The 60948-nt window shown below is 41.2% G+C and overlaps 1 protein-coding gene across 1 annotated transcript; it reads left to right on the forward strand.

Moving 5' to 3' along the window:
• Positions 1-22041: 22041 nt before the first annotated feature.
• Positions 22042-58808, forward strand: SCG3 (secretogranin III). The gene is made up of 12 exons (XM_007531882.3): positions 22042-22458; positions 23127-23179; positions 23815-23860; positions 23936-24151; positions 28413-28555; positions 29667-29816; positions 33456-33633; positions 40874-40990; positions 45443-45526; positions 47918-48055; positions 54312-54392; positions 58485-58808. The coding sequence occupies exons 1-12, from the start codon at positions 22368-22370 to the stop codon at positions 58601-58603; spliced, it is 1416 nt and encodes a 471-aa protein (XP_007531944.1). The 5' UTR covers positions 22042-22367; the 3' UTR covers positions 58604-58808.
• The last annotated feature ends 2140 nt before the right edge of the window (positions 58809-60948 follow it).

The raw sequence follows: 60948 nt of genomic DNA on the forward strand, positions 1-60948 counted from the left end.
CTGTGCAGTTAGGTGTTTCACAAATATAACTGGCTTCCTTAAATATTACTATTCAGTGCTTATGTCAATGAAAGCCTGAGACTTCCCTATCTAGAAACTGCCTCACCACCTTCACCATCACCTTTTGCCTAATTCTACTCTTCATTAGAAATTCAGTTCAGAAATGCCCATGTCTAGAGAACTTTGGCCAGAATGAGTTAGATGCCTTTATTATGCACATCAATAGATATCCCAATGTGTGTGTGTTACTTAACAGTTGTTTATCTTTTATCAGACTATTGCTCAACTCTGACATTCGGTGGAGCTGGGGATTGAAACTGGGACTTTTGGTGTCTCTGGCATGAAAATCTGCATAACCACTACGCTATCTCCCCAGTCCAAGAATTTATTTCATCTTTTTTTTTAGCTGAGAAATGAATGCCTGGATTGAAGACCACAATTTCCCAGCCTACCATTCTACTATTGATCTTGTAGCTAAGCTCTGCCCAATAAGATGTCTGCTGAAGGTATACAGCCAATTCTGGAACTTTTCCTTAAAAAGTAGTTGTCGGGAGTCGGGCTGTAGTGCAGCGGGTTAAGTGCAGGTAGCGCAAAGCACAAGGACAAGCATATGGATCCCGGTTTGAGCCCTGGCTCCCCACCTGCAGGGGAGTCACTTCACAAGTGGTGAAGAAGGTCTGCAGGTGTCTGTCTTTCTCTCCCCCTCTCTGTCTTCCCCTCCTCTCTCCATTTCTCTCTGTCCTATCCAACAAAAAGGACAACAATAACTACAACAATAAAACAACAAGGGCAACAACAGGGAATAAATAAATAAATAAATAAAATAAATATTTTTTAAAAAAAAGCAGTTGTCAGAGCTGGGAAGACAGTACAATGGCTTCATGCTCCAGGCTCCAAGGTTCTAGGTTCAATCCACAGGATCACCATAAACCAAAGCTGAACAGTGTGCTCATTAAATAAATAAATAAACAAAAAAAAAACAAATAAAGTAGCTATCATGAAACAGGCATGGGCTCAATGGTAGAGGAAAAATCTTGCATGCCCAAGACTCTGGGTTCCATCCTTGACATTGCAAGAGTGCAACAAAAACAAACAACTGGAGCACCACACCACAGGTTTGATCTCTCTTATCCAAAGGTTTAAGTGTAATTTCCATTTCACTTCTTTTCCCCAGGTGATAGTTTTTCTTGAGTCCTTAGAGTGTAGCTCCCTCCCAGTCATTGGGGGAGGTGGTAGGGCAGCACCCACAGGCTTGCACTGAGGTGGGGAGCTGGGCCTTCAGGACTTCATGATGATTCCTGTCTATTATGCTGGAAATGATAGGACTCACACAACAACAGGAGACACTCACCTTGGAAATATTCCCAATGACTGAGCAACATCTCCAATACCAAACTTCTTCTCCCTCTTCTTCTCTTCATGCTCCTCCTCCTTTTTTTTTTCTTTTTAAGATTTTTTTTTTTTATTAATGAAAGAAGGAAGCAAAGCATCATTCTGGTACATGCAGTGCTGGAGATCAAACTCAGAACCTCATTCTTGGAAGTCCAATGACTTATCTGCTGCACCACCTTCCAGACCTGTCACAATGATTTTTGCTGGGACTTCGAACTTGTACAAATCCACTGCTCTCAGTGGAATCTGTTATCTTTTTCTTTCTTTACTTTTCCTTCTTTTCTTTTTTTTCTGATAGAGAGTGAAAGACAAAGAGGTAGAGAGAGGTGACACCACAGTACTTCTCCATCATTCGTGAAGCTTTGTCTTTGCATGTGCCTCTATGTAGTAGCCAAGGGTTTGAACCTGGGTCCTCATTCATGCTAAATGAACACTGCTGGGTAAACCATCTTTTAGCCCCTCAAATGACAAACTTCCCAATGACCTTGACTTTGGGCATAATGGGAGCAGTTAGTGCAGTGAATAGATAGCACATGGCCACAAGGAACTTTGACCTGACCCCTGTTCCTTCTTTGCTTGGTCATCTCTAAAGTTAGTACCTAAGAAATCATAAATAGGGGAGTCAGGCGGTAACGCAGCGGGTTAAGCACAGGTGGCACAAAGCGCAGACCGGCATAAGGATCCCGGTTCAAGCCCCAGGCTCCCCACCTGCAGGGGAGTCGCTTCACAGGCGGTGAAGCAGGTCTGCAGGTGTCTCTCTTTCTCTCTCCCTCTCTGTCTTCCCCTCCTCTCTCCATTTCTCTCTGTCCTATCTAACAATGACAACATCAACAACAATAACAACTAAAACAACAATAAAAAAAGAAATCATAAATAATTATTTAAAGCATCTCTTATAAGCTTTATGCTTTTTTTTTTTTTTTTTTTAGAGACAGAAAGAAAGTGAGGAGACAGAGAAAAAGACAGAGGCCAGGTGGTGGTGCTCCAGGTTGAGCACACGTTCCAGTGCAAAAGGACCCTAGTTCAAGACCCTGGTCACTATTTGCAGGGGAAAGCTTTGCAAGTGGTGAAGAAGTGTAGACAGTGTCTCTGTCTCTCTTCCTCTCTGTCACCCCCTTCCCTCTTGATTTCTGGCTGTTTCTGTCTAATAAATAAATAAAGATAATAAAGGGGCCAGGTGGTGGCGCACCTGGTAGAGCGCACATGTCACAATGCAATAGGACCCAAGTTAAAGCTCTCAGGCCCCACCTGCAGGGGGAAAGCTTTGCGAGTGGTGAAGCAGTGCTGCAGGTGTCTCTCTGTCTCCCTCTCTATCTTCTTCTCTCTCAATTTCTGGCTGTCTCCATCAAATAAATATAATTTAAAAAAACTTTAAAAAATAAATCAGTATAATAAAAATTGGTGTATTGCACCAAAGTAAAAGACTCTGGGGTCGGGGGAAGGGTTCAGGTCCTGGAACATGATGGGAAAGGAGGATCTAGAGGGGGTTGAACTGTTATGTGGAAAACTGAGAAATGTTATGCATGTACAAACTACTGTATTTTACTATTTCCTGTAAACCATTAATCTTTCCAATAAAGAAAAAAAGATATTTAAAAAAAAGAGAGAGAGAGAGAAGAGACAGAGAGACATCTTCAGTCCTGCTTCACCACTCATGAAGCTTTTCCCCTGCAGGTGGGGATCAGGGGCTTGAACCTGGCTCCTTGTGCACTGTAATGTGTGCACTTAACCTCTGTGCTGTCATCCATCCTTCTTCCATCCCATTTTCCTTGATTACAGATGTGATGCTTAGGGCCTTTTCTTAGAACAAGAGAATGAAAGTTCACCTCTAAGGATGATAGAATGGGAAGAAAGGCATTTTCTTCTGATCCCAGACAACCATGGTACCCTCTTGCCAGTTGTCAAGTTCTATATTTGGATTTTATATGACTAAGAAATTAACTTCTGTCTTAGTTAAGCCCCTGGTGTGTATGTGTATGCTGTGCGTGTGTTTGTTTCCATTAGAACTGTTCCTCATACTTTTTTTTTCCAAGCTCCTAAAGGTTGGCAGAATGCCTGGAACACAGTAGGAACTCAAGAAATGTTTTATTAAGCCCAGTGGTGATTAACCATCTTGGGGGCACATTATGTACATTGAGTTAGCGAAATGTCACAAATATTTTAAAACTCACATGCCCTCCCAAGGCCCCAGAAAGCAAAACTATCTTAGCAGGAAGGGCAGAGAGTGGTTGAGGGAATAGTGCAGGCTGGTGGCGTTGAAAAGAAGAAAGAGCAAAGGCTGGGAGCTGTCAGTTCAGCACACATGTCGCAGTCAGCAAGAACCCAGGCTCAACCCCCAGCCCCCATCTGCAGGGAACCTCATGAGGGATGAAGCAGGTCTCCAGGTGTCTCTCTCTCTCTTCCTCTCTTCTGTTTTTTAATTTTTTAAATTATATTTATTTATTTATTGGATAGAGACAACCAGAAATTGAGAGAGGAGGGGAAGATAGAGAGGGAGAGAGACAGATACCTGCATCCCTGCTTCACTACTCACTAAGTTTTCCCCCTGCAGGTGGGGACTGGGAGCTCAAACCTGAGTTCTCATGCACTGAAATATGTGCGCTCAGTCAAGTGCACCACCATCTGGCTCCCTCTTCTCCTCTCTATTCCCCCCAACCTCTGGATTTCTCTGTGTCTTTAATCAAAAATAAATATTTTTTTAAATCCAAGATAGACCAAAAAGAAATAAAGAGAGAAAGAGAAAGAAAGAAAGAAAGAAAGAAAGAGAGAAAAAGGAAATTGAAAGAAGGGAGACGGATTGAACAACAGTTAAAATAAGTCACTAAAGCTACATATGGCCTGCTGAGTAATAAACAAACTACTTTATGTCATTGTAGAAACAAACCCGTTTTGCTGGTTATTCAGATAATTACTTTTTTTTTTTTCCCAGTTAGGGCATCACTGAGATTTCTTGCCAGCAGGATTTCGCCACTCCAGGTGGATTTATTTGTGTGGAGAGGAGAGGAGTGGGAAGGGGAAAGGAAAAAGAGGAAAGGGAAGGGAAGGGAAGGGAAGGGAAGGGAAGGGAAGGGAAGGAAAGGAAAGGAAAGGAAAGGAAAGGAAAGGAAAGGAAAGGAAAGGAAAGGAAAGGAAAGGAAGACACTTAGAAATAGTAGGTGTCACTTAGAAAGGAAGAGAAGGCAGGACCATAAGAAAAAAAATGAGCAAATAGATATAATTATAGATTGTTCTAGAAATAATATCAACCCATATCTGTGATCTTGAGAGAACTCATGCAGTGTCCAGTAAAGAGAATGGGAAAACAGAACTCTGGTGGTGGGAAAGGTGTGGAATTATACCCACAGATGAAGAGAGAAGAGACACCACAACAATGCCCCACCACTTGTGAAGCTTCCTTTTTTTAAAAAAAATTATCTTTATTTATTCATTGGATAGAGACAGCCAGAAATCCAGAGGGAAAGGGGTGATAGAGAGGGAGACAGACAGAGGGACACCTGCAACACTGCTTCGCCACATGCAAAGCTTTCCCCCTGCAGATGGGGACACTTCCTTTGTTCAGAAGGCTTCTATGTGGTGGTTAGGGGCTCGATCCTTGATACCTGCCCACCTGGTCAACTGTGCCGTCTACAGGGTGAGTAATGAGTGAATGCTATCCTAGACTTAGAGAATACTATGTTTTTCCGGTTGCAGAGAGAGAAATCAACCATGACACTAGTATAAGGCCACCAAGTACGTGTACTCTGGTGCTGGGGGTGGGGCATGCGGTGCTAAGGCATCAAACGTCATACACCTAAGAGAAGTGAGAAGAGACAAGAATCAGTACTTTCTTGCGATGTTCCTCTTATTTGAACAAAATCCTCTCTGTGGCCAGAAACAGTAAAGAAAGGGCGGGGAGGAAGCACACCGGCTTAAGTGCACATAGTAAGAAAGGGGTGAGAGGAGTCTGGCTCTGTTGGCGATGCTGGAAGCTGGAAAGTATATGAGCAGTTCACACGTCTAGTTGCTGGAATTATGAACAGATCTAATTGCAGTCTTTTTGCACCTTTGTTTCCAGTTATTCCACAATAGATTGATATATTTTTGTCTTCCTCTTTTTTTCTTAAATATTTTATTTGTTTATTCATTTATTCAATAGAGAGAAAAATCAGGAGGGGTGGGGAAGACAGAGAGGGAGAGGGAAAGACAGACGCCTGTAGCCTTGTTTCAGTGCTCATGCAGCTTTCCCCCTGCAGGTGGGGGCTGGGAGATCGAACCTGGATCTTTGAATGTTGTAATATGTGCTGTCAACTGGATGCACCACTACACAACCCCCATTTGTATTTTTCATGTTAAGAAAACATGATGATTTAAACTTTTAGGACTGGGGCCAGGTGGAGGCACACCCTGGATAAGTACACACATTATAGTGTGCAAGGACCCAGATTCAAGCCCCAGGTCCCCACCTGCAGAGGAAAAGCTTCACATGTGGTAAAGCAAGTCTGCAGGTGTCTCTCTGTCTCTCTTTCTCTCTACCTCCCCCTCCCCTCTCAATTTCTCTCTGCCTCTATCCAGTAATCAATTAAAAATAATAAATTAATTAAAACTTTTTAGGGCTGGAGAGTTAGATCACAGGGCATGGCTTAGCCTTGACATGTGCCTGGCCTGGGTTCAAGTCCCAATGCCATATGGGAGGTGCGATGCACAGAGGAAAGCTCCAGTGCCATGGTATATCTCTCTCTCTCTGTTTGTATCTCTCTGTTTCACTCTCTGAATGAAAAAATGACTCCAGAGCAATGAAACCACGCATGTGCAAGACCCCAGCACCACAAAAAATCAATAAACTTAAATTTTTAAATGAAAAGTCTGCCTTTCCCTAAGGTGATGAGAATGTTTAAGAAACTAGGAAGCAAGGGGTTGGGCAGTAGTGTACCTGGTGTAGTGCAAGGACACGGGTTCAAACCCCCACTGCAGAGAGGAAGCTTCAGGAGTGGTGAAGCAACTCTGCAGGTGTCTCTCCTTCTCTCTCCCTTTCTATCTTCCCCTCGCCTCTCAATTTCTCTCTATCCTATCTAATAAAAGAAAAAAAGGGCTATCAGTAATAGTAGGTTCATCATGCAGGTACTGGTGGAAAAATAAACAAATAATAAGAATTTTAAAAATAGAAATTAGGAAGCCTTTGTCATGATTAGTACTATGTAATCTATGTCATTTTTTTATTAGTGTAGAATTAAAATTTTTAAATATTATCATTATTTTTCCAAAGCACTGCTCAGCTCTAGTTCATGGTGGTGGAGGAGATTGGATATGGGACTTTGGAGCCTTGGGTATGAGTGTCTCTTTGCATAATCAGTATGTTACCTCCCCCACCCTAAAATATTTGTATTTACTTATTCTAGATAGAGATTGAGAGAAAATGAGGGGAAGGGAAGAGAGACACACCCAGAGCACTGTTTTAACGCTTGTGAAGCTTCCTTTCTGCAGGTGAGAACTAGGAACTTGAACCTGGGTCCTTGCAGACTAGAATACATATGCTCTACTAAACCCGGAACTTTCTTTTGTTTTAATTTTTTAAATATTTATTTATTTTCCCTTTTTATTGCTGTTGTAGTTATTATTATTGTTGTTATTGATATCATTGTTGTTGGATAGGACAGAGAGAAATGGAGAGAGGAGGGGAAGACAGAGAGGGAGAAAGACAGACACCTGCAGACCTGCTTCACTGCCTATGAAGTGACTCCCCTGCAGGTGGGGAGCCACAGGCACAAACCAGAATCCTTACTCCGGTCCTTGCACTTTGCGCCATGTGTGCTTAACCCGCTGAACTACTGCCAGACCCTCAACCTGGGACTTTCAAGCCTCCAAAATAGAAGGCTCTTTGCATAACCATTATGCTACCTCCCCAGCCTCAGAATTAACTTTTAAATGAGATTTCAAGAGATTGTTGGACTATATTTCACTATTTTAAAAGATACAATAATTTGTACACACTTGTACTAGACAACATTTCAAACTAGATTGCAAATACCATGTCTAAATTTAAAAAAAAAATGATGAGCTTTTGTACAAGTGGGTTTTGCCTCCTAAGTATGATAAGCCAGAGATGAGCTGAGATACTTAAAATGATCAGGGCCCCACATGGCCTTTGATATTGGCACTGATGGTGACTTTCACAGCCTTAGAACAGAACCTGGAAGAATATAACTTAATGCTTCATACTGAAAATTTGTAGTACCAGGAACAGAAATACTACTCCAATTATAATCACAAGGTCACTACACTTTAAGGTTTTGACACTGAAAAAACTAATGATCTTTAAAATATTCGCCATCAAGTCTGTACTTGAATAAAGCACATAAAAACTGATACAGGAGCCAACAAAATCAAATTTCAAAATGATTTAAACAAAAGCACAGAACCAACCAAGAAGATAAGTAGAAAGGGTAATATCTAGGTCTAGAAAACATGAAACACAAATGAACCTGATTTGCCAAAATTTCTATTGGAAATCAAAGTTTTATAACAACTGTTGTGTTAATAATAGAGGCATCATTTTACTCTAGTCTCCATTGATTAAAGTAACATCATTTTAAAATTCTCCTCACTCTAATGTAAGAGGAAGTCTAAGGAAACGTGTAGAGATGATGAGCACTGTTACTCATCCAGTAACCATTTGATGATGACTTTGTGCTGGCCACTGTCAATAGTGATGAAAGCAAAGGGGAGCTGGGCTGCCGTCCATCCAGTACAGGGCAGACATCACCATGCGTGAGTGCCTGGGTTCAAGCTCCTGGTCCTCACCTGTAGGCAGAAGCTTCACCAGCAGTGGGGCAGTCTTGTGGGTATCTCTCTCTCCTTGATTTCTCTCTGATGATTCAAAAGAAAGAAAGAGGGTTGGGTGGGAGCCAGGTACATCAGGTTAAGAGCACAAAGTATGGTGCAAAGACCCAAGTTCGATCCTCACCACTCCCCACTTGGAGGGGGTGGGGGGACACTTCACAAGTGTCTTTCTTTCTCCCTCTATCTCCCCCTCTCAATTTCTCTCTGTCCTAGCACATGAAATGGAAAAAAAAATCCATCAGAAGTGGTTGATTCATAGTGCCAGAACCAGGCCTCAACAACCAGAGGGAGAAAAAAAAAAAGGTTGGGGAGATCGCATGGTGGTTATGCAAAAAGACTGATGCCTGAGGCACCAAAGGTCTCAGGTTCAACCCCAGCACTGCCACAAACCAGAGCTGAGCAGTGATCTGGTAAAGAAGAGAGACAGAGATATTAAGAAAAATGACCACCAGGAACAGTGGAATTGTGTAGGAACTGGGCACCAGTGATAACCTTGGCAAAATAAAATAAAAGAGAGAAAAGGGGAAGAAAGAGAGAAAGAAACAGAGAGAGAGAGAGAGAGAGGGGAGCTGGACAGTAGCGCAGCAGGTTAAGCGCATGTGGCACAAAGCGCAAGGACCAGTGTAAGGATCTGGTTCAAGCCTCTGGCTCCCCACCTGCAGGGGAGTCGCTTCACAGGTGGTGAAGCAGGTCCGCAGGTGTCTATCTTTCTCTCCCCCTCTCTGTCTTCCCCTCCTCTCTCCATTTCTCTCTGTCCTATCCAACAACAACATCAACAACAACAACAACAATAACTACAACAATAAAACAATAAGGGCAACAAAAGGGAATAAGTATATAAATATTTAAAAAAAAAAAGAAAGGACTAGGTATCTCTAATCTGCCCAGCAGATTAGAAATAGATTAGATTAGATTGAATATTTGTCCATTATTGTTGCTATTACTAGAATTTCTTAACACAAGAGACAGAATCAGAGAGTCCCTGTCATCCACAATACTGGGGAGTGACTTCAGAGCCTCAGTCATGCAAGTCTGGAGCTCCACATTCTGTACTACCTCAGGACCACTGCTCTCACTGATGTGCACCCTGGATCTGCTATGCTACTTTGTGATCTGCATTTCTCAGAAACATCACTCCTCCTCACTACAAATATTTTAATATGACTTTACTATTCAAATAAGAGTTGAGCACAAGTCAGTTTTACTCAATTATTTCCCAGTCATTGGACAAAACATACTGGCTTTTCTTGTTATTATTTTTTCTTGTTTTTACTGAAAAAAAGAAATAATAAGCATGGCTTTAATCTTTGCACACTAATGATTATTTCATTGGGATGGATTCAAAAGTTGGGAATGAGGAATCATCGTACTGAATGTACAATTCAGTCCTTTGAAGATTTCCATTTTAATTTCCCACTCACCCATACCTTCATCAAGCCTGTTCTGTCTTGACAGAATTAAAGTTAAGAGACTATGTTTGAATCTAGGGATGGGCAGTAGCACAACAGGTTAAGCGCACATGGCGCAAAACGCAAGGACTGGAGTAAGGGTTCCAGTTCAAGCCCCCGGCTCCCAGTTCAAGCCCCCATCTCTCCACTTGCAGAGGGGTCATTTCACAAGCAGTGAAGCAGGTCTTCAAGTGTCTATCTTTCTCTCCCCCTCTCTGTCTTCCCCTTCTCTGGATTGCTCTGTCCTATCCAACAACAATCACAGTAACTACAACAATAAACAACAAGGGCAACAAAAGGGTGGAAATAGCCTCCAGGAGCAGTGGATTCATAGTGCAGGTATCAAGCCCCAGCAATAACCCTGGAGGTAAAAAGAAAAAAAAAAAAATCAAGGAATCAAACTATATTCCTACTATCCACCTGGTGGCAATATTTCCCAAGTGTTGGGTAGAATACCCAAGAGGAAAGAAGTCCCTTCTGTTATTTCAAGAGTAGTTTTCATGCCAACCCAATCCTATAAAAGGACATCCAATGTCACATGAGTGGAAAGAGGTACGATTGCCTTGGCAAATGCTACTAGGTCATTACAGTTGTATAGTAATTCAGAAGTTTTCTTTGAGTGTTGTTTCAACAAATAGCTCTTTTTAAAAAAAAAAAAAAGCCTCCAATGTTAATTTTTTCATTAAAATATTCAGATCCCAGATGTTCTCAAAAACAGAGAAATGACATTTATTTTCACTAACAGCCTGTCAGCATACAATTTTCCGCTCTAGCATTTTCTTCTTTAAGATTAAGTTTATGGTTGAAATCAAACACTACATAAAACTGAGTTTTACTTTACAGCATGAGTCAAATTGAACAATTAATACATTGAAATAAAATATTAAAATGGCAATCATACTTGTTTATAAGATAGGCAGTTACAGGTTATTGTTACTACTTCCTTATTATTTTCAGTTCTAAAAACTGTTTGGTTCCACTGGCATCATTTGTAGCCAAGTATTTCTTTCTTTCTTTATTTTTTTAAAGAATTTATTTATTCATGAGAAAGACAGGAGGAGAAAAAGAATCAGATATCACTCTGGTATATGTGCTGCCAGGGATTGAACTCAGGATGTCATGGTTGAGAATCCAATGCTTTATCCACTGTGCCACCTCCCGGACTACTGTAGCCAAGTATTTCTATCCCTAGAGGTATCCCCCAACAGAAAGGCATACAAATGTGCTTGGAAAGGCAAGTACTAAATTGGCTACAGCAATATTATTTCAACTCTTTAGCTAATGGTCTGGCCTCCTATTCCACAAGAAGATGTAAGCCATTAGCAGAGCTCTGCAAGCCACCTCCACATCCCTCTATCAGCTCCTGCATTTATTCAAACCTCCAGTCTTCCTCCTGTTCCTGTAAATAAAGCCATCCTGCTCTTCACCATTTTGCTTGTGCTCTCTGTCCCCCCACCTCCTATCAGTGCAAAAACTTGCTTCCAGCTATTCCTCCCTCTCTGTCCTAGAGCAATAATTATTTGCTTTCTAGTCCATTGATCCCACCAATATACAAATAACTAAGTTGGGGCTGAGAGTGTTTGCAGACACCTATCATGGGGAGATGAGAAATTGTTAACTATGTGTCAACAACTCTACTGGAAGCCATTAATCTCCAATAAAATGATGAGAAAACCTCTCTTGACCCCCAATTATTTCCAGCTCCGAATGTAGGGAGTCCCTTTGATTTTAATACTTTGCCACCATCACCTTTCTCTTTATCTGTCTGTCTATCTATCTATCCCTCTCTCCTTTCCTTAGAGAAACATGCTAGTTGTTTCTTTCTTTCACCAGAGCACACTGCTCACTTCCAGCTTATGGTGGTGCCAGGGATTGAACCTGGGATGTAAGAGCCTCAGACATGAAAGCAACTATTTTACACAACTATTACATTGTCTCCTCTGCCTCAATACTCCCTTTCTTTATATTTTCTTTACTGGGTTTCCAGGACACCTCAGTTGCTTGGTTTTCTTCCTATTATTTGGCTACTTCTTTTTAATTTCCTTTTTCTAGTTCTTCCTTATCTTACTTTTAAGTATGTGAGGGCTCCATTGCTGAGATTAAGATCCCGCCTTCTTTGTTTCATTCACTTTTTCATTATTTCATTCACTCTTTCTTTCTTTCTGCCCTAAGATTTATTTTACTTATACCAGGGATTGGACCCAGGACTTCTGGCATGGAAGTCCTGCACTCTCCCCATTGAGATATTAAATGCCCAGTCAGCTGCCTACTCCCTCTTTGCAATCTGCACTCACTGAGATAGTGCTTTCCTCCATTTCAAGGCTTTAATGTCATCCATATGCAGTCATTTTACAAATATACAGCTCTAGCTGGGGCTTCTCCCCTGCACTCAAGACTCATATCTGCAGCGGCTCACAGGACGCCTTCACTTGGAGACGCCTACGTGTTGGAGACCCCTGATTTCATACTGCCTAGTACTTGTTATTTGAAACCCCCTGATTTCACTTTTGTCTGATACTTGTTGGTACATGTTCGAACTGCTGTCCCATTTCTTTTATTTAGAGCCATGCTACTTAGCTACACACATTAGCCCATGTGTCCCTCTGTTACAATTCTGATATAAAGGGTTTGGAGGAGATCATCAGTTAACAAATAACATGATTAATGGACAACTGGTCAGCACAGCTCTGAAACCCCAAATCCAAAAACCTGATCTCTAAGTGTCCTTTACCTTCTAAACCCGGTATAAGGTCAGAAATCTGTTCTACCTAGATAGACCAACATATCATTGACTTGTGGTGGTCAATATAACTTTGTGTTTCAAATACTACAGAAGGGTTTCAACTGTTTTTTTTCTTCTTCTTCTAATTTTTAGTAGCAAAGAGAAATTGACAGAGGAGGGTGAGGAAGAGGAGAGGAAGAGAAAGATAGACACGTTCAGACCTGCTTCACTGCTTGTGAAGTGTCCCTCCTGCAGGTAGGGAGCAGGGGCTTGAACCTGGGTCCTTATGCTTGGTTATATGTGCACTTAACTGGTGTACCACCTCCTGTTCCCCAAGAAGGATCTTAACCTTTAATGGTGCTTAAGAAAATTTCTTTACACTTCAGAGTCACTTATTGAAGTATTTAGATTTGAAATAAAATGATGATAGCTATTTATCTTGACATGTTTTAAAAAACAATGTGATACACTGTTAATTATTAAATCTATGTGTAGGCTCTTTCCATATTTTTTATTATCCTTATTTATTTATTGGATAGGGACCGTTAGAAATAGAGAGGGTAGGGGAGACAGGGAGAGAGACATCTTCAACATTGCTTTACCACTTGCAAAGCACTGTAACATGTGCCCTCAAACAGGTGTGCCACTGTACCATCCCCTGGGATCTTTACAGTTTGTGACATTCATGGACTCCTGAGAGTTCTGTGAGGCACCTTGATGAACAGCTGGGGCTAACAGTACAAGATGGTCATCTTTTCACCCTTTGATTAAAAAAGCCCTGTAAACTTTCTTATACTTTCACTTAAATTTTTTGCCATATTTTATTTTATTTTTCTTGTGTTTGATAGGACAGAGAGAAGGTAAAAGGGGAGAGAGAGAGAGAAAGTAAAAGGGGAGAGGGAGATAAGAGAGAGAGAGAGAGAGAGAAAGTAAAAGGGGAGAGGGAGATGAGAGAGAGAGAAAGTAAAAGGGGAGCGGGAGATGAGAGAGAGAGAGCAAGAGATGCACTAGCAGCCCTGCTTCACCTCTTGTGAAGCTTCCCCTCTGCAAGTGTGGACAAAGGGCTTGAACCTGGGTCCTTATGCATGGTAAATATGTGCACTCAACCAAGTGTGGCACTGCATGGCCCCATACAGGTTGTATTTAAAATAATGTGCTATGTCATAAACTGTAAAGAAGAAAGTAAGGGAGGAGGGCAGTAGCACAGCACGTTAAGCACACATGGCATGAAGCACAAGGACCAGCATAAGGATCCCAGTTTAAGCCCCCGGCTCCCCAACTCCTGTGGGGGTGGGGGAGAGGGGTCACCTCACAGGCGGTGAAGCAGGCCTGCAGCTGTCTGTCTTTCTCTCCCCATCTCTGTTTTCCCCTCCTCACTTCATTTCTCTCTGTCCTATCCAACAACAACAGCAATAACAACAACAAGGGCAACAAAATAAGAAAAATGGCCTCCAGGAGCATGGATTCATAGTACAGGCACTGAGCACCAGTGATAACCCTGGAGACAAAAAAAAAAAAAAACATATATATATATTTTTTAAGAGAAAATAAGTTTTGTGGAGCAGTAATTATTGCTTATGATAAGCTTAAATAACTTTTACTTTATCTTCTTTATTATTGGATAGAGACAAAGAGAAATCGAGAGGGAGAGAAATAGAGAGACAGAGAGACATTTGCAGCCCTGCTTCACCACCTGTGAATCTTTTCCCTTGCAAGGGGGGAGGCATAGAGGAGGACAAGGGGGCTCAAACCTGGGTCTTTGAGCATGGTAACATATGTGCTCAGCCAGGTGTGACACCACCCTACCCCCAAGTCTGAATAACTTTAAGTTCACTACACAAAGGTTATTATTTTTTACTTACGGTTACTTACACACATAACATGAATATACCATCTTACCCATTTTTAAGCATACAGTTCAGTGTTAATAACATTCACAGGGTGGGTTTAGATAGCATAATGGTTCTTCAAACAGACTCTCATGCCTGAGGCTCCAAAGTCCCAGGTTTAACCCCTACACCACCATAAGCCAGAGCTGAGCAGTGCTCTGGTAAGAAAAAAAATTTCACAATGTGTAACCACCCCCAGCATTCATCTCCAGAACTTTTCATCTTGAAAAGCTGAAACTCTGTCTCCAGTAAACACTAACTTCCCATCCTCCTCACCTGCCTCTGATGATCAAGATCTTTTTCTGATTCTATAAATTTGACCATTTTAGGTACTTGATATAAGTAAAATTTCACAGACTTTGCCCTTTTTGTAATTTACTTATTTCATTCAACACAGTGTCCTTAGTCTATCAACTTCCTGGCAAAGACTGTGGTGGGGGCTCGGGGCACCATATGTGTATGAACATGTGCTACACACTTAAGAAGAGGGTCCAGAGGTGGCCAGGTGGTGGTCCACCTGGTTGAATGCACATGTTACATTGAGTAAGGACCTCAGTTCGGGCCCCCAGCCCCCAACCGCAGGGGGAAAGCTCCATGCGTGGTGAAGCAGTAATGCAGGTGTTTCTCTTGCTTACTCCCACTCTATCTTCCCCTTCCTTCTTGATTTATCTGTCTCCATCCAGTAAATAAATAATAAATATTTTAAAAATCAGAGATTTTTCTTTGTTCAAAGGAATAGGCCAGAACATGGCTTAGTGCTGGGAAATTGTGCAGATGCATTCATATCTGCCATGTTGTCCCCTCAGGCTACTGCTAGTTCCCGTGAGAGTTGGGACATTCTGGGAGTGCCTGTTCCGCCATGTTATGCCCTCAGGACATTGTCTATATCCCCGTGATATCTGGAGTGCTTTGGTCACTCCTCCCCCCTCCCATTCTCACGAGAGTTATTATCCTATCCTGGAGTGCTATGGTTACTCCTCCCCCTTCCCATTCTCACGAAAGCTGCTCCTATAAAAGCCTTTCTTCTTCCGCACCTCACTCACTTGCCAGCGCTTCACTCTGGTGTTCAGACGCAGGAAAGGTTACTGCATAAGGAGGCCATTTTTGCTACCTCCACGTGGCCCAACCTGCTTCTCTAGCACCCAACTCTGAGGTGCCAGCGCAAATAAAGATTTGTGTTTCCTCTTCACTCCGGACCCCCTCTCTCTCACCTCTCGGCCTGCGCTCAACAAGATCTGGCTCAACAACAGCTTAGCTCTGGCATAGATGGTGCTGGGGCATCAAAACTGGGACTTTGTGAATGCAAGTCCTGTCCTCCCTCACTGAGTTATCTCCCTGGGTCTTAATTATTATAACTGATGATGCTGTGAGCATTTGCTATTTTTGTTTGCCTTACGCTGTCACCCTGATTCCTTCTGGGAAACTGGAACCCAGGACCCATTGGGCAGGTGATTGACCCAGTTTGTTTCAACCATGGTACCAGCGTGGTTGTATCACGTAATAAACACCTGGCTTTGTGAATATGTTGTAAGAAACAATGACCAGAAGGCTGCTATTCTGCTAACTTCTCCTTTGCATGCTCTGATTCAGTGCTGGCATTTCACACTTTGCAGGGAACCTATGAGCATCATGCCATTTGATCCTTTTGATTTTCACTCTGACTTTCTTTATTCCTTTCATGCTTTTCATGTCTGTTTTAGTATTTCTGTTTGCTCATTTATGTTCGTGATTATTCTCAATGTTCCTCTGGTGGTGAAATTCTAGATTCTACATTGACTTCTTTTAGTCATCAGCAGTCATATAGTGCTGACATTTCATATCAGTCTAATCCATTCCTAGCTCTCTTTTTTTTTAAACAAATATATTTTTTAAATTATCTATATTTGGGAGCCAGGCGGTAGCACAGCAGGTTAAGCGAAGGTGGTGCAAAGTGCAAGGACCAGCTTAAGGATCCCAGTTCAAGCCCCCAGCTCCCCACCTGCAGGGGAGTTGCTTCATAGGCAGTGAAGCAGGTCTGCTGGTGTCTATCTTTCTCTCCCCCTCTCTGTCTTCCTCTCCTCTTTCCATTTCTCTCTGTCCTATCCAACAACGACAATAAAACAAGGGCAACAAAAGGGAATAAATAAATATTTAAAAAAATTATATTTATTTATAGGTGATAGAGACAGCCAGAAATTGAGACGGAAGGGGGTGATAGAGAGGAAGAGAGACAGACACCTGCAACACTGCTTCACCATTTGAAAAGCTTTCTCCCTGCAGGTGGGGACTGGAGCTCCAACCTGGGTCCTTATACATTGTGACATGTATGCTCAACCAGGTGTGCCATTACCCGGCCTCTCCTCTAATGCCTATAATTCTCTATCTATGAGGGTCTTTGCCAGGTCTGACTCTATTCTTAGGACTTTCATGAACACCTTTCCTATAAGACTACTCCTTTGTAAAGGCAATGCTAAATGTCGTATCACACCAGTAGATGGTAAGCAACCATTCAAGGAACCTGCACCTAGCACAGGAGGACAATTAAGATTTTTCTACTGGGAGTCGGGCGGTAGCACAGCAGGTTGAGCGCACGTGGTGCAAAGCACAAGGACTGAAGTAAGGATCCATGTTCGAGCCCAAGGCTCCCCACTTGCAGGGGAGTCGCTTCACAGGCGGTGAAGCAGGTCTGCAGGTGTCTATATTTCTCTCTCCCCTCTGTCTTCCCCTCCTCTCTCCATTTCTCTCTGTCTTATCTAACAATGACGGCATCAACAACAACAATAGTAATTACTACAACAATGAAAAACAACAAGGGCAACAAAAGGGAAAATAAATATATATGTAAAAGATTTTTCTGTGAGACAGATACCATACACATGAAGATGAAAGGTAAGCATTTCATCCATGTACTGATATTTAATCAGATTCATTTCCAGAGGCTGGAAGAAGAGATTAAAAAACTGAAAGACATAAGACAAGACACCTTCCCTTGAGGTGTTCACAGTCCAGTGAGATAGTGGAGTATATAACCCTACAATGACAGGGAAGATAGGTCTGTACAAACGCACATCTACAGTATTTCCCTAGAAAAAACATGCACCAAAAACTAGCAGTGTTTATCAAATGATTTGGGGGACATTTTTCCTTTAACACAAATTTATTATTCTTGACATAAGGAGAAATGAAGCATCTATAAAAGTCAGAACAATGGAATACATGTTACCAATATATTGGAAATATATAGTCTTCTGAAGAAACAACTAAGTCATCTGAGAATGTCACAATAACTTTGCAACTTTTAACTTTATAGTTTTATTCTTAAGCCTCACACACCAACAAAATGCAACACATTTGAATCCTAGCCAATAAAACCAGCTGGGATAATATTTATAAGGCAAGTGCAGGGGAATTATAACTCTACATATTTGATGGTGCTGAGGCAATATTATTATTATGAGATATGACAGAGATATTATAGAAATGTTGGGAGAAAATAATCCTTATCTTTTAGGTAAGGACATAATTGTGGGAGCACTGGTATGAAATCTGGTGTTTTTGTGAAAAAAAAATTTGTGTGCAGAGTAATTGGGGATATAAATAAAAATGATCATTAAGGGAGGCTGGGGAACCAATGGACTGTGGCAAAGAAGGAAGATGGTTTGGTGAGTTGTACTTACACCTGTCTTGGGGTGTGATGACAGTAGTTCTCATGAAGTGTACATGTAACCAACGTTTGTGAATCAGCACTTTCTCAAGAAACTGATTATAAAAATAACAAGAATAAGTAAATAAATATTATGAGTTAATTATTATTGAAGTTGGGTAATAGATTCATGAAATATCTTTTCTGTATTTGTCTCTACTTTTGTGTTTGTTCGAAATTTCCTATAGTGAAGTATTCGATAATAATTGATATTAAATATTTCTATAGCAAAGTGCTCAATAATAATAGTAAATGAAAAATTATATTGTTAAATATATATTAAATAATTATATAACACTTTACAACAAATAAAAAAGTCATGCTTTAAATTTCTGTTTTTAAGACTCAGCTCAAAAGCAATCTCCACCAGCAAGTAAGCACAAAGCCATCAATGGGTGCACACCAGCAATAGTAACAAACTCACCATATGCTGTATGTCAGCTAGTTAACTATATCATTGACACTTGTCTTAGAACTCTAATAACTTAAATTATTCAACGCCTATAGTTTGATTATATGCAGTAGTCAAATATTTTAATCTGTTATTATTATGAAAAAGGATATCAGTTTAAAACCTTTACAGACCATTCATTCTGTTATCTATATCCCCTCTGAACTCTGAACCTATAACAGAGGACCCATTATGCTTTTCTGTTCACTTATATCTTTTTTAATAGGGAGAGAGACAGAGACAGAGAGAGAGAGAGCAGTGAAAGAGCTCTGACATATGGCACCGAAATGTCCTTCTGTGTGGTGAAGGCAAGGTTCGAACATGGGTTTCATGTATGCCAAAGCAGCATATTATCCAAGTGAGCTATTTCGCCAGCCCTTTATTCACTTATACATGAACAAGTGAGATTGATGTGTAGTGCATGAAACCTACTCTGTAAATAGTTGCAGTTATCATTGTTACAGTCACATTCTCTATCAGACTATGATGCCAGTAATATCAGTACTTACTTGTTTTTGCATACCCATCAGTTTCCTCAATTTTGGGTATATTTCAAGTGTCCAATAAATATATATTAAATGCATGAATCAAACTTAAGATTAATCCATTCACAGACCCATCTGCAAGACTGGGGGATATAAGTGAATGTATATCCTACTGTTTACTCAGTGCTCCATAGCTTGCTTACTTGATCAGAAACATAACACATTCCTAGGTTTAGTGTCCATTTATTTAAAAGGCTACTTTGCGTCCAAATGGCATATAAGGGTCAAATGCCTCTTATGTTTGGGACAAGCAACACATTGTGCTCATCAAACATCTCTTACCTTCTTTATAACCTGAGCCTTTCTCACCTGCCATATATATTTAGGGAAGAGATATGTCTAGAACAAAACAAAGAATAGATTGAGGTCGAGGGACTAGGTCAGTCTGTCAGGATCCATGTGTGAATATTTCATATAATATTGAGTGACAGGGGAGACAGCATAAAGGTATGCAAGTTTTTAAAAATTATCTTTACTTACTGGATAGAGACAGCCAGAAATCAAGAGGGAAGGGGATATATATATATATATATATATATATAGAGAGAGAGAGAGAGAGAGAGAGAGAGAGAGAGAGGGAGAGAGAGAGAGAGACACCTGCAGACCTGCTTCACCCCTCGTGAAGCTTTCCTCCTGCTGGTGAGGACTGGGGATTTGAACCCGGGTCCTTGCATATTGTAACGTGTATGAATCAGTTGTGCCACCACCTGGCCTTATATGATGGTTATACAAAAAGACTTTCTTGTCTAAGTTTAACCCTAGATACCACCATATGCCAGAAATGAGCAGTGCTCTAGTTAATGTAATAATAATAATAATAATAATAATAATAATAGTACCAGACAATGTTTTTTAAATGCTAATATATTTTATAACTTTTTTTTTTTACTTTTTTTTTGCCTCCAGGGTTATTGCTGGGGCTCAGTGCCTGCACTATGAATTCACTGCTCCTGGAGGCTATTTTTCCCCTAATGTTGCCCTTGTTATCATTGTTGTTGTTACTATTATTGTTGTTATTGCTGTCATCGTTATTGGGTAGGACAGAGAGAAATTGAGAGCGGGGAAAACAGAGATGGGGAGTGAAAGAACTGCTTCACCGCTTGTAAAATGACCCCCTGGAAGTTGGGAGCTGAGGGCTCGAACCAGGATTCTTATGTGGGTCCTTGCACTTTGGGCCATGTGCACTTAACCCGCTGTGCTACTTTCTGTGCCCCTTTATAACTTTTTTTTTTTTTTGCCTCCAGGGTTATTGCTGGGGCTCAGTGCCTGCACTATGAATCCACTGCTCCTGGAGGCTATTCTTCCCCCTTTTGTTACTCTTGTTGTTTTAATGTTGTTGTGGTTTTTATTATTGTTGTTGTTTTTGATGTCAGGGCAGAGAGAAATAGAGAGAGGAGGGGGAGACAGAGGGGGGAGAGAAAGATAACACCTGCGGATCTGCTTTACCACTTGTGAAGCAAGCTCCCTGCAGGTGGGGAGCTGGGGGATTGAACCAGGATCCTTACGCCAGTCCTTGCGCTTCGCACCATGTGCACTTACCTGTTGCGCTGCTGCCCGACCCCCCATAACTTATTTTTAAGGCTATATAAAAACATTCCAAGAAACCACAATGATCTGATCAAAGTATGTACCCATTTGATCTCCACAATAACAGAGTGAGAAACATTTCCTTCTCTGTGTTAAAGAAGAAGAAACTTAAAGAAAACCACACTTTGCTCTACTGGGATTTTAAAATGTGAATTAATTTTTTCAATGTAGTGTGCTGGGATAATAATGCTATGTCACTAGTGCCAAGAAACAACTACTTGTTTTGAAGTAGCTGCTAGATTTAAAACACTTATTCAATTCTTAAAGCAAGTATCTGAGTTTCTTCCAAACTTTTTTAGAAAAGGGCAGAATAAAGGAGATTTGTCTGTGAGCTTGTTTGTTTATTTGTTTTTAGGCACTTGTATAACTTGCTCCTTGAAAAGCTAGGGTGCAGAAATCAAAGGCCTGATTATGCTGATCCTTCCTTTTGGTCCTTATTCAGACTGGTTCCCAGCATGCAACAGTCCAAAGGAAAGGATCCAAGTTCTGTTAAAATAAAATTAAAAAATCAGAGACCAAAGAACTTACTCAGCACTCTGCTCACATTAGTATTGCTTGTATTCATCTTTTTAGGAAATCTTTTGATAGATCCTTTTGTGCAATAATCTAAGGCTTTGGGGGGAATATTCTCAGAATATAGAAGCATCTCCCTGACCTAGTTATGATGAAAAATGTTTTTCATGACTATCCCTTCTCTTGAAAGAACCCTGAAATAAGCAGATATGTAGGCATAATTGGATCCCGGGGGAAGCATTTACAAAAATACATTTCTCCTCTCTCTTTTCTCTCTATTTTTAGTTATGGTAGTGACAGTGACTACTGTGTCTTAGTAGGGGAAGGGAAACTGGCTGTCTATCTAACCAAGACTAATGGTTTGGTTACATAGGCAATGTTTTTTTTCAGTTCTGTTTCAGTATCAAGGAGATAGTGCACTGCAGAGATTGGGTCATCTGAAAGTATGTTCTCAGAATGTCCCAATTCAAGAGATTTCACAAAGCCAAAGCACAGAGCAGCAAGGAATACTAGCCTTGTCAACCCAAATCACAAAAGGCATAGCTTTTAAAGATACAAGTATTCTATCTATATCTATCAATACTTCTTGGATAGAGGTGAAATGGAAATAAGAGATTCTGGTGCAACTGAATGGGAAAATAATCAAAAGCACACACACACACACACACACACACACACACACACACACACACACACACACACACACACACACACACACACACACACAATGTTATCTATCTATTCTATAGCTCTCCTTGGCTGGTTCCAGGGCAGAAAAAGCTTTTATTTGGTCATTGAGATAAGGTTATTTGGGAAGTCACAATGATGCTCAAGCTCCCGGCATCCAGGTGACCCTAGGACTGCGGCACAGAAAAGCCAGTCTGTCGCTCCTCCCCTTCTGCCATTCCCGAGGGACTGGAGTAATTTAGGAGTCGCTGATGACATCCCTTCCCGCCTCTGGTTCCCAGGGAGCATGCGCTTCCTTCCTCACTTCCTCTCCAGCCGGGAGCCGGGGTAAGGCTACGCCCTACCCCACTCGACGAGCTCCGCGTCACAGGAACTTCAGCACCCGAGGGACGGACAGCGCTCTCCACCTGGGGACCTGGCTCCCCTGCGCTCTGAGCCTTTCTAATCCCTCTGGATTCGCGGGCTGCTCAGAGTTCCCACGACAGCCAGGTCCCCGCCACCCTCCCTGCCCGCACCTCCCTCTTCGCTCTTCTTTTTTTTCTTGCCCTCCCACCCCCCACATTCCTCTCATTCATAACAAAAGCTCCAGTTCTAGGAGCCGGGTGCCAGGCTGTTTCTGAGCCAAGAGTGGAAGAATGGGGTTCCTCTGGACCGGTAGCTGGATTCTGGTATTGGTGCTTCACAGCAGCCCGATTCAAGCTTTCCCCAGACCTGGAGGCAGCCAAGGTAGGTGGACACTTTACTTCCCAGTTCCCTTTTATTTTGTCACAGGAAGGTAAAGTCTGGCGTAATCCGTGAGCTGTAAATCACCTTGACTCCTTTTCTGATCAAGTCCACATTGCCAGAGAAATGAGCTTAGATTTATAGACAAAAGACAGAATGCCCCCACTCTCTGCTAAATGATAGAGCAACGTGGGTTGTTTTGAAAGATCTTATTTTGAGAAGAGGTTGAGGGGATGGTTCTTCCACCTCATAAAGTAGCCTGGTTGTCGTGTTTGGTGTTTTCTAGTTGTCTTACAATTTTATTCATAATATAAGCAGTGTATGATGAAAATGCTTTTAGTGTATCAGTAATGCCGATCCAAATTATGCTGTCTAGTTGATAAGTCAAGTGTTCGAATTATGTTATATCTCTGGTCAGGAAAAATGTAATTCTGCTGAGAAAACACAGAAGCAATAAGTAAGGCAGTGTTGATAATCACTGTCATTGTATAATCGTGACCATCTTTGTTAATGTGTATTTTTTCATAGTCATTCAATAATATTTCTGCTAATATTGTTTGTAATAACAGTCTCCTGATATTTAGCTTTCTTTTTAAAAATTTATTTAACAAAAGATATAATGTCTTTCCAATACACAAATAAATTTATATTTGTGTGTGTGTTTATTTTAGACAAGCCTCTACATAATAGAGAATTAAGTGCAGAAAGACCTTTGAATGAGCAGGTAGGTCAAAAGTAAAACTATAATATTTAATTTTACTCAAGTTACTATTATTTATTGTAATACTGCCATAACATGTGAGACATTTTTAAATTCATAGACTTTAGAAAGGAATTAAGGTAGGAAATATAGGCAGGAATTAAGATAGGAGATATAGTTTTGGTAATTTCTGTGTCATTACAGTTACAAATAAAAAGACCTGTGTAATACATAAAGCTAGCTCTATAGTAACCCAGTAAAGACAATATCAAATTTGCTTTATTTTAAGTTGACTTAATGTACCAGAGATGTATCTTTTGCCAATATTATAAAGAGAATTATTATTTGTAAAACACTTGCCTTTTGTTGTATCTTACTTAGTCCTTATGATAATGCTTTGAGATAAAGTTTTCCTGCATCTTTGCAAATAAGAAAACTAAGTAGCATGGAGATTTAAACATTAAACAATCATTTTTTGGTAAGTAGTAAAGCAATGGTTTAAAGCCAGGTTTAGGACTTGGAGATAGTGTAGTGGAAATGAGTAGGACTTGCATGTGAGAGAGCCTATCTTTGATCCCTGGCAAAATCAATGGCCAGAGTAGAGTGTTAAGGCTGAATAAATAAAACTTAACAAAGGCTATCTCCTGCTTGTTTCACAGATTGCTGAAGCAGAAGCAGACAAGATTAAAAAAACATATGCTCCAGGTAAAAATAACTCATATTATGTTGAGTTTAAATAATATAGGCTAACTAACTGAAATAAATATGTTGGCGTTCCAGAGAACAAGACAGGTGAAAGTAATTATTCCTTTGTGGATAACTTGAACCTGCTAAAGGCTATCACAGAAAAGGAAAAAAATGAGAAAGAAAGACAGTCTACAAGAAGGTCCCCATATAATAATAAATTGAACGTGGAAGATATTGATTCAACCAAGAATCGAAGACTGATTGATGATTATGACTCTACTAAGAGTGGACTGGATCATAAAATTCAAGGTAATTAAAGAGAAAAAAAAACTTTTCTGCCTGTTTTCTCTAATTTGGAATTCCCCATTATGAACTTAGAGGAATTCCTATATTTTAAAAATATCTAGGGGGTGGCAGGGTATCTCAGATACACTGATACTGTAATAGTTAAAGCTTCTGATAATGTGTAAAGCCTCTGCTCTACAGGTACCCCAATTTTTTTCTCTTTAAAGTTTCCTTAACTGACTCTTTGGGGGGGGAATTAAATCCACCATTTACATGTTATGTTTTCCTATTTTTTAATTCATTTTATATATTTTTTTTTGCCTCCAGGGTTTTGCCTGCACTACGAATCCACTGCTCTTGGAGGCTATTTTTTTTTCCTTTGTTGTTTATCATTATTATTATTGTTGTTGTCATTGCTATTGTTGTTGGATAGGACAGAGAGAAATTGAGAGAGGAGGGGGAGACAGAGAGGGGGAGAGAAAGATAGACACCTGCAGACCTGCTTCACTGCCTGTGACGCAACCCCCCTGCAGGTGGGGAGCCAGGGGCTTGAACCGGGATCCTAATGCGGTCCTTGAGCTTCACGCCATGTGTGCTTAACCCACTGCACTACCGCCTGACCCCCTATGTTTTTCTTAAAAATATATATATATTTACTTATTAGAAAGACAGAGGAAGGGAGAACCAGAGCATCACTCGGGTGTATGCAATGTCAAGATCAAACTCAGGACCTCATGCTTGAGAGCCCAGCACTTTATCCACTGTGCCACCTCCTGACCCACATGTTTTTAAATTTTTTTTACTGAATTCATTTTAACACGCTATTTTATTTTATTATTTTTTCTTAATTTTTTTCTTATATTGGATAGAGACAGAGAGAAATCTAGAGGGGAGGGGAGACAGAGAGGGAGAGAGACAGAGAGACACCTGCAGCCCTGCTCCACTGCTCAGGAAACTTCCTCTCTGCAGGTGCTATTTTATTTCAACTATTAATTGAAACAAAATATCAGAAATTTCCAATAAGTAAGTCAACAAAATACCCCCAAAGGTAAAATGTTCATCACTTTATTTTTTGTTTTTGTACCATTTTTGTTGTTGTTGTTGTTGTTATTTGTTTTCTTTTTTCATGTCTCTCTCTTTCTCTCTCTCTCTCTCTCTCTCTTTCTCTCGATACCAGAGCACTGCTCAGCTCTGGTTAATGGTGGTGCTGGGTATTTAATCTTGGACTTTGGAGCCTCAGGCATGAAAGTCTTGTTGCATAACCATTGTGCTATCTCCATTTCCCTGCATCCATTTTTTTTCCCCTGGTCATTCTAACCTTTCCAAAACTTCAGTTATCCTTCATATCCTGATGTCTCATACTCTGATTGCTCAGCCTTGTTTGAGTTATAAATCTATAGATTAGTATGTAGATAGGTAATAGATCTGTCTACATGCTTATCATCATCTCTTGGAAGTGTCAGGAGCACCTCAAGTTTAATATGTAAAAGATTATAGCCATGCACCTTACAGCCTAGTTCTCAAAGGGTGCTCTTTCTCTAGGAAAAGTACTTTCTCATCCAATTTTTCAATACAGAAATCTGGGAGTTAAATTATTTTCTTTTCCTTACCTTTGAAATTCTCACTCACCAATCTTATCAATTTTACTTCCTTTAGAGAACTCTTTCTGCCTCCCGCCCCTGTCCTGAATTGCCACTAGCTTTTTCCAAGTTCCAATCAGATCTCACTTGGGACATGACCTTTTCATATCTGCTTAGTATGTTGTAGCTGCTTTGAAAAAGTTATAAATGGTGAGCCCAGGTTTGGGTGCTTGAGGGTCTACAGAGGAGGGTCCAAGTGCCCTTTGTGAACAAGAGAATAGTCATTTTGAGTAATTCTGCCCATTTTTCAGAAGAGTCAGGGGGGAAAACACAGGAAGATAAGCAGCAGTTCCCAGTCTGCAATGATTAGCACCACCCAGCAAGTCTTGACTGGGGGAGAGTTTCTGGCTGGAGGAATTACAGCAGTGTAGCTGATAGAAATCAAAGAGGCTGTTTTTTTTCAGTTCTCCCTGCTGTGAAGCAAATGAACTGAAAAATAGTGATAGTAGTTATTTTCCAGCTCTAGCAGGCCACTAATATGCCTCATTTTTCAACTCCTGGGGGATTCGTGGGAAGGAAAAGAAACTTCCACTTCTGTATAGACCCAGGCAATTTCTGTTCCACATAGTCCCAAGAGTATGACTTGCAGCCCACACATGGAAAAAACCAGACTGAAATGATAGCAAGCCTTTGCTTAAAAAAAAGAAAGGGAGGAAAGAGAGAAAGAGGGGAAGAAAGAAAGAAAGAAAGAAAGAAAGAAAGAAAGAAAGAAAGGGAAAGGAAAGGAAAGGAAAGGAAAGGAAAGGAAAGGAAAGGAAAGGAAAGGAAAGGAAAGGAAGAAAAAGAAAGACAAACCCAATTTTCAGTGGGAGGGAGGGAGCTGATTTTTATGGATATCATAAAACCCACCCTTCGGGTTTTTTTCTGATTATTAGTCAATGGAACATCGAGCTCAAAGGGATCATGGAATGGTCAACAATTCAGCAATAATAAAGTCAGGGAGCTTCCATTTCTCTCTGTGTAACCACCCTACGCATTTCCCTAAGCTTCTTTCCAAACAAGAAGATATTCTTCCTGAGGCTAGATACAGCTCCATCTTCACAGAGTCTGGAAGAAAGGCTGTGGAAGAAATTCCTTCTCTGAATCTCCAAAAGCCATAGAAGAAAAGGGTAGAATCAGAAGAGAAGCCCTAGGTCCCTCTTTCTTGAATGAATATAGTCAGGTTTAGGCAGAACTTAGCTAGGAGTCAGTGTCTATTTTCTCGAAGAAAATATTGCATTTCCTTTATTTCAGGTAAAAGTCCACTGTTCATTATCATAATAATAATAATTCAGCTTTTATAGTACTTTGCTATTTATAAGGCGTTTTTATAGCTTACCTTATTTTAACAGCTCTTCGTAATGACATAAAATACTCTGATCTTGCTTTATTTACAGTGGCCCAAGGATATATAGTAACAAGAGGTATCACTGGGTTAAAATTCTGATCTTTCCTGTCTGTCTTGATATGACAGCAAGAGTTAGTGCATTATAAACTTGCATATATTAATGTACTGATCAGTGTGATATAAATTGAAAAAGACTAGTTGATCCTGGGAGTTCTTTGTGTACTCTCTGCAATGCTTCCTGACCACCACCCCACTGTACACCCCCTTTCCCTTTCCCTCAAGAAGGGTCCTTGCTGTAGTTCGAGTACTGGTGCCAAATGTATTACCAAGAGAGCTAAGGATACATATTTGCAAGCTTCTCTGCAAAGATTTACATACTGCTTTGTGAAAATCTGTTCACATTTTAAAAGCTTAAATTCCAGGCACGTAAAATGAATTTCCTATTCTCCAGAAAAGGGACCTGTTAACATTCAGTTGCCTTATGTAATGGTACTGATACATACTCACCTAGAAGTAAATATTTATTCTAGGTAAATCTCCAGTACACATTCTCTGATTCTGGATGTGAGACAGGTTCTCTCACCTGTAGCTCAAGAATTTGTCTGCAAAATGAGTACAGGTTTAGATGTTATCAGTCAACATCTTGTGTGGAAATGTACTATCAAATCATATAATATGTAATGAAGAAGCATACTGGAAAAAGAGCAAGCATTATTTTGCTTGTTTTATTAGTGACAATCAAAAAGAAAAGGAGAGAGGGGAGGAGAGAAAGAGAGAGGACTTCTGTGTTGTGTTTAGTTCTTCCTCTCATGGTTACAGAAGAAGCTTTCAAGAGGTCCATTATCATCCTAGGTTCTTAGCTTGAAGTCAACTTTTTAAATATATACATATATATATATTTATTTATTCCCTTTTGTTGCCCTTGTTTCATTGTTGTAGTTCTTCTTGTTACTGATATTGTAATTTTTGGATAGAACAGAGAGAAATGGAGAGAGGAGGGGAAAACAGAGAGGTGGAGAGAAAAATAGACACCTACAGACCTGCTTCACCGCCTGTGAAGTGACTCCCCTGCAGGTGGGGAGCCGGAGGCTCGAACCGGGATCCTTTCACCAGTCCTTGCGCTTTGCACCATCTGCGCTTAACCCACTATACTACTGCCCGACTCCCGAAGTCAACTTTTATTTCAAACTCAGATGTTATGTGGACCAACTACCACCACAAATAGATTCCAAAAACATCTATTATAACAATTATTATGACAATTTATACACATAATTCATGAAAATGCATGATGTGAAATTGTGGTTTCTTTCTCTAGATGATCCAGATGGCCTTCATCAACTAGATGGAACTCCTCTAACTGCTGAAGACATTGTTCAGAAAATTGCTACTAGGATTTATGAAGAAAATGACAGAAGCGTGTTTGACAAGATTGTTTCTAAACTGCTGAATCTTGGCCTCGTAAGTCATATGCATGAGAATAAATCAAATTCTTCATATAGTTCTAACAAAGTTCTATAGGCTTCAAGGGCAAAGATAGCACTCTTTCTCTTTTGAGATTTTACAGTCCTTCAGAGGAACTAGGCAATCAGAAGAGCAGGCCAGTGTGCCAGAGTACGGACTGGATCCACTTGGATATTATATGCATTTGGGAAATAAGGAAAAATATCAGAGAATTTGGTATTTGAAGTGAGCTTAGAATGATGGTGAGGATTAAAGCCTCAGAAGTGAAAGACTTGGGAGGTGAGAAGGAAAAGAGTGCAAGTGTGCAGTGGAAAATTCTCTCTAGCTCCCCATCCTGATCCTACCTCAATCTGTCTCCCTACCCCTGGCACAGTCCTGGCAGGCTTTCTTTCTTTCTTTCTTTCTTTTTTCTTCTTTTTCCCTCCAGGGTTATTGCTGGGACTCAGTGCCTGCACCACAAATCCACTGCTCCTGGAGGCTATATATATATATATATTTTTTTTTTTTTTTTCCTTTTTGTTGCCCTTGTTTTTTTATTGTTGTTGTGGTTATTATTATTCTTGTCATTGATGCCACTGTTGGTGGATAGGACAGAGAGAAATGGAAAAAGGAGGGGAAGATAGAGAGAGGGAAAGAAAGACAGACACCTGCAGACCTGCTTCACCGCCTGCCTGTGAAGCCACACCTCTGCTAACCCTCTAACCGGGATCCTTACTTTGGTCCTTGTGCTTTGTGCTGTGTGCGCTTAACCTGAACCCAACCTCCCTGGCAGGCTTTCATAGGCGATTAAACTTGCAGAGTTTCAAAGGCTGCCTGACCATGACCTGCAGCTAATGTTTGAGAATCCTTCAAGTATTTTTTCAAAGTGAGTGTTCCAAGGACTCTAATAGGACTAGTCACTGCAAGTGGATACAAAGACATTCCTTCCCAGCAGTACAGGGCAGCTGTTGTTAGTCAGCATGTAATGGAGGCATCAACCAGAGTTATCCAGGAGAGAGACCAGAAAATTCTCTCATTTTCTAAACAATGTTTTCAACCACATTTGTTGTTTTTTTTTAAATCACAGCATCAAGAATAACAGTTAGATGTGTTTCATTCTTTACAATAGATCACAGAAGGCCAAGCACAAACACTCGAAGATGAAGTAGCAGAGGTTTTACAAAAATTGATCTCAAAGGAAGCCAATAATTATGAGGAGGAACTTGTTAAACCCACAAGCAAGACTGAGAGTCAGGATGGAAAAATACCAGAGAAAGTGGTATGTATATGTGAGTGTAAATACATCTGTCATGTATGTGTATATGTACTTATATTTATATATAAGTAATAGCAATTTTGGTGCCAAAGATTTAGGGTGACATTTTAACCCATTTAAAATATCACAAAGTTAAAAGATGTAACTGAGTTCTACATTGAGGATAATTTAAAATTTTTACTTATTATTTATTGGATAGAGACAAAAAGAAATTGAGAGAGAGGGGAGATAGGGAGAGAAATAGGAAGAAAAACACCAGCAGCGCTGCTTTACCTCTGAGGAAGATTTCCCCCCTGCAGGTGGCAATTGGGGGCTTGAACCCAGGTCCTTGCACACTGTAACATGTGCACTCAACTGGATGTACCACCACTTGGCCCTGAGGATAATTTTTTTTAAAGTTTTACAGATTTTTTAAATTTTTATTTTTGTGGAGCACTGCTCGGCTCTGACTTTTAAATATATTTATTCATTTATTTACTTATTTATTTTGGATACAGACAGAAATTGAGGTGGAAGGACTGCTTGTGAAGTTTTCCCCCTGCAGGTGAGGATGGAACACATGCACTCTACCAGGTGCACCAGTGCCCAGCCCCTACCATTGGGAATAACTTTAAAGGTACATATTTTAGCAACCAGTTAGGTGGCACAGCAGGTAGATGCATGAATTTCTGAGTGTGACCCCCTTGCAGCATATATGGTAAAGTGGTGCTTTGGTTCTCTCATTGACAAATAAGTAAATCTTTTTTTTTTTTTAGTGCATACATTTTATTACGTAACAGTGGCTGTGTTACTTATATTGCACAGAGACATAACCTATGTGAAATGGTTATATTGCATAACAACTATCTGGATAATCCCAGTGTGCTGGAATCAAATATTTCACTGCTGTTTTGGTATCCAACTTCTGTTCACAACGGATAGGATCATCCTCCTCCTCCAAACCCATAAAAAGGAACTTGAGCTGACTTGCTCCTCTGCTGCACCAGCCTTTATATCCCCAGGAAGAGTTCTTGGTGCTGCCTCTCTGCTCGGCCTTGTGTTCTTCCATCTGCTCCCTCCTCTTTCCATCAGTTCAGAGGCCCATCTGTCATCTTTTCCTCACACTAGTTATTCATGTCTTCCTTCCCTTGCCTCTTCATCTCTTTAGCGACAACCTAGCTACTGAAACCTTTGTGCTTACTTTGGATTTTTACAGAACTCAAAAAGGGGCTGCCCATAGCGAGAGATATCAAAGTCTTCTCATCTCTGGTTTTCTCCACCAGAGTACCCAGACGCCATGGCTCTTCAGTCCCAGCAATACCCTATCTCGATCGGGATACACAGTATAAGGGTAGATATGCAGGCTGGTAAAATAGCTCCCGTGTGTAGTGCACTGCTTTGCCATGTGCAGGATCCAGGTTCAAGCCTGATTTCTATTGCACTGAGGGAAGCTTTGTGCTATGGCCTCCTTCTCTCTCTCTCTCTCTCTCTCTCTCTCTCTCTCCTCTTCCCCTCTTTTTCTGCCTGTCTGTTTCTATCTTTGAAAAAAAGGAACAGTAGGTATGTATATGTTCCTATTTTAGAGAAGGTGAGAAAACAAAAAATGGGCCTGGATTTTCTTTTTTTTTTATTATATTACTTTTATTTATTTAAAAATATATTTAATTTATTTATTAGTGAGAGGGATAGGAGAAGAGACCGAAAGAACCAGACATCACTCTGGTACATATACTGCCAGGGATTGAACTCAGGACCTCATAGCTTGAGAGTTTAACACTTCATCCACTGCATCACCTCCTGGACCACTATTTATTTTATTTTAATTTATTTTTGTAAGATTTTATTTATTTATGAGAAAGATTGGAGGAGAGAGAAAGAACCGGACATCACTCTGGTACATGTGCTGCCGGGGATTGAACTCAGGACCTCATGCTTGAGAGTCCTGTGCTTTATCCACTGCACAGCCTCCCAGACCTATTTTTTTATTATTTCACTAAATAACCTAAAAGCTCTTCTAATTTCCAGCCGCTATCAGCTGCCATCTTCATAAACAGCTTTTGAAGATCCACCTACTCAAAAAAAAAAAGAAGGAAAAAAACTTCCTAGATTCATCACTTTCATGCCAAACTTGTTAATCTGACCCGAAACTCACATAGCCATTTTCCTGATCTTTCATTTCCATTCTACTCTTTATTTGCCCATCTCCGAATTGTCTATATGGCCTGCTCACTCTTGTCATCTAAATGTACATTATCTTAGTGCAAACAGAATATTCTTTTAATAAATGCTTGAGGTGCTAAGTGTGCACAGAGCACTAGGGGTACAACACTCACTTGAAAAGACACAACCCCTGCTCTCCAAATCTAGCGTGAGATGTCTTCAGATTGTTGTGTATTTTAATTACAGCTCATTAAGTGCCCTGAGGAAAGAAGCATGGTTTTGTGAGACCCCATCAATAAAGGACCCTTTGATGCACTTAAGCTCTGAGAAAGCTTTTTTGAGGAAGTGGCTTGAGCCAAAAACTGAAGGCTGAATAGGAGTTAACTTCTGAACATGAGAGGCAGTGTGGAGGGAAGGCTGTGAGCGGGTAGCCGAGCAGCTGAAACGAGCACAGAGTGGCTGGCTCTGAGGGGGGGAGCAACTCTGAGGTGGGGAGCAATGGGAGGTGAGTCTGGGGAGGTGGACTCAGGCCAGACTAGGCTGGGCCTTACGAGCCAAATGTGAATTCTGGTCTTTATTTTAAGAGGAATGAGAGAAGGCTGGAGGACTTTAAGCAAAGGAGTTGCACGATACATTTTAAAAATACAACAGGTGAGAGTGCAGAAGCTGCAGGGGACTGGATGTGGGTGGATGATGGCTTTAAGGTGAGAGATGAAGGAAGTCTGGATTGGAGTGGGATGGTAGAAAGGGAGATATGTACACATTTGGGGTAAATTTTTGAAAGTTGACTTTAGCCAGATATGAGCAGAAAGAGGCAGGAAAAGCTCTTCGATTCCTCTCTAGTCCACTGCATGGGTCATTAATTGAGATGGGGAACACTGGTCCAGACAGCCATTAAAGTATCACCAGAAGCCCTCCCTCCTCAACCCCCAGATATGACTGCTTTACCAGCTAATGTTTGACATTTTGACAGGTTTTTGTTTGGGGGGGCTCTAAAGGTTTACAGTTGAATTGTTGACACATAGGTGCAACCTCTCATTTTCCTTGAATGCAACATTCTTTCCCCCATCCTAAATCTTTTTCCACCATCAGACATCAGGAACCCAACACCCCTCTACCCCATCCCTTTGACAGGTTGTAAATTCAAAGCTCCCTGTCTTGGTGAAAGCAAGAACTGATTGAAAGGAACTTGACCCAGGGATGAACCTAGACATTCTCAGTCTAGTCTCACCAAGCAGAAGGGGCTCCAGGTGGAATGTTTGCCTCTAGGTGTCAGTGACGTTTCCAAGGGCTAGAAGCCCACATGCTTAGAACAGGATTCTATCTGTTTCCAAGGGCTAGAAGCCCACATGCTTAGAACAGGATTCTATCTGCCAGAAATTTGCAGAAGAGATTATCTTACACTTCACAGTCAAGGGCACCACAGAGGAAAGAAGCAAGCAGGGTGCCCTTGGTGCTAACAAAATGTTTGCTTTGTACTGATTCCCCTCCTCCCCGCTGGAGACTCCAATGGCAGCAATCCAAGATGGCCTTACTCGAGGAGACAACGATGAGACAGTAGCTAACACCTTCACCTTGACAAATGGCCTGGAAAGGAGAACTAAAACCTACAGTGAGGACAATTTTGAGGAACTGCAGTATTTCCCAAACTTTTACGCACTACTGAAAAGTATTGATTCAGGTAAACACCGCATTTTCTGACCATGTGGAACAGAAACAGTCATTCCAGGAATTGTGGGGGGTAGGGAGAGAGAGAAGGGAAAAGTGTTCTTCCTGTTTTCAGTTTTCAAATGTAGTCCTCAATGGCATGTATTTTGACCTCGGGGAAAATAGTTCACAATGATTGTTTTGTTTTCCAGAGAAGTGTACTAGTTATGGAAATATTTAGGATAGGATTGATCAGGGAAGATGGGGTAAGTAGATAAGTTAATCTTTCAAACAGAGGGCTTGTTTATTTGTTTAGCAAACAATTGTAGAACATCAGCTGTTGTTTTCTTTTTTAATAGTTTATTTTTTAATTTGTAGATAAATCTACTTTTATTATATTCTATTTTTTAATTCGTAGATAAATCTACTTTTATTAATGTCAATGCAATAGCTTTCTAATTATCATCTTTCACAGGTAGATTCTTCTTTTTCTTTTTCTTCTTCTGCTGCTTCTTCTTTTCCTTCTTCTATTTCTCCTTCTCCTCCTTCTCCTCCTTTTCTTTTTTTTCCCTCCTTCTCTCCCTGGGTCCTGATGGAATTAGAGTTTAGAGCCCTCTGGTTATCTCTCCCAACACTTACCTCTCTGGGAGTATGGACCAAAATTCTTTATGGGGTGCAGAAAGTGGAAGGTCTGGCTTCTGTAATTGCTTCTCTGTTGGACATGGGCAGTGGCAGGTCAGTTGATACTCCCAACCTGTTTCTGTCTTTCCCTAGTGGGATAGGGCTCAAACATCAGGGGCTTTTAAGGTGTGATGAGCAAAGCTTGTGTATATGAGTCAGTGTTTCTAGCCTGACTCAGTTTCAACTACACCCCAATTGAAGTATATATATGACAAGACCTTATTATTTTTATTATTATTATTTTTTACTAGAACACTATTCAGCTCTGGTTTATAGTGGTGTGGGAATTGAACCTAGGACTTTGTTATCTTTATTTATCTATTGGATAGAGACAGTAGAAATTGAAAGGGAAGGAGAAAATAGGGAGAGAGACAGAGAGACACCTACAGCAATGCTTCACTACTCTCAAAGCTTCCCCTTGCAGATGGCAACCAGGGGCTCGAACCTGGGTCCTTGCAAATTATAATATGTGCATACAACCTGGCCCTGAACCTAGACTTTGGAGTCTCAGGCATGAGAGTCTGTTTGATAGCCCATCTTGTTCATTTCATATATTAGTGGTAATGGTATATAAGATATAATTCCTCATCTTTAAATGATTCTAAATTTCATCTTTTAGGCATTTTCAGCTTCTGTCTTCCAATGAGTTAAAGTCACTTAGCTTTGACAAAGAGTCAGGTGCACAAAGCACACCTGGGAAATTATTTATTGTTGTTCTCTTGCTTCCCAGGAAATTATTTATTGTTGTTCTCTTGCTTCCCAGGAAATTATTTATTGTTGTTCTCTTGCTTCCCTTCTCTTTCCAATGCTGGGAGAGGAATCCAGAGTCTTGCGTATGTGTGGCACCACTGAGCTGCCTCTAGGCCCAGTGTTTATTTATTTATTTATTTAAGAAAGGGAACGATAACGAAGTACCATCCACTCACGGAGTTCCCCTGCTGCTCCTGCGTGATGATGGGTTCAGAGCAACACGCTTGGTAAGGCAAGAACTCTACCTGCTGAGAAACCTCCTGGATTTTGTTTGTTTGTTTGTTTACCTCCAGGGTTATTGCTGGGGCTAGGTGCCTGCACTATGAATCCTCAGCTCCTGGTGGACATTTTCCATTTTTTCCATTTTGTTGATGTTGTTGGATAGGACAGAGAGAAACTGAGAGAGGAGGAGAAGACACAGAAGGGGAGAGAAAGATAGACATCTGCAGACCTACTTCACCATTTGTGGAGCAACCCCCACTGCAGCTGGGGAGCCAGGGTTCGAACAGTGATCCTCTTGCATTTCCTCACGTTGCACCATGTGCACTTAAGCCAGTGCAGTATCTCTCGGCCCCACTATTTATTTATTTTAAACAAAATATTTACCATTGTTTCCTCTTTCCTAGTCTGTATGCAAAGATATCAGTTCATGACTACTTTGGCAAATCTGCAAGGAGGATAATAATGGGCTATTTTTCTTTTCTCTTTTATTTTAATTTCTGGATTGATGATTATATTTTTATGATAGTAGAGAGAAATAGTGAAGGGGGAGAGAGGAGGTGAGAAACACCTATAGCACTGCTCCACCTCTCATGAAGTGTCCCCCACTGGGGGCTTGAACCAGGATCCTTACACATGATGGTATGTATGTGCTTTACCGAGTGTGCCTCTATCCAGCCCCTGGGTGATTTTTCTGTATTTGTTACTGTTCAGACAGATGTCCTGAACTGCCTTAATTGTTCATCCTTTTTCTGGTCAATGACTCCATCCCAGTTTTTTTTCAAATTTATTTCTTTATTGGAGAATTAATGTTTTACATTCTACAGTAAATACAATAGTTTGTACATGCATAATATTCCCCAGTTTCCCATTTCACAATACAACCCCCACTATGTCATTTATCATCCTTCATGGACCTGTATTCTCCCCATCCATCCCAGTTTTAACATTTGTAATGATTTCTGTAGCTTACACTCTAAGAGGTGACCTTAGAGTGGCTTTTCCTTTCTGGAACATGCCCCTCAATACCTGACCTTTCCCAGATGGCACAAACCCCTCATTTGGTGTCTCAAGGACCAGCCCTGAGCTATCTTGCCCCGTTGGTTGGCAGATACCAAGTTTATGCTGGTAAATCATTTGTTGTGAAGACCATCAGCCCAATAGTAAATACCCATCAGAATGTGTGATGGCTACAGTTGTTAATTTCTGATCCTTTCTTTGCCTCTCTCACTTGACCTTTCCTCCCTTTCAGCCTCTGTCTCTCTTGACCTTGTGACATGTATAGTTTTTCTTCCTTAAAAAAGTTTTCCTTCCCCTTAAAAAGTTTATTTTTATGTTTATTGCACCAAAGTAAAAGACTCTGGGGTAAGGGAAGGAGGGCTTTCAGGTCCTGGAACATGATGGCAGAGGAGGACCTAATGGGGGCTTAATTGTTAATGTGGAAAACTGAGAAATGTTACACATTTACAAACTATTGTATTTTACTGTCAATTGTAAACCATTAATCCCCTAATAAATTAATTAAAATATATTGTTATTTTAACAAGAGAAAGAGAAAGAGAGATAAAAACACCAGAGCACTGCCCAGCTCTGGCTTATGTTGGTTCTGGGGATTGAACCTGGGACCTTGGAGCCTCAGGCATAAAAATCTTTGCATAATTATTATGCTGTCACCCCTGCCCTTGAATGGTAATACACATATACATACAAGTATAGTCTTTCAGATGAAATAGAGCTTTGAAAGCAATACAAACAGTGAAAAGTGGACTTTGCATTAAAAAATTAAAGATATGTGTGTTCTTATTTGAAAATAGTAAGCATAGCTAATGAAAACAGGATGTTTTTCTTGCCTTCAAGATAATATAGCCTGAGGGAAAGAAAAGTGGGTCGCCATGTTCTCCCAGGCAGAAAACTGTGTCTTTATTCTCTATGCCACTAACTAAATGTTTTTGATTAAGTAAATCCTTTTGGAGAAGTTCTTATCTAGCACTTTCTTTAAAAGTTTGGCACACATAAACATTGTCCTATATCCCCAATCAAGTTGTAGGCATTTGTGAACTACATGTATGTGTAGGATCTGAGGTGCAGGAGATAGCTCACCCAAAGGAGCACAAGCCTTACCATGCATGAGCATCAGGGCTGAGCCTCAGCACAGCATGGGAGCACCGCACACAGCATCAGCAGAAGCTCCATGTATGGCAGAGCAGTGCTGCGGGTTTCCTCCTTGTCTCTGCCTCTCCTTCTCTCCCTCTCCCTCTATCTGAAATAAAAAGAATAAAAAACTCAGCTTGGGAGCAATGGAATCACACATGCGTGAGACCACACCACCATCAGAAATGTGTATGATTTTTACTTTATTTATTTTTTAATTTCTTTATTGGGGAATTAATGTTTTACATTCAACAGTAAATGCAATAGTTTGTACATGCATAACATTCCCCAGTTTCCCATATAACAATACAACCCCCACTAGGTCCTCTGTCATCCTTCTTGGACCTGTATTCTCCCCACCCACCCACCCCACAGTCTTTTACTTTGGTGCGATATGCCAATTCCATTTCAGGTTCTACTTGTGTTTTCTTTTCTGATCTTGTTTTTCAACTTCTGCCTGAGAGTGAGATCATCCCATATTCATCCTTCCGTTTCTGACTTATTTCACTCAACATGAATTTTTCAAGGTCCATCCAAGATCGGCTGAAAATGGTGAAGTCACCATTTTTTACAGCTGAGTAGTATTCCATTGTGTATATAGACCACAACTTGCTCAGCCACTCATCTGTTGTTGGACACCTGGGTTTCTTCCAGGTTTTGGCTATTACAAATTGTGCTGCCAAGAACATATGTGTACACAGATCTTTTTGGATGGATGTGTTGGGTTCCTTAGGATATATCCCCAGGAGGGGAATTGCAGGTTTATAGGGTAGGTCCATTTCTAGCCTTCTGAGAGTTCTCCAGACTGTTCTCCACAGAGGTTGGACCAATTGACATTCCCACCAGCAGTGTAGGAGGGTTCCTTTGACCCCACACCCTCTCCAGCATTAGCTGCTGTTACCTTTTCTGATGTATGACATTCTCACAGGAGTGAAGTGATATCTCATTGTTGTCTTGATTTGCATTTCTCTGACAGTCAGAGACTTGGAGCATTTTTTCATGTGTTTCTCGGCCTTTTGGATCTCTTCTGTGGTGAATATTCTGTCCAAGTCCTCCCCCCATTTTTGGATGGGGTTATTTGTTGTCTTGTTGTTGAGTTTGGCAAGCTCTTTATATATGTTGGTTATTAAACTCTTATCTGATGTATGGCATGTAAAGATCTTCTCCCATTCTGTGAGGGATCTCCTGGTTTGGGTAGTGGTTTCTTTTGCTGTTCAGAAGCTTTTTAATTTGATGTAGTCCCATAGCTTTATACTTACCTTAGTCTTCTTTGTAATTGGATTCGTTTCATTGAAGATGTCTTTAAAATTGATGCGGAAAAGAGTTCTGCCAATATTTTCCTCTAAGTATTTGATAGTTTGTGGTCAAACATCCAAGTCCTTGATCCACTTGGAATTTATTTTTGATTTGGTGAAATACAGTGGTTCAATTTCATTCTTCTGCATGTTTCAACCCATTGTTTCCAACACCATTTGTTGAAGAGACTCTATGTTCCCCATTTAATAGTCTGGGCTCCTTTGTCAAAGATTAGATGTCCATAGGTGTGGGGGCAGAAATGTGTATGATTTTTAAAATTGATTTTTAAAAAGTATTTACTTATTTATTCCCTTTTGTTGCCCTTGTTGTTTTATTGTTGTAGTTATTATTGTGATTGTTACTGATGTCGTTGTTGTTGACAGGACAGAGAGAAATGGAGAGAGGAGGGGAAGACAGAGAAGGGGAGAGAAAGACAGACACCTGCAAGACCTGCTTCACTGCCTGTGAAGTGATTCCCCTACAGGTGGAGAACCGGGGGCATGAACCGGGATCCTTCGCAGGTCCTTGCGCTTTGCATCACGTGCACTTAACCCACTGTGCCACCGCCCAACTCCCAAAACTGATTTTTATTAGTGATGTAGTAATTACAAGATTACAGGGGGACAGTTCCACCCTGTACCCACTACCATAGTTCTTTGCCCTCTTACCTTCCTCTTGCTCAATTCCCTTCCCCCAAGGACGACCAACATAGTTTTCACAAAGTCTTAGTAATGATTTGATTCCTTTTTTTTTTTTCTTTTTAACAAATTCATGTGTTTCAGTTCTTTAAATTGCACTTATGAATGAAATCATCTGGTGGTTGTCCTTCAGAGAAACGCAGGCCATTTGGTAACAGATATTCACTATAGCAACAAGAGTCTTTGAACACAAACACCAAATTAGAGGACCTCACGGTATTATACATGATAAGAAGAATCAGAAAAACACAAAATAATGCCATAAATATTAAAAAGTACTAGATAGAAGGGCTAGGTAGCATAATAGATATGCAAAGAGACTCTCATGCCAGAGGCTCCAAAGTTTGGTTCAGTTCTCTGCACCACCATAAGTCAGGACTGAGAATTGCTCTGGTAAGTAAATAAATAAGTATAAAAATAAAAGTATTAGAGAGGGTTGGGTAGAGAGCATAATGATTCTGCAAAAGACTTTCATCCTTGAGGTTTTGAGGTCCCAGGTTCAGTCCTCAGCACCATCATTAACAAGAGCTATCTGCCTATCTATCTTTCCTTCTATCTATCTATCTATCTATCTATCTATCTATTTCTCTGTATCTCTTTCATTAAAATAAATAAGTATTTTTATAATCACATTTCTGCTTTATTATATTTTGTAAGATTGAGATATGCCTGTTGTTTCTTTTTTATTGTCTCTAACTATTTAATTTGATAGGACAGATAAATTGATAGAGAAGGGGATAGAGATGGAGGGAGAGACAGCTTTTTTTAAAGTTCTAAAGACAAAGTGATATTTAAAAATACATAGAATACTGTATGCATTTAAACATGTCAGACACAAAAGTATATATATAATTTATATATAAGTATATAATATATAAATATATTTAAGAGAGTTTTAAGACTGTTTATGGCTCACCATTCTTTACTTGAACATCCTGTAGACATTTGGTCCTTTTTAAAAAATTTTTATTATGTATTTTATTGATTTTTATGTTAGTGAGTGAGAGAGAGAGAGAGACACCAGAGCATTGCTCAGTTCTGACTTATAGTGGTGCTGTAGACTAAATCTGGGATCTCAGAGTCTCAGGCATGGAAGTCTTTTGCAGAACCATTATGCTGTTTCCCCAACCCCATTTTGAATGTTTCTTTTGAATGTATGTCATTTTTAAACTGTGGATGTTGGGAGAAATAGTTCAGTAAGATGCTATGCTCCATGGCCAGTGAGATGATAGCTCAGCATGAGGGAGCTCCAGCCTGACTTGTACCCCCTGGTACACCACACAGTAGTACTATGGCACTGGCTGAAGCTCTGGTGCTGTAATGTCTTTCCCTCTGTCTCAGCCTCTGTCTTAAATGGTGGTCCTGGAGTGGGGAAGCCCTTGTGACAACAGAAATAAATAAGCATACTGTGTTTCATAAATTGACATGAAGTGAAGAGGCCACACTCATTTCTTTAAATCATTTTGTCTTCTTATATAGAAAAAGAGGCGAAAGAGAAAGAAACACTGATTACTATCATGAAAACGTTGATTGACTTTGTGAAGATGATGGTAAAATACGGCACAATATCTCCAGAAGAAGGTGTTTCCTATCTTGGTGAGAGTGTTGTTTTGCTTTCACTGTGGTAGTTTCTATAGTTCAGAGTAAATTAGGGATTTTTTTTTTTGCCTCCAGGATTATTGTTGGGGTTCAGTGCCTGCACCATGAATCCACTGCTCCCAGATGCTATTTTTTTTCCCTTTTGTTGCCCTTGTTGTTTCACATTGTTGTGGTTATTATTGTTGTTGTTGTTATTGATGTTGTTGTTGTTGGATAGGACAGAGAGAAATGGAGAGGGAAAGGGAAGACAGGGGGAGAGAAAGACACCTGCAGACCTGCTTCACCACTTGTGAAGCGACTCCCCTGCAGGTGGGGAGACTCGGCCTCGAACCAGGATCCTTATGCCAGTCCTTGGGTCCTTGCGCTTCACACCATGTGAGCTTAACCTGCTGTGCTACCACCCGAACCCCGTAAATTAGGGATTTGACAGTAATTAGTTCATTGCTTTGGTGATTTATGCCAGCACGGCTCAAGTGTTCTAGGTAATCAAATTATCTAGCCTGATTATGCATAGATAAAATTTAACAGATTTCACGTTGGTGTCCCTAGAAATTTAGCCTGAGTACAAACATTCCACATATTTTATCCTATTAACATTTTCCAGTAAGCTACATGATAATAATTTCATTAAAATCCAACTTTTTGTTGTTGTTGTTGTTGCTTTAATTATGTTTGTGTGGTTGGGATGAATCAGTCTAGCCTTCCATTCCTGGGGTCTGTATAGTCGGGGCTGGGAGGCTGGGGGATGGGAAGGTATTGCCTTGGCATTGGTTTTCTGCCTCCTGCTCCCAACGTTAGCCTGTGGGGAAGATAGTGCTTCTGCAAAGTGGCTCACCTGGATAGTGCACCTGCTTTGGGTCAGGCCAGGTTCCCACCTCACCTCCCCCAACCCCCCGCCCAAATCAACCCAGAACAGTGAAGCCCCGACAATGACAATAAAACAAGAGGCAGGGCCAGTATATGACAGGACCAGTAAACTACTGCCCATGTTCTGCATCTAGCCCTAGCCTACTTTTGTATAGCACACAAGCTACCAGTGACATTCATAGTTTTAAATAGTTGAGAAATAGAAAAAATGAAGCCCCCAGGTTAGATCTATAGTACTACGTATGCCAGAGTGGATCAGGGTTCTGGTATCTCTCTCTCTCTCTCTCTAACAAATACGTTTTTATTATTTATTGATTTATTTTTATTGCCATCAGGGTGATTATTGCGGGGGCTCAACGCCTGCACAACAAATCTGCTACTCCTGGCAGCCATTCTATCTCTTATCTTCTGTCGAAAAAAAAAAAAAAACGGCGCTGGGAATGGAAGAGTTGTGAAGGTACTGAGTCCTAGAAATAACCTGATAGCAATCAATCAATCATCTCATGGCCTCTTACTCTGATCATGGCTGGAGAAGAGAGAATTAAGCAGAAGAAGAAATTTCATGGCACAGAGTACTCCAGAATTGTTCTGTAGTAGTTTCATGTTTTCTTCCTTTTTTCTTTTCTTTCTTTCTTTCTTTCTTTCTTTCTTTCTTTCTTTCTTTCTTTCTTTTTTTTTTCTTTTTATAAGACAGAGAGAAATTGAGAGAAGAAGGGAAGACAGAGAAGGGAAGAGAAAGATAGATAACTGCAGACCTACTTTACCATCTGGGAAGCCCAGGGCGTGAACCGGGATCCTTGAGCCTGTCCATGCGCTTCATACTATATGTGTTTAAGCCAGTATACCACTGCCCAGCTCCCTCATGTTTCTATGAAAATAATTTAATGTTTTTTATTTTGATTCTAAAAATCCATCTATTGGGGTCAGGGAGGTGGTATGTGTTAAGTCCTTGTATGTAGGCCCTGGGCTCTGTTTCTAGCACCACAGAGAAACAAGAAAGACAAAAACAAATGGAACATCATATGAGACAGCGTGTATGGTCTCTTTTCTTCTCTCTTGCATAAAAAAAGAGGACATTTATTTTTAAGATTCAGTCAGTGTTGAAGCATGGGAGGTGGTTCAGTGAATAGAGGATAGGACCCTCATGCATGAGGTCTCAAGTTCAGTACCCAGTATTGCGTATGCTGGAATAGGTACCCTGACCTCTATTTCTTTCTCTATCAATAAGTAATTTTTTTTTCAAAAAATTAATGCAAAAAGATGCTTAAGAGGAAGTAAAAAAAACACCCTTATGTAATACACAGTGCTCTGTGTATTACTTTATTTTACTTTTATTTTATTTATTACTTTATTTTATTTTATTTTACTTTATTTATTTTTTTCCTCCAGGGTTATTGCTGGGGCCTGGTGACAGCACTACAAATCCAGTGCTCCTGGTAGCCATATTTTTTTTCTTTTCATTTCATTGTATAGGACAGAAAGAAATTGAGAGGGGAAAGGAAGATAGAGAGGGAGAGAGATAGACATTTATAAACCACCTTCACCATTTATGAAGTGACCCCCCTGCAGGTGGGGAGCTGAGGGCTTGAACCAGGATCCTTGCACTTTGTGCTATGTACACTTAACCTGGTGTGCCACTGTCCACCCCCACCCCCTACTTTATTGATTTAACACTAGATCACAGATGTTGCTTCAAACCAATCACTGTTTTCTATCAATAGGTTCTGACTCAGAAACTCGGAAATAACTTAGTGATGTTACAGACTGACGTGCAAAGCAGGTGTTTTCACTGCTGTTTATAGCTACACTATCCCATATGGCAGCCACTAAACACACATTGCTATTTACTTAGTTGTTTCTTTGTTTGGAGGGGAACAAACCCACTTTACTGAGTCACACCCAGATCAAAGCATATCACTGTGAGAGCTCCAACTCAACCCCAAGTCCCCAATGAAAAGACTAGGTTCAATGGCAGGGTCACTTCAGGGGATGCCAAGCAGATTCAACAGGCTCCTGGGTTCCTGGAGGAAGCCCTAGGAACATTAGGGTCTGGGCAGCAGAGGAAGCAGAGCCCCCAGAAGCTTCCCTGATAGGGCATTTACCCTCCCCCTTCATGCCCCTCAACTTCAGGGAAGCATGTTGCTATTAAAATTAAAAGAAAGCAAAATCCAGTGTCTAGTTTCTCAAGTACACCAGGCACATCTCAAGTGCAACATTAGCACATATAGCTGGCAGTTCCCAAATTGAACAGCAATGAAATGAACATCCCCCTGATTGCAGTCATGGCTAAGGAGTACTGTTTTTGTTGTTGTTGTTGTTATTGTTTGTTTGTTTGCTTTTCTCCAGAGTTATCACCGGGGCTCGGTATCTGCATCACGAATCCACTGCCCCTGGAGGCTATATTTTCCCTTTTTGTTGCCCTTGTTGTTTATTGTTGTTGCTGTCATTGTTGTTGGATAGGACAGAGAGAGATGGAGAGAGGAGGGGAAGACAGAGGGGGAGAGAAAGATAGACACCTGCAGACCTGTTTCATCACTTATGAAGCAACCCCCCTGCAGATGGGGAGCCAGGACTCGAACTGGGATCCTTATACCTGTCCATGCGCTTTGTGCTATGTGCACTTAACCCATTGCGCTACTGCCTAGCCCCAGGAGTACTGTTTTTAAGGGAAAGATACGGAAACTCTGACCATAGTGTTTTTCTTTATAATCTCCTTGTTTTCATTTTCTCATATGTGTGTGTAAATACACATTTATGGTCTCCTCAGCCCAATGTTTTCATTTTTTATTCAGAGGAAGAGAGAGAAAAAGATGCTAGGGTGAGATCGGTGGGGAGTAGGCAGAGACCCCAGACTGCTACTCTGTCATGTATAGAACTTCTCCAGTGCCATCCAGGGTGCTCCCATGTGCTGTTGGGACTTGGACCCAAGGCTTCATGCAAGATATTGAACATATTCAACTAAATGAACTATGTCTATGACCCCCCCACCCATATCTTGTTTCTTCAAAGAGAAGTCACAGTGCACTAATAGTTACTAGAAGGCATTGATTAGGTCAAACTACAGGTGTCCTGGATGTGTTCCAGCAGAGGGGCTTTTTCTTTTCTCCCAGGATTATACTGGGGCTTGATGCTGGCACTCTGAGTCCACTGCTCATTTTTTCCAAATGGTATTGGATAAAACAGACAGAAATTGAGAGAGGAGGGGAGAGAGGGAGAGAGCAAGATAGACACCTGCAGACCTGCCTTACCACTGGTGAAGTGTCTTCCCTACAGGTGGAGAGCCAGAGTCTTGAACCCAGATCCTCGTGCAAGTCCTTGTGCTTACTATGTGCACTTAAGTGGATGTGTTACTGCCTGGCCCCCTGGGAGGGGCTTCTATAATGAGATGAATGAAAGGTTGGACTTGAGGATCTCAGGATGCCATCCTGAACATCTAGGAATTCGAAAACCCGCTGTTAAAACAGTCTTTATACTAGCAGTGTTCATATGAAATTGCTATGTAATAGAGTTAAACTTTTTAAATACAAGTTTGCTATCATTTTTCAAGGAATAAAATCACATTTCTTCCTTTTCTCCCTCTAGAAAATTTGGATGAAACCATTGCCCTTCAGACCAAGAACAAATTAGAAAAAAATGTTACTGACAATAAAAGCAAGCTTTTTCCAGGTATGATTTAACTTGATTTTTCACTCTTTTAAGACATGCATATTCCAAGAAGTTTTAAGCTCTGGAGCCTGACTGCAGCACTATAACCTTAGCTATGCTGTGCCCAGTCTCTGCACAGAGAACTTATCCAAGAGGCTTTGAGAAGAAATGTCATTCTACAGTGAAGGAGGTGACGGGTGGGGAGGGGAGAGGCTGTGTCACAAATAGAACAGTGCTTCTGGCGGTTCTCCTGTAGGTCTCTTTTGCTGTCTGTCCTTCCCCACTGGGTCACTGCTTTTCCAGATCACTGTCCCTGGCCATCTGTCCACTGTGTATTGCCCCCTCACTTGCTCTTCTCACCCAGATTTTTTCTCCTCTGGGTTAGTATTTTTCTTCTCTCTTTTCTTTTTTATATTTTTACTTATTTATAATTTGATAGAGACAGAGAGAAATTGAGAAGGCTGCGGGAAATAGAACAGGAGAGAGACACATGCAGCCTTGCTTCACCATTCATGAAGCTTCCCCCCCCCCTGCAGATTGGAGTCAGGACCTTGAACCCAGGTCCTTGCACACTGTGACGTGTGTGCTTAACCAGGTGCACCCCCACCTGGTCCCTCCCTCTGGGTTAGTCTAAACCCTGATCTAGTTGGCCTATATTCTTTCTTTCTTTCCTTCTGCATCTCCACCTGTCACCCTGCCCAGGCTGACATGGAGCTGAGCTGTACAGAGGAATCTCCTTTCAGGGGAGAGAAGAAGAACAAAAAAGGAAAAAAAAATGGAGAAGGAAAGAAAGATGCTTATAATTTAATTTTGTATCTGTATCACAAAAATTACATTACACACTTATAATTTAATTTTGTATCTGTGTCACAAAAATTACATTACACACTTTTGATGACATAATATGCAGTCTGTTAATGTGATATGTTCAAGTCCTTTTTCATAATCTGAAACATGTTTCCACAATGTTAATGACAAAAATCAGTAACATAATTATGAAAAACTATGCCTCCAAATATTTATGTATATAACATATAGTGAGGCAGTAACTGATTTACTATTTCCCCATCTTTCTATAGTAATAAATCTTTTATTTAAAAATTATTAGTTAGAATTTTTATTTTGGAGGGTCAGGTGGTGGCACACCTGGTTGAACACACACATTACAGTGCGCAAGGACCCAGGTTCAAGTCCCCAGTCCCCACCTGCAGGGGGGAAAGCTTCACAAGCGGTGATGTAGTGCTGCAGGTCGCTCTTTGTCCCCCCTCTCCCTATTTCCCCCTTCCCTCTAAATTACTGGCTATCTCTATCCAATAATAAAAAAGATAATTAAAAAGTTTAAAAATATAATAAAAGAAATTTTTATTTTAAAGATTTCAAACTCTCTATTGATCACAGAGATGCAATACAATTGTTTCCAATGGTCTACCTAATTCTAGGTTTATGTTTTCGAAGCTCAGTAGAGGATTGTTAGAAGGACATATGACAAGAGTCGAGCGGTAGTGCAGTGGGTTAAGCGCACATGGCACGAAGCTCAAGGACCAGCATATGGATTTCAGTTCAAGCCCCTGGCTCCCCACCTGCAGGGGAGTCGCTTCACAGGCGGTGAAGCAGGTCTGCAGGTGTCTATCTTTCTCCCGCCCTCTCTGTCTTCTCCTCCTCTCTCCACTTCTCTGTCCTATCTAACAACAACAATATCAGTAATAACAATAATAACTACAACAGCAATAAAAAACAACAAGGACAACGAAAGGGAAAATAAATAAATATAAAAAATATTTTTTAAAAAGTAATTTTATTTTTTAAAAAAAGGACCTATGACTATTTTAGCTGAGAAGTAAGCAAGGATATCATCCCTTTTTGACAACAAAAGTCCAGTGGTGTTCTCTCTCTCTCTCCTCTCTCTCTCCCATTTCTTTCTCTCACTCTCTCTGACTAGTGATATGATACATGAAGAAAAAAATCTGCCATAGCCTCAAATCTTTAGGTGCTATTCTAATTCAGAATGTGTGGGAGATTAAGTAACTACAGAGTTAGTTTCATTTGGACTCCAAACTCAAATTTACTTTGGGACCTTACATTTACCATTTGATTGCCTACATTGATTAAATTAAGGAACACTGAGTCAGAATCGTGGGGGGGGGGAGGAGAGAGAAGGAGGGAGATGAGCTTGGCCCAGATCCTTTACTAATTTATAGGGTGATCCCAGGCACGCTCCTCTCCTCTCTAGGCCTCAGTTTCCTCTTGTGTGAATTTGGGAGAAGAAATTGGACTAGGTAGTTGCTAAGATATCTTTTAGGTTACAAAATTATCTGACTTTTACCTACACCCTCTCAATCAAGTTCATCTCAATGTTAAGAATTAATTAACAGATAGGAAGTACGGTTGTAACCAGGCACAATGTAATTGCAGCCCCTTCAGAGAAGAGTCATGAAGAAACAGACAGTACCAAGGAAGAAGCAGCTAAGATGGAAAAGGAATATGGAACCCTGAAGGACTCCACAAAAGATGACAACTCCAACCAGAGAGGAAGGACAGATGAGCCCAAAGGTATGCAACCAGTAGCTCGCGCTTGGTAGTGACACTGCGAAAGCAAAGATTTCTACTGCACATGGAATGGTGATTCACGAGGCAAGTGCCCCAAATCTGAAAAAAATCAGCACCATCTGGACGGAAAAAGATTCAACACATGATATCTTTATTTGCTCAGCAGTCTTTTTTGAAAGGTCTTGAGTCTCCTGGGATGATAAATGAGTTTAATCTTTTGATGGTCTTTGCTGTCCAGTGGACTTTAATGCTTGGAGGACAAGCAGTTAGAACCATTTGTGCATTGCTTTGTATCTAATTTATGCTCTTGGGAATTCTAAGCAACATTCTTTAACTATAATTAACACTTCTTTAAACAGCTGCATACTACTTATTCAGCAAAAAAAAAAAATGTGTAGAACTGGCAAAGCAAGTCTCCTTAATTGTTTACAATGACTGCAGCCTGACATTTTTAGGATTTGGTTTAAAATTATAAACCCAAGATAGCAGATATCCTTAAATAACCTGAATAACTTTCGAGGAAAAAACCACACATTAACCCAATAATTATAAAGCACTGATGTGTAAACACACATTTTTATAAATCACGGAGAAGCCAATGCACCGCTCATCTGTGGTGTCAGGGGTGGAACCTGGGGCCTCATGAATGTAGGTCTTGTGCTCTACTTGCTGAGCTGTCCCCCTGGAAAATTTTGTTTTTTATCCTTACTCTTACACACTACTTGAGGTCCAAATTTTACTCTGTTCTAGTAAATTTATATAATATAAAATTTATATCTTCCTAAGATTTTAGAAACTTCACCAGACCCTCAAAGAAAAACATCCAGTGAGTTTGCAGGTTCTAAGTTGTTAGTGCTGTGTTTTCCAGTGGGGGTGTGGGGTCTGGTCTATAATCTAATGGTTCAATCTCCACCCCCACCCCCCACCCCTTTATTACAAAGTGTGCTGGTTACATCATGGAAATTTTATAGCCGTATCTCTTGGAGAGGCATTCTCTTTCTTTCTTTTCTTTTCTTTTTTTTTTTCCATTTTTACTGGATAGGACAGAGAGAAATTGTGAGGTGACCCTCCTGCAGGTGGGGACCTTGGGACTTGAACTGGGATCCTTGCTGGAATCCTTGTGCATGAGGACCTGTATTTAGGCCTGCAGTCCCCACCTGCAGAAGGAGGCCTCACAAGTGGTAGGGCTGTACTGCAAGTGTCTCTTTCTCTCCCTGCCCCCCTTCTCAGTCTCTCTCTGCTTTTCGATCTTTTTCTTTTTTAAAGATTTTATCTTATTCATGAAAAAGATAGGAAGAGGGCAAGGGTAGATAGCATAATGCTTATGCAAAGAAACTCTCATGCCTGAAGCTCCAAAGTCCGAGGTTCAATCTGCACCACCATAAGCCAGAGCTGAGTAGTGCTCTGGGGAAAAAAAAAAAAAAAAAAACAGACACCATTCTGGTACATGTGCTGCAAAGGATTGAACTCAGGACTTCACCCTTGCTAATAAATAAAGAAATAAAGAAAAAAAGGCAAAAAACAAAAGAAATAAACAGAAGTTTAAGCATAACAACACATTTTTAAACTGAGTTGTTTTTTTTTAAATTATTCCATCTTGTTGCCCTTGTTGTTAGCGTTGTAGTTATTATTGTTATCATCGTTATAGTTGTGTAGGACAGAGAGAAACGGAGAGAAGAGGGGAAGACAGAGAGGGGGAGAGAAAGATAGACACCTGCAGACCTGCTTCACTGCTTGTGAAGTGACTCCCCTGCAGGTGGAGAGCCGGGGCCTTGAACCCTGATGCTTAACGTCAGTCCTTGCCCTTTGCGCTACTTGTGCTTAACCTGCTGCTACTGCCCAACTCCCTAAACTGAGATTTTAAATCATTTTAATGGGGAATGGTGTTAATGGTTTACAGTGCAGTTCTTGACACAGATTAATTTATTTTTTCTGGGTTTTTTTGTCTGCAGATTTACCACTGGGGCTTGGTGCCTGCAATATTAACCCACTGCTCCTGGAGGCCATTTTTCCCATTTTTGTTGCCCCTTATTGTTATCATTATTGTTGTTATTGCTGTCATTATTGTTGGATAGGACAGAAATAGAGAGAAGAGGGAAAGACAGAGAGGGGAGAGAAAGATAGACACCTGCAGACCTGCTTCACCACTTGTGAAGTGACTCCCCTGCAGGTGGGGAGCTGGGGGCTCGAACCAGGATCCTTACATCGGTCCTTACACTTCACACTATGTGTGCTTAACCCGCTATGCTACCACCAGGCCCCCAGATTAATTTATTTTATAAACACTACTGAAAAATCAAATATGAAGGTTAGGGAGACAGTCATGCAAAAAGACTGCCATGCCTTCAGCACCAAAGGTCCAAGGTTCACTCCCAGCACTACCATAAGCCAGAACTGAGTAGTGCTCTGGGGGGGGGGGGAGGATATATATATATATATATACATATATAATGTTTAGTATATCCAGAATTCAATAGATAAACAATATTCATTTCTATGATTTTTCTAAGGGATGGTATAGATCAGGAGAGTATATCAGCTCAGGCCAGATTCACATACAAAGAAAAAAAAATTTTTTTTTCCTCAGTTCTAAAAATCAGGACAGCCAGAAAAGTAGGATTATGCCTTGATTCTGGCCCATGTGCTTCAGCATATGTTTTAAAGTCTGTGCCAGATTACCTCAGCCATGAGCTATTTTTTCCTCCCAAAGGAAGCTAAAATAAGTTTGAGGAGGAAAAAAAAAGCAGTGCTGCTTTCCAAAGAGGACTCTCCTGGGCGTTCAGCACACACCATGTAAATAGAAGCTTTGCGTTGCAGCTCCTGAGGAGAGACAGTGTAAATAGAAGCCAACTGCTTCTTTCCAAGGGCAGAGGAACACCTGATCTGTATTCCCGTTACTAGCTCTCCAGTAGGGAGAGGGCACCGAGCCAGTGGTACTGCTTCCCAAATTTTGCCAAACATCGGAATCACCTCAGAACTTTATTTTTAACCTTCAAATATTCTGACTTCATTGGTTTTACAAGTGATTGAACATCATGATTTTTAATTAGATCTTTTTAATTTTTTTATTATTTGATAGGACAGAGAAATTGAGAAGAGAAGGAGAGAGAGAGAGAGAGACCTGCAGCACTGCGTCACCACTTGTGAAGCTTCCCCTTGCATATAGGGACCAACAGCTTGAACTTAAGTCCTTGTGCATTGTAGGATGTGCACTCAACCAGGTGCACCACCACCTAGTTCCCAAAAGTTTTAGAAGCCCTGAGCCAGCAAAATAGCTCACTTGGATAGTGAACTGCTTTGCCATGTGTGAAACTTTGGTTTGAGCCCAGCCCCCAATGCACTGAAGGAAACTTTTGTGCTTTGACCTCTTTTACTCTCTCCTCTCTCATTGTCTTTCTCTGCCTCTCTGTTTCTATTTTTTTAAAAAAAAAAGTTTCAGAATCCCTAATGTGCTTGTGAGAAATCATTATTTAATTACAAAAGCAAACCCTATGAGAATCACTAATTTAAATACTGACACAATAATAAAGCTTCATTCTTTAGAAAGCTGTTTCCTTGTTCAGAATGCCTTTGATAGCTGTATTAACTTGAAATAGAGGACTATTTTTGTGGCACAGTCAGCAGAGCGCACACGTCTCCATGCACGAGGATGAGGGTTCAAGCCCCCATCCCTACCTGCAGGGAGGAGAAGCTTCAAGAGTAGTAAAGTAGGGATGTGCTTCCCTCTTCCTCTCCCCATTTCTATTTCTGTAGAAAACAAACAAACTGACCACCAGGAACAATGGAATCATTGTGTAGGCACCAAGCCCCTGTGATAAGCCTGGTGTCAAAAATAAAGGGGGGGTAGGGGAAGTGGCTTTCTTTTTTGTACAAGTACTTCTCCTTTTCTCTCTCTCCCCATCCTCTCCCTCTCTTAACCAGAGCATCGCTCATCTCTGGCTTCTGGTGGTGCTAGGGATTGAACCTGTGATCTTTGGTGCCTCTAGCATGAAAGTCTCACCAGCCTCCCCCCCACACGCCCCTTTAAATGCATCCCTGTGCTGCTTTGGGGACCACATACATGGAGCACAAGTACTGAGGCAAGGTTAGACCTACAGTCAGGAAGAAATGCTCGCGAGGTGACTTAGGTGAATCGATGGTGACAATCAGAGCTTGGGCACCTCTGAAAGTAGTGTCGTTGTCTAGGTCAGATGTGCTGTTCAAGCCTGGGTCCAGGCACCTTACCTTTATCAGACACTTTATATCTCTCTGACTCTGCATCTGTACAGTGTGTGTGTGTGTGTGTGTGTGTGTGTGTGTGTGTGTCTCAAAATGACTTGTCTCAAAAGGTTGTGGTGAAAAGTACAGGAGATTATGCATCCTGGAGCCCAAAGTTCAGCCCTGGCTCATCCAGCCAGGAGGCTCAGAGGGGACTCAGTGGACAGTCACCACACCGAGTTTCTGCAGTCACCAAACCCACTAGTTCCCAGAACAGGTGGTCTCTTGGTTCAGTCACTAAACAGTAGGCACCTTCTCCAGTTAAGAAGATACTTGGTTTCTCCAAGACAGAAGCGGCTCTGTCCACACCGGTGTCTGAAGATAAGTCTTACTCCTCAGCGAATGCAGGCAGCAGAAAATTGCAACGCAGAGTCTAGACTCAAGGTCTGTGTGTCCTCAGCCAAGTCACTTGATGGCTGCACCTCCACGGTGCTGACAATACCTGCTAACAGACAGCAGTGCATCTAGAGGGCAAGGTGCCACTCTGCAACACCTGGGAGTCTCTCGCCATGTCCCTAGGAGAAAGCTAACTCCCAGGGGAGTAAGGAGAACAAGATCTAAGATTTACCACTCAGACTTTGAAATGAGACCCAAGCTGAGTCTGCACCTGAGTTTGCATATGCTGCTTACATATGCTTGCAGATGAGGCAGAAGACTTCTATTATCTATTGGCTTACACCAAGCAAGAGATTCAGCCTCACTTAACATCTCTTGTATGCTGATATATTTGTTCAAGTATAGGCTGGCCTCATTTCACTGCACTTTGCTTTACTGTGCTTCGAAGATGTTGAATTTTAATTTTTTTTAATTTACTGTCTTTATTTATTGGATAGAGACAACCAGAAATTGAGAGAGAAGGGGAAGAGACAGAGGGAGAGAGACAGAGAGACACCTGCAACACTGCTTCACCACTCACAAAGCTCTCCCCCGAAGGTGGGAACTGGGGGCTCAAACCCAGATCCCTGCACATTGTAACATGTATGCTTAACCAAGGTGTTGCATTGTTTTTAAACAAGGCAAATGAGTGTGTTTTCACAACAAATATTATGACTTTCTGAAGGCTCAGATGACAGCATTCCTTTTTAGCTTTATTTGTGAACAAGGTATGGGCTTTTAAACATATGTTACTGTACACTAACAGCTTATATGTAATGTAAAGACAGGTTTACTTGTTTGCTTGTTTTCCTTAATTCTTGTTTAGGGGGGTGGTGGATGTTGAATCAGGGACTTTGGAACCTCAGGTATGAAAGCCTTTTTGCATAATCATTATACTATCCCCCACCCTGTAAAGATAGCTGTTATTTTTTTTATTTATTTGATAGAGACAGCCAGAAGTTGAGAAGAAGGGGGAGACAGAGAGGGAAAGAGACAGAGAGACACCTGCAGCCCTGCTTCACCACTTGTGAAATCTTGCAGGTGGAGACCAGGGGCTTGAAGGTGATTCCTTTCACATTGTAACATGTGCATTCAACCAGAGATGCCACCACCTGGCCCCTAAAGATAGCTTTTCTATGCATCAGAATTCATGTGACTGGCTTGACTGCAGTATTAAGCTTATTGCAGAAGTCTGGAGCTGAACCTAGCCATCTCTGAGGTCTGCCTCTACCCTCCACGCTGATTCAGTTCTTGATCAGCTAATGTTCTTGTTTTCAAAAACCCTCCCTGAACCAGAAATAACCCAATCTGGGCACCATAGGGACCTGTGTAGCTTCTGGACTGAATTGAAACTCTCCTCCACCTATTCCTCAGACTAGTAGTGACCTTGGGTGGAGGTGGGAGGTGAGGGTGGATGTTTACTGCTTGGCCCTTTCCCCTGGGGCCTCACCTGCACCCATTCTCCCAGGCATCCACCCTATAGACACGTGCACAGCTACACACAATCTCCTCAGGAGTACCATCTCACGCGCCCACCATCAGTCCAGTGCCTTTATGGTTGCAAGCGAGTGTGAAGTTTGAAAAGACCTTATCAATGATTGATAATAGGTTCTCACACCTTTTCCAGGGAAAACAGAGGCCTATCTGGAAGCCATCAGAAAGAATATTGAGTGGCTGAAGAAGCACAACAAAAAAGGGAATAAAGATGGTAAGGCTCTCTCAAGGTTGTGAACTGCAGACTTCAACCATCCGTCAACAGCTCTTGTTAAATTCTCCTGACTTCAGATGGCACTGAGTCTCCTCTCAGAACCCAGCTAGGCTTCAGGTGCCTTTCAGATGCTGGACGAAATACTTTTTCTTTTACGTTGGTGCAGTACACCAACTCCAGTCCAAGTTTTGCTTAGTGTGTTGTTGTTTTTCTTTTAATCTTAGGGTGAATGCACTGCTGTATATATATCAAAATGCATTTTGAAAACCAATGCATGCAACCGTTGGAGGGTTGATGTTATTTCTTTCACAAATTAGCATGTGAATCAGACATAACCAGCCACCTCATGTAATACAGTCTTTCAGTTCCAGAGATGACTGACCCAGTGAGGCACAAATTAGGATTTGCATGTCAGAGGCTCTGTGAGCAAATTTCAGAATGTCAGTGTTGGGTCTGATGCTCCCCTGGGTCCACTGGCAGTGAGGGAGACATTTGAGTCATACCCCAAAGGCCTTCATGTCCACTTGACTGCTTTCTGTGACAGATGAGGTTCAAAGCACACAGTGATGACAGCTGAGTAAGCAGGAAAATTTAGAATTAACCTTTAGCTGCTGCTATGTGTGGCTGGACCCTGAGTGACCCAATTCCAGGAAAGGAGGTTCTTGTGATGAAATAGTGAGGGTGGCAATAAAATCTAATGCAGCCTTAAAAAAAAAACTGAACTGGGGGTAGGGGTGTGGCTCAGTGTGGAGTGCAGGCCTTGCAGATATGAGGGCCTGAGTTTGACTCCCAGCACTGCAGGGAACAAAGACACATAGAAGCAAATTGACAAATAGACAACCATAAATATCACACTAGCACTCCCTCTCTCTCTGGCACACTGAAAGACAAGTTTGTGTTTCTGGTGCCAGGATCTTGCATCTGCACAATTCCAGTGTTCCTGCCAGATTTCCACCACCCCCCTCCCACCCCGAGCAGTGCGGTTGGTGTGGGAGATTGAACTTGGGACCTCAGAGCCTAAGGCATGAAAGTCTGTATAATCATTATGCTATCTATCCACACCCCTAACTTCTCCTTTTTAAATTTTTTATTTATTTATTATCACTAGGGCTCAGTACCTACATGAGAAATCCACTGCTTCTGGCAGCAATTACCCCCCCCCCCATTTTTTCTTTTGTTGATAGAGACAGAGAAATTGGGAGGGGAGATAGAGAAGGAGAAAAAGATACCTGCACTGTTTCACTGCTCGTAAAGCTTCCCCCCAGCAGGTTGGGACTGGGAATTAAACCCAGGTCCTTGTGCATTGTAACATGTGCTCTCTACTGGGTTTACCACTTCCTAGACTCTTGTTCTTCATTTTAAGTTCAGATAGAGAGGTGAACTAAAAAGAAACAAAAGAGAGGGCTGGGAAGATAACATAATGATTATGCAAAAAGACTTTTATACCTAAGGCACCAAAGATCCTAGGTTCAGTCTTCAGCACCAACATAAAATAGAGCTAAGAAGTTCTCTAGGGAGGGAGGGAAAGAGATAAGAGATGGAGACGGAGATAGAGATAGAGATGGAGAGACACCACCACTAGAAATGGACCAGGAGATCACGCACTTGGTGGAGGGCAACACTTCACTATTCATGGAGTTCTTCCTGGTACCAGCATGGCCCTCCCATGTGCCAGGGGATTCACCACACATGGTAAAGTATGTACTCAAATAGGTGAGCCATCTGCCAGTCCCTATTTATTTCATGTATTTATTTAACAAGAGAAAGACCAAAGTACCACTCTAGCCATATACAGTGCCGAGGATCACAGAGTGCTCTCTGCCTTCTCAGCCACTTGCTTCCTTGACCACCTGCATTTTTTTTATGAGGTAAAGCAGAGTCCTATGAGCAAACAAGCATCAAATTGAATCAAGGTGCCTGCTGAGCTCTGGGCTCCAATGACCAGCTAGGACAGAGCTGGGGAGACCCCAGTGGCCTCCTCTGCAAAAGCACAGCACACATGGATTGCTTTGTTCCAAAGACACATTCCTCCCATTTCAAAGGTCAGGAATACATTTTCCTGTTCGCCCTTTCCAATCACCTAGACCCCTTTGGATCTGCTCTTGGCAGTCTCACTGAAGACTAAGATCCTGCAGCCGAGTGGGAAGGGCCAGCATTGACTGGAACCAGTGACAGAGAAGAGCTGCCTCTCGGTGCTTTGTGGGCCACACAGCACACCAAACAGACCTGAACTTCACCCTCTAGCTCATTCATGCCTGCGAGAAAGGGAAGTCAAAGCAACAACCACAGAGAAGCCAAGCACGCACAGGGCGTTTGTTCTGTTCCTGTCAGATGCTTTGCATTCATGCAGCAAGGACATGGAGGGGTCAAAGTAGAGACTACAGACAGACAAATCTGGGCTCAGAACCTGATTCTGCCATGACCCAGCAAGAGATTGTCTTCTCAGTCCTGTTTCTTCTTCTCTGAAAGACTGAAAGATGGTAGGGGGTGGAGGGCCACTAACACTTACCTCATGGGGTGGAGTGAGGTGCAAATAATGATAGTTTGAGGTGCTCAGTGCTGAAGGTTCCCTTGGATCCTCACAACTATGACCCAGCTGGGAGTAAATGCTTTCCTCTGGAGCTGAGGAAATGGCTCGCTCTTTAGTCAGCATGGTTGCACCTGTGAGTACTGGGGCTGACTGCGTGTCTGCTTTTTTTCATGCAGGGACTTAGAGCTGCCTAGTTGGCCTGAAGACAGCTCACCTGGAGCAATATGGTTGTACTGTTTCTCTCCTCTCTCCTTCTGTCTATCTCTCATCCTCTAGCTAGAGAGAGAGAGAGAGAGAGAGAGAGAGACTGACTACTAGGAGCATTGGAATCATTCAGACACAAAGTCCCAGCAAAGGCCTGGCAGAAAAGGAAAAAATGTGTTTCTAAAGTAAATCAATGCTTGCCTTGTAAAATTAAGTGAATGAATCTAGCTAAAATATTGTTCTATGCACCCTGATCTCAATTCTGGGTTAGCATAGATCTGTTTGAGAAGTTAAAAAGAAATCAAACAAACAAAAAATTAAACTGTTATCTGTGATAAACATAATTCAAGTGATTTGAATTTTATTTTTATGATTCTGCATTTTCCATTTTTAAATGACATCAAGGGAAGATAAGAGTTTGGATTTTTTTTGGGGGGTTGTTTGTTTGTTTGTTTAACCTTCAGAAAGATACCATACAGATAGCCTTAGAGAATCTGCTTTTTGTGAGTGAGTTGACTTACATAGATTATTGGTTTATTCATTTGGGATAGAGAGAAATTGAGAGGGAAGAGGAAGATAGGAAGAGAGAGAGAAACACCTGCAGTACTGTTTCACCAGTCATAAAGCACCCCACCCCCCACCCTGCAGGAAGAGATCAGGGGTTTGAACCTGGGTCCATATGCACTGTAATTATGTACTTTACCATGTGCACCACCACTTAGCTCCCTAGATTTTTTTTTTTTTAAGTAGAACAGAGGAACTAGAAAGAGGTTATGATTTGGCTTCTTTCTCCATTCATGTAATTCAAATTGCATGAAAATCAAAATTTTTAATTTTTTTTTGAGGGTGGGGAATTGTCACAAGTTCAGGAAGTTCTGATCATAACTTTAACTACCCCTGTGCCCTTAAACGAGTCACTTACGTTATATGCTCTTCATACCCCAAATGTGGTTCCCTGATCAGCAACACCACAATCTCCTGAGGACTTGTTTAAAATGCAGAATCTGGACCTCAGACCTACTGAATGCAAAGCTACACTTCCACACCAGGGTCGCAGCGGATTGGGATAAGCACTAATCTTTGCAAAGCCCTGCTCTGCATGCCTGTTTTCCTTCTCTCTTGATCAAGTGAGTGATAGTCCCCACCTGAATCATGGGCAGGGCTGTGCTAAAGAGCAGGTGAAATGGCACAAAAACTGTAAACAAGATGTGGAATTAGAGTACCCCCACACATGTCAAGAACTCAAATGCTTCCCGCTGTGTCACTACACAAAGTGATTCTGAGCTAATAGCAGTCATTGTAATTGGGACATGGTCTTTCCAAACCTTTGCCCACGATACGCTGCTGATATTTTCCAGATTACGACCTTTCTAAGATGAGGGACTTCATTAACCAGCAAGCGGACGTGTATGTGGAGAAAGGCATCCTAGACAGAGAAGAAGCCGATGCCATCAAACGCATCTACAGCAGCCTGTAGGGATGGCGGATGGTCCTGGAGTCATTCAGCTGTTGCTGAAAACATACGGTAGCTGAAGATAATTCTTTTTGTGATTAAAGTCATTTCGACCCAAGGATCATTAGAAAGTGCTGAATTTATCGTAGCTAAACTTTTTAGAAGTGGTTACAAACATAGCTTTCTTGCCATAGCAATTATCTGAGAAGTAAAGTTCTATGTAAACTGAGATGTACATAAGAGTCCTTTATTTCCTTATAGACTCGTATTTTGGAATCAGAGACATTTTGCTTTGGAGAAGCTGCTAGTGGAATGGACTTGAAATTGAACCCTCTCCCCACTATGCCGTACATCACAGGTGGCCCCTGGAAACCCAAGGGTGGCGGCTTGCTTTCAAAACATGCTGGATACCAAAGCACCTTATACAGTGGAGACAAGGTGTTCCCTCCACTGGCTCCGTCTGAGAACTTGACATGAATTCTCATTTCCTTGGTCTTTGGAGCTTATAGGAGAGGCATCTGCTCTCCTGGCTACTTTTCTAGTTGATTCTTTGAGGAAGCAGCACAAAAAAAGAACCTGGGTATTAGATATAAGATTTATTGGGTTAGGAGTCGGGCGATAGCACGGCAGGTTAAGCACAGGTGGCGCAAAGTGCAAGGACCAGCGTAAGGATCCCTGTTTGAGCCCCTGGCTCCCCACCTGCAGGGGAGTCGCTTCAAAGGCAGTGAAGCAGGTCTACAGGTGTCTATCTCTCTCTCCTCTCTCCACTTCTCTCTGTCCTATCCAACAACGACATCAATAACTACAACAACAATGAAAAAACAACAAAGGCAAGAAAAAGGAAAATAAATATAAAAAAAGATTTATTGAGTTATTAAGACAAAAACAAAAACTCCCACTTGACATTTTATACTCTCCAAGAAAACACATGAAGTCATAAAAATTACAAAAGGAAGGGAAACATGTATATGCCAGACCTGAGTTCTCCAAACTGGAGTTGACTCGAGCAAGAGGTAGAAACTGAGATTTTAAAAAGCCATTCTCTTCCCTGTGAACAGAAGCTAACAGGTGAGCAACTGCTGTGGAAAGGGTTAGTGAATTTCAGGCCCCTGAAACAGTCCTTCCTCAACCACCTCCCACAAACTGGAAATAGCACACAGTAGGCAATGAGCCTTGGAGATGTTAATGCTATATGCTCCCAAACCAAGGAATGCTTTATGAATATACTATCCAGTTTAATTGCACATAGAGTTTTTTTAGATTTTTATTTTTATTTATTTATTTATTTATTTATTATTAATGAGAAAGATAGGAGGAGAGAGAAAGAACCAGACATCACTCTGGCACATGTGCTGCCGGGGATCAAACTCAGGACCTCATGCTTGAGAGTCCAAAGCCTTATTACTGCGCCACCTCCCAGACCACATGCACTTAGTTTTTTTGTTTCAGATAAACAATCTAATGCTATGTTGTATTAGCAGTTGCTACTTCACAAAGAGATTTCTGATAACTGTCTGTACTGCTTCCACCTGTTACGTCTTTTTTTTTTTTTTTTGCCTCCAAGGTTATCAGTGGGGCGCAGTGCCAGCACTATGAATCCACTGCTCCTGGTGGCCATTTTTTCCACTTTTGTTGTGTTGTATAGGACAGAGAGAAATTGAGAAAGGAGGGGAAAATAGAGAGGGGGACACCTGCAGACCTGCTTCACTGTTTGTGAAGCGACCCCCCTGCAGGTGGGGAACGGGGGTCTAGAACTGGGATCTTTAGGTCCGGTCCTTGCGCCATGTGCACTTAACCTGCTGCGCTACCGCCCATCCCTATGTTATGTCACTTTTAAGAAGCCAAGAGTTTGTTTCTTTTAGGTAGGAGGTCCCTGCCCCTTCCCCTGTAGAGTCACAAAAAGGGTCCAAAACAAACCCTGATATGTGTGGGGAGGAACAAGCAAGCAAGCAAGCAAGCAAGCAAACAAACAAAAAATACCTCAATTCACTGAGCATGTGCTAGAGAAGCCAGCACCCTAGGTGAGCTGTGAAAGAGGACTGACACCTGTGTGCATATTGCACCAGTCAGAGCACACTGAGTTTCATGAATGAGTCATCTTTGATAATATGATCTACTATTTTGCCCATGTCCCACGGGCCAAAGAAGTTATTCTCACATCAGAGAAGAAAAAACAAAACAAAAACCACTGACTCTAACTATTGACGTTTCTATAATATAACTAAATACATATTTTTAAATCTATTCCAGAGATGTGTTAGTGAATTTCAGGTCACTGTAACTCCCCTCTTTCTCTCTCTGAGCACATTTTCCTAAGTTCCTGTTAGTAACCAAGACAAGAGGGGTATTATTGGCCCTGCATCATAAAT

Source organism: Erinaceus europaeus, chromosome 16, assembly GCF_950295315.1.
Source record: "Erinaceus europaeus chromosome 16, mEriEur2.1, whole genome shotgun sequence".
NCBI classification, from domain to species: domain Eukaryota; kingdom Metazoa; phylum Chordata; class Mammalia; order Eulipotyphla; family Erinaceidae; genus Erinaceus; species Erinaceus europaeus.

Coding starts and splice junctions, on each gene's coding strand:
- SCG3 (XM_007531882.3), top strand. CDS start 22,368: ATGGGGTTCCTCTGGACCGGTAGCTGGATTCTGGTATTGGTGCTTCAC. Junction 33,634..40,873: donor ACTGAAAAGTATTGATTCAG/GTAAACACCGCA, acceptor CTTCTTATATAG/AAAAAGAGGCGAAAGAGAAA. Junction 54,393..58,484: donor CAAAAAAGGGAATAAAGATG/GTAAGGCTCTCT, acceptor GATATTTTCCAG/ATTACGACCTTTCTAAGATG.